Raw genomic sequence first — 72,089 nt, forward strand, 5'->3', positions numbered from 1 at the left:
TGTAACTTACTCATTAGTGGGGCGTTGGGTGTTTGCCGGGCCTCCTGGATCCAAAGGTTTCATTGGTCATGCTTGCGTCTCTTCAGGTCCGCATGTTGGTGACAGACCTGCTCACCAGTCCTTGGAATCCCTGTGGCACTGGTGAGATCATGAGCCAACCGGTCCCATGCCTCAGCCCTGTTTGCTCCCCAGAGGACCTGGCCCTGCATGAGTTGGACCTCATGATTGTGGACTAGGAGCCAGACCATGTACCTGGTCTCCTCAATGCCCCACCTCTGTGCTAAAAAGCAACTACCCTCTCCTACTCCTGTCATTTTGCCTGCAGTTCAGTTCTACAATCGTTTATGCTGTGTATTCCCTCCTATGGGGATTATATAGTCCGTTTTTCCCACACATATCTGTGATTGGCCATTTTAGAATTGTATCAACTTCAGTAAACCTGCATTGTCATGCTCCAGTTTGTATTCATTCCTATATATTAGCTATTATTGCATTTCTAGGTACTGCTGTCATGGCTTAGTGGTTTGGTACCTTGACTATGGTGTATAGTATCCTGGGTTCGAACCTGGCCACTGTTTTTTATTTTTCATGACTGTCTAGACATGCTGAGGGGTGTGTCTGTGTAAAGGCAGCTTTGATACGGCTTGCTCAACGTTGCCCGTCGGTTAGCTTGTTTGCACGGTGTGCAGCTCCGCGCAAACGGGGTATGCTGGTTTAAGCCTCATTTGGCTATCGGCACGCATATTACGCTCAGCTCAGTTAGGGGCACATAGATTTAATGTGTTAAACCACTGCTCAGCTACGGGCACTCATTTTGCACCAGTTAAACCACTGCTCATCTACGGGCAGATGCACTCACCCTGTTAAACTGTAGCTCAGCTATGGGCACATCTATGTTACCTCACATTTCTTCAATATAAATGGGCTACTTCATTACATTTTTCAAAAAATGTGGTTTTATGTGTACATATTTGTCAGGGACTTGTTTTGTGCTTATTTTGCTAAAACTAAAAGTCGGTGTTGTGGGGTCATGAACCATGAATGCCTGCTCTTCAGCCAACATCTCTACTGCTATGCTATTGCTTCCTGGCTTATTTTGCATATTTAGTTCTTATATGCTTTCCCACTGACTGCTAACTGCAGCTGTGCTATGGGCACACCCGCGCAAACGAGCTCACTCATGGTTAAACATTTTTACAATTTAAAAAAAATATATAACATGTTTATTTATATGTTTTCTGCTCATAGTCTGTGGGGGCATGTGTTGTGTTCTGTTTATTCACATTTCCGTGGACTCTGTCGTGGGTGTTTACTTTGGGCACTTTTCCTCTTCTGGGGGCGTGTCCGCTTATAGGGCTCGGCCTATGGACACGCCCCCTACTGTCTTACACGGACCGAGTTAGCCTTAGGTGTGATTCAGCATGCTCTCATGAATATGCAAAGCATGCTGACATCACTCTGTTTAACTGCAGCCTCTATGTATGAGTTATAACTCCTACATGGAGGCTTCGTGAATCCTGCCCATTGTCTTTTCATACATGCTTTATTTGGTTCTGAGCTGAATAGCATGGACAAAATTTCAGGCCAAGAGTAGTTGCTAGATAATTGTAATTTGACATTAGCTGCTAGGTTGTGGATGCTAGCATGAAATCCTTAGGGGAAGCTTAATAAATGTTGCTAAATTCCATCTCCAGATAAATGTCACCTGGGTGTTCTAATATAGCAATAACCCACGCCTGTGTGGGTAATGCTGAATTTACCCACAGTTGGTGTGGTTTGGTCACGAGGGCGAAGCCCAAGTGGCCAAACAAAGACAACCGTTGGTAAATCCAGCATTACCCACACCCAGGCGTGGGTTATTGCTATTATACAATGACATTATTTAAGAAAAAACTAATTACTTTTCTTAAATAATGGCATTGTATAATGCCTCCTTGCTGCCCTTCTGCAGCTGTCCGGTATTCTGCGGCAGTTCTGATGTACTGCGCATGCATATGCTTATGCAGTACATCAAAGCTGTGGGTGGAAGCAACGGAGAAAGCAAGATCTCCGTTGCTTTTTACAAACTGCCTCACTATGTTAAAGGAGTTTAACATAGCAAGACAGCTTTAAAAAAAGCAGCGGAGAATCTCCATTGCTTTTTTAAAGCTGTCTCGCTATGGTAAACCCATTTAAAATAACAAGACAGCTTTAAAAAAAGCAATGGAGAAAGGAAGATCTCCGTTACTTTTTTTAAAGCTGTCTCGCTATGTTAAACTGCTTCAACATAGCGAGACAGTGTGTAAAAAGCAATGGAGATCTTGTGTTCTCCATTGCTGTAAAAAAAGACTTATACTAATGGAAAAAGTCTGGGTGATCAGACCTTTTTCAATTAGTATAAGTCTGATTTACAACATGCATGCTGACCAATCAGCATGCACATTTTAGAATATTAATGGGGGGCATTGTATAATGTGGAGTTTAGAGTACCTTTTGTATGTCGCACACAGAAAACATTTCTTTTTGAGGTTTTAGTAGTAGATATAATGAGTTTAGCTTCTACCCTATACCTATTTAAGGATTAGGGAGCAATCATTTTTAGGATCTTTTTTTTTTACAGCTGCATTATTTTCTGGAAAGTAACAAGTTACTTGTTATTTAAATTATGTTTACATGTTCAGCTTTAGCTCTTATATGGGTATTTCATTAATAAGGAATGAAAGAGTGAGGAGCCCAAGAACTGATCCTTGTGGAATTAAAACAGCATGGTTGCAAAGTATTAAAATGACTTCCTTTATTATTGTCTTGAATGTCTTGCGGCTTATTGAGCTAACTGTTGCAGCAGATCATCAGCTATTCCACTAGAACTCAGGACCTTCATTACTTAGGAGTGATTATTTACATTTATGCCCAATTACAGCTCTGTCAAGATGCAGCTTATAAGTAGCCCACTACCCACATTGTTATACAGACATCACACAGCAGCAGACTACTGTATGCTTGCTTTTGTCTGAGCCAAACTTGTGACATTATTTGCCAAATTGCCATTATTAATCTGCATACTAATGTAGCAGATAGCACTGTATTTCACCTAGTAGTTTTCTTTATGTGGGTAGGCAGGATGGTTGACTGCAGTGTACTCAGGATGGTTACTTGCCATTTTGGTTGGGGGAAACAATATGTCTTCTTTGTTTTGTATTGGGACGATTTCAGTTGTTATGGAAAGACTGATTATGTGAAAGTTGTTGGCTTAAAAAAAGTATTCTGACATTCTAAGTGTTTGGATTAATTATTTACTGTGACAGTTTTGCATTTTGAGGTAGTTTTGATAGTAACTGTTTCATTACAACTGCGTTGATTGTTTTGAAATAAAAAAGATATGGCTTCCAATGATTACTGATAAAAAATCAACTACTCCTTTGGCCTTGGCATTATCATATGAATGTTTTTTTCATTTTTTGCTTAGCTCATTGGAATATCATAGTTCCAGCAGCCTACACATATCATTACATTCCAGAGCATAAGACAAACAAATATAAATATTGTCTGAGCAATAAATGCTATTAAAAGGGTACAGCAGTGTTATTAGCAAACAGTTGTCTTTTTAATAAAAAAGTCAGCTCACTCAAAAGATTTGCACTGTGGTACTACATATACAGAACCTGTGGCTATAGCAAACTTGCTAGCTGACAGACACAGTGAAAACTTCACACCCTTGAACCTGCCACATATACCCCAAACCATCCCTAACACCTGTCCCCCACCAAAGATCTCTGAGGAGCAGGTCTTAAATGGCCTCTGCAAGGCCAAAAACACTGCATCTATGGGACCAGCACACATCCTGGGTTGTTTTCTACATTGGTTAAAATTAGCATCACCATTATGCACATTTTTCAATCACAGCCTAAGCACTGGCCTCATCCCAGTAGACTGGAAAACAGCTACCATCATCCCTTTATACAAAGGGGGGGGGTGCATTCACAGACCCCAGGAACTACAGGTCCATTACCTGATCAGCCTTATCTGCAAAGCCATAGGTTCATAGGTTCATAGATAGGCACTAGCCTATTGGCCCTAGGACCTATATAAGCCTGGCCAAAAAGGTACCCTGGATTTCACCATCCAAGAAAATGATTTTCCTGTGCCCCTGTCAAGCAGAGCCACAGAGGTTATCCCCGGGGTGAATTTCCTATTTCCTATCCAATCATCAAGATTTTTCTTGAAGACAGCTAATGAGGAGCTTTGTTTGATATAGATAGGTAGTTTGTTCCAGAGTATGGGAAGTCTCTGGGACAGGAGTCTATCCCTCCAGCATGTTCTGTTTATTGTGGTGACAAGGTTTAGGTCCCTAGCGTGTAGCTCGGTGGGATTGGGATTTCTTTAAGTGGAGCATGTCCAACAGCTCTGGGTTTGACATAGCTTTGTATGTTAGGCAGAGATCGCCTCTGAGTAGGCGACATGCAACGGAGTAAAGCTGGAGTTTTTTGTGACGGTCTGCATAGGGCATCTCTTTGAGGCTGGTAATCCTCTGTGAGGTATTTCTGTGGCCTTTCCAGTTGTTGTAGATGTATTGTGAGGTACATACCAAAAGGGGCATTGTACTCTATAATGGGTCTAATGAGTGATGCGTAGAGGGGAACAATGACCTCTTTTTTTCCTGGATGAGAAACCTTTTGTGATAAGGAGTGCCACATAGAAGGATTTCCTGACTACTGTGGTGATGTGATTATCAAAGGAGCGACTACTGTTCACCTGTATCCCAAGGTCTCTTATCACACTTTCGGTGTTATGTAGACTAACACCTATGTGGTAGCTCATGGGTGCAGAGATTTTACCAAAGGGGATGACAGTGCACTTTTTGGCATTGAGCTTGAGGCCATGGCTTTGATACCAGGCATCTGTCTCAGTGAGCCCCTTTTGTAGGATGTCTACATCATTAGGAGTTTTAATTATGGCTCCTAGTTTGCACTCATCTGTGAACTTTGTTAGCCAAAGACCTTCTGTGTTAGCCTGTACTTCAGAAAAGTAGATACCAAACAGGAGAGGGCCCAGGACTGAACCCTGTGGTACTCCACTTGTTACTGGTCTGAAGTCAGATTTGGAATCTGCTACTTTCACAGTGTGGGTTCTGTCAGTGAGCCAGTTGACAACCCATCTTGTAGCATAGGGGTTTATACCTAGTTTAGTAAGTTTATTTATAATTCCACAGTGGGGGATGGTGTCAAAAGCCTTGGCGAGATCTAGATAGGCTGTGTAAACCACGTTAACCTCGTCTACAGCTTTGGTGACAGCTTCAAAGAAGTCCATCAGGTTTAGGAGACATGATCTGCCTTTGACAAATCTGAACTGGGTAGGGTATAGAGTTTGGAGATTACCAATGTCTTTGTTTATAAGTTCCATGATGATACATTCCATGGCCCTTGAAGACCAGGCTCGTTAGACTAATGGAGCAGTAGTTCCTCAGGTCCGTGGTGGCTCCCCCTTTGTCTAGTGGGATAATCATCACTGTGCATCATTCAGTGGGCACAAAGCCTGAGATGAGGCTATGATTGAACATAGTACTTAGGTGGGGTGCCAGTTCATTCTGTAGTTCATGTAGAACGCAGCCTGGAATGTTGTCAGGTCCCATGGATGCTGTGTTCTTGGCTTTGGAGAGTGTAGTTTTTACCTGTGCAGTTGTTATTACAGGAACTTTGCATTCTTCCGGTATAGAGATGGGCCCTTTAGGGGGTGAGAGAGGGGTAAAGTTATCATTGACCCTATCTGCAGGATGTTGGCAATATCAGTTGGTTCTGTATATTTTGTGCCATTGTTCTGTAACTCAGAGGAGATCTGAGTATTGCCATTGAGATTCTTGACATAGTTATAGAATGCTTTGTGGTTATCTTTAGAATGAGTGGTGATTTTGTTTTCTTAACTAGCTTTGGAAGATTTTATGAGGGATCTCAGCTTCTTACTGAGGCTGACCACAGAATTCCTCCAATCGTGGGATTTTACTCTTTTTTGCAACAGTTTCTTTCTTCTGTTGTAGAGTTTGTTTATCAGAGAAGACCACCAGATTGGCTTCCTTTTTGAGAGGATAATATCTTAGTTCTGTTAGGGATAGCACAATCCATGCACTCGTGTAAAGTGCATTTGTGTAGGATTCAATCATACCTCTATTGTCCATCTGCATGGGTGTCGTGAAGTTTGCCACTTCTGTCATAAGAGACATTTTTTATGGTGGTTTACCTAATGGGGGTGTGGGGCGGTATGTGGATGTCTGGGGTGATTTGCTTGTGGACTGATCTGACCAACAAGGAATTAACCTCTGGCACCTGACAGGCAGCTGACAGTAACTTTCTCCTTGTTTAGCCTTGTGAGTGGAACATCAGTGTGCCTGACTATAGAGTCACCTATGACTAGAGTGTTGGGTACATTGTTATGCCTTATGGGCTGTGGTTGAGTGGCACACTGAGTTTGTGAGCTATGTGTCATTTGTGTTGTGTTGGGGGTGGAGGTTGCTTGCATTTCTGCTCTGGAGGTCTCTATTGCTTGAGCATATTTTTATTGAGAGCCTCCGTGAATGTAGGTGTGTGTTTTGTGTTTCTATGTGTCTGTTTTGGTGATGTAGGTTTTGAGGGACTATGTGATGAGTGTGGTGTGGTGCAAGTGTTTACCTTCTCTTCTTGACTGTCTAGTCCAGTCTTGTGTGAAGAGAGCTTTGCTTCCAGTTTGGCTATATAAGTGCATCTTTCACAGATTGTAGTGTTGGGTGGTAGGAGGAGAGGGTTGTCTGTGTACATGAGGCAATTGCAGCATTACCCCAAAATGCCCAGATTCATCAGGTAGCCAGGACACTGGGTGCTGACCTTTAGACATGCCAGGATAGGTGCTTATTTATTAAGTACTAAAAACTGTTTTCCTCTAGACAAGTGAGGAAAGTTGAGTGCTGTAATAATTTGTAGCTTATTTAGTGGTTACAATGAGTTCTGAACAAGTGCTGAGCTCAAAGAAACATATTTGAGTGCTAAAACTAAAAAACTGGCTAGTTCTAAGGGAAAACTTGAAGAGCAGACTTTATGGCACCGGGAATAGTTTAACCCTAGCTAAGCGGCAATGCATAAAGTGTATTTTTTTTATATAACATTAGCAAATGAGCAAACTGATTTAAACAAATTAACCAATTCACTAATAAAACCAATTAACCAATTAACTAATAAAAAGCTAAAAACTGAGACCCGTTCCAGCAATCTTCAATCAGACAAGTTCTAACTGCAAAATCCTGCCACTAGGGTGCAGGGGAACCTTCTCCAAAAAAGATGGTCTGGATTAGTGCTCAAGTTATACAACCAAAGCTACATTCAGCAGGTCTGAATTTAGTCTATGCTACAGCAAACAAGGCTGTCATGAAACTTATTCACAAAAGTATAGGAAATCTCAAAATGCTCGACTCCACCCAGTTTAACTTTGTCAAGTGGAGATCATGCCTGTTAAACTTGGTGGACTTCTTCAAGACAATCCCCAAAGCCATAGACAAGGGCAAATCTGTGCATATGGCCTATCTAGACTTATCCAAGGTTTTTAAAACAATCCCTACTCAGACATCACTAATAAACTCACCCAGCTGGGTATCAACCCATATATTGTCAGGTGAGTTGCAAACTGGATCACTGATTGAATTCATACGGTTAAAATGGGGGACTCCAAATCCTCCACCAGACCTACAACCAGTGCTGTTCCACTGGGATGGCTCTGGGACCTCTAATGTTTGGAATCTACTTCTCTGAAGTGCAGCCTAAAAGTAAAGGACTGTGGCTTACAACGGTTGCTGATGAGGGTAAATTGGGAGCGATCATTGAAACCCCTAACAATGTCAACATCCTGAAAAGAAGGTCTTACGCAGACTAATGACTGGTGCCAAAGTCATGGTCCTAAACTTAATGCAAAAAAATGCATTATCATTCCCATTCAGCAAGGGTGGTGTTCCCACAAACTACTGCATCAATAGCAATACCCTAAGCACACAGTCAGTGGTAAGAGATCTGGGCACACAGGTCGATAGCAACCTTAACATCAACCACCATGTCTCCACAGTCGTAAGAAGGACATTTTATATTGTTCATCTCATGAATAAGGGTATTGCATCCAGAAAAAAAAAAAGAGGTTATAATCCCGCTGTACTTATCAGGCCAATAATAGAGTACAGTGCTCCCTTTGGTATGTCCCTTTCTGAACAACTGCAGGAAATGGAGAGACAACAAAGGTTCCTTACAAAGAAAATTCAAGGTCTTCAAAATCTGCCTTATGTGGACAGACTGAAATCATTGCCAATTTACTCTGTGTCATACAGACTGCTCAAAGGTGACCCGTGCCTTTCATATAGAGCAATCTCTGAGGCAGCTTTAATGGAAATGCTGCACATTCACAAGTCAAGTGGCACATGAGTCACTTGCTCAAAGGACCTTAATCTGGTATGTGACATCAACAGAACTTGCTGGAGAGATAGATTTGTGTCACAGAGGTTGCCCACATTTGGAACAAGCTTCCAATTCATATTAAACAAAGCCTCTCATTGGCCCTATTTAAGGATAATTTGGATGATTAAATGAGCAACTGGAAATTCACCCCAGGGGTTCCACCTGTATTTCTCTTGGACAGGGGCATTAGCTACTGATTTTCGTGTCTGTTTGAACCAGACATCATTGGGAATATGGGTTTAACTTGGCTTGGCTTGCAAGGGCACTGAGGCCATTAGCCTAGTAACCTCTTAAGTTCCTATGATCCTATGATCTCAAGTTGGACCTACACATACAAAAGACTCCAAAAAAACACCAAAAACTAGGCATGCTGTACAGGAATAAAATTTCCACTCAGCAGCTACCAAAATTACCCAGGCCAAAACCTACCTCTTGCCCATACTGTTATATGGGGTTCCAATTCTAGCTAACTTACAGACCTCCATAGGGGAAAAAAAAAATAGAAAGCTGCTATAAGAAAATTGCCAAATTTGCCATAAATCCAACTCGTGTAACTCATCACTGTAAAGCCCGAAATTCCCAAAGATGGCTTGAGCACCCCCTCCAACTCCAAAACATGCAAATTACTGCGGTATACAAAATCACCCATGGCCCACTAGGTTGTCCTGCACTTAGCCCATTTATCAACCTTTATATTCCAAATAAACATCTCAGATCTGATGCCAAACATCTCCTCACAACTTATAAACCTAACAAAACCCCAGGCCTAAGCCTTTACTCTTGCTCTGTGGCAAAACTATGAAACTCACTTCCTAACTATCAAAACTGCTACTAACCTGCACATCTTTAAAACCCCTATAAAAGAGTACTTCAACAAAGCTTGAATTTACTCCTGTATGAGCCCAGGCTGAGGTACTCTTATACCTTTTTCTACCTCTACTCTCTCTATCCCCACTACTAACTTACCCTACTTAGCCTCCCTTCCTCTACACATACTCCCTGAGGTCACTTTTCCACATCTATTCTTACTATCCCCCCTATCACACCTTACCCTTCTCTACTCGTACTGTCCTACTCCTTCACCAATATAATCTGTTACAATATCTCATGACCTACAGAATATTAATAATCATCATGATAATCATGTATTATGTAAATAATGCTGCATTTTCCTATTATCAGGGTTTCCATATAATTTATGCTTGAACATCATGGCTATTATGTCTGTTGAGTTTTATTCTGACAAACTAATGTGTAGTTTTTCAAATTTTGTACTTGAATCTTATGGCTTTATTATGTCTGTTAAGTTTTTATAATGACAAACTTATGTGTTGTTTTTATATATGTGCTTGAATGTTATGGTTTTATAATGTCTAGTTTTTCATTCTGTTAGCCATATGTATCTAGAGCTTTTCTCCCCGGGCCTCTGCTGAAAATGGGTACCTCATGACCCAGTCAGACTTTATCAGTAAACAAATGCCAAATAAATAAATAAGTTAAATCAGTGATTAATATTTCTATTGTTGGGCACTTCAGGTTAATACTACTAGTGTCATTGTGTTACTTTCATTTTGCCATTTCTAATACTTCATATAATAATTTGGTATAATATGGTACATTTCTTGGTTAATGAATTTAGCCACTAAAAATATCTGGCCACCATGAGAACCTATAGGTGTTAACAAGAAGTACACAAAAAAGGCACTACCGCTTAGATGAAATATACTAGCTTTGCTGGAATTATTACATGTGTTTTAGATGCATTGCCCTTTTTTTTTTTTTTTTTTTTGAGGTGTACAGAGACCGTATGTATGTGTGTGTGTGTGTGTGTGTGTGTGTGTCTACTTCTGACTATAGGGGATCTATATCATTTTCTGACTTTTAATGAACACTACTTTATCATATTTCATTCCTTTATGGAGATCTTATACTTGTTTCATCTATTTCTCATCGAGGTGCCTTCCTTCTGCTTAATCTATAAGGCATGTTCAGTGTTTTGGGAAGTTAGTACTCATTTCTAGTTAGTTCTGGCAAAGTCTGGGAAGAATATGTGTTTTCATTTTGTATTATGTCATCCTGTAGTGGCAAGATTATGGTGGAGTTTAGCCTTATTGTTAAATTATCAGAAATGTTTACATAATGGTCACAGACTTATAGCAAATAAATTTAGATACTACATTGTTTGAGTCCCATCTATTGATACCAAGTCAAACGTGTGTGGCTCCTGCAAATGCTATCACATCTGGTGCCTTCATTCATTCATTCATTCATTCATTCATTCATAGGTTCATAGGAGATTACCAGGCTTAGAAGTCTAATCAGTTTTACCCAAATTTTAGACAATTTTCTATCCCTAGGGGCAAGTTAACAAGGGTCAGCAAGCAGTGTTTTGACTATTTTCACAGACTGCCTTTGTCAATAAGGGTCATGGGCACCACTCCAGGAGTGAATTTATAATTTCCCATTCATCTGTCCAGATTGCGCTTGAAGATGGACAGGGGAAGGGCTTTGGCTCACATGAATAGGAAGTCTATTCCAGAAGACGGGCAATCTCTGGGACACTTATCTGTCTCTTCAGCATTATCTATTCATATCAGAGATCATGTGTAGATCTTTCAAGTGGGTAACTCTCATGCAGTTAGTTTTGCAAATATGCAATATTTCGATCAGGGCTGGGTCAGAAACTACCTTGTAGGTCAGAAACATAGAATCCCTCTCACTATGTTGGACAAAGAGATGGTTACAGTCAAATGCTTTGTCAGGGCCAAGATTTGCCAGATCATGCAGGCACTCAGGTCACATCCACAAGTACTAGTATAACTTAGTCATAGTCCATGTCAGTAGAAATGACCTGAGGTGTACCTCCCTGGACTATATGAAGAGAGACATGATGGACCTATGTGAAAACATGTCGCAGGCAGGTATGTGCCTCTCACTGAGTAGCATTCTACCCTCACCAAGAATGATACCACAATACAAACAGAAACTTATTGACTTCAAAAATTGGCCTAGCTACTAATGACATTACAAGGGGATCCAGTATTTGTCAGCCTGGGACAACATGATAGACAGATCATGCTGCTTTGCCAGTGATGGTCTGCACCTGTCAAACCTAGACCTTTGAATACTGGTCAAGGCATTAACCACCCCCAAAGTGCCTTTTTTAGGCAGTGCCAGACCTACAGACCTACCAACATAACAAATTCATCTAATGCCAAGCTGATGGTACTACTGCCAAGTGCTAGGAGTCTTAACAGGAAACTGCACTGCCTGAAATCTCTACTTGACCTGGAGAATGTTGACATATGTGCAGTTACAGAGATGTGGTTCAAGGCTGCGGAAAGCACCCCAGCAATTCATAGCAACAATGATTATCACACATTCAGAGCATCCTCTGAAAAGGAAAAAAATTAAAGGAGGAGCTGTTTTCATTTGCATAAAAAGCAATCACACCTTGAGATTGGTCAAGCAAGATGACTCACATGAGCTACTCCATGCCCGGGTGACCGCTGGCAAAATCCTCCAACATAACATCGTTACCTACAAGGTCCCCAAGCATGAACCATGAAAACAATTCTGAATGCCTGATGTTACTAAAATCACTTACCATTCAGGCCAACACACTATGCATCTTTAATTTGAAATACCTTCCATAAACTTGGAAACAAATATGACTTCTAACATGCAGGCTTAGAGATTTCTGGACTTTGTTAATGACAATACTTTGAAACACCTGGACTGCACTCTCGCTAGGGCTCAAATATCTTTGATATAGTATTCACAAACATGGGGGAGCCCCCCCCCCAGCATAATGTCCTCATTGGTAATATCAGATCATAAATTGGTTTCCTTTGAAATAAATGTAATGGTAGTACCCCCATCAAACCCTAAAACCCTAAAGATTTTTTCAAAGGCAAAATTGCATCCTATTAAGTGATAGCATAGGTAATTTTAAAGCTCTCCTAACCCTGAAAACATGGAGACCTATGCAGAAGTATACACGAATGCCCAATACAACCACTTCAGCAACTACAAAGAAACAGCAGTACCTGACTGAACTAAACCCAGGTTGATCCAGAAAAACAAGCCACCCTGATACACCCCCTGGCATAACAAGAATATACAACAAAAGGAAGAAATTACTGTCTAGAAGTAAGTGGGAGGGAACACAACAGAGAAAAAAAATCCCACATTAGGCTCAACAGGCAAAACATTGAACTAGTCAAGTCTTCAAAAGCAAAATTGTTTGTGTCTTTCGGCTTTTCCCGCTTAGGGGTCGCCACAGTGGAACTCCGGTCCATTAATGATTGGTAGTGGATTTTTACATACCGGGTTACCAGCCCTGATGCACAACCTTCAACGAAGGCATGCCCCATTCACATATGCCTCCACACAGAAGACGCTCTAGATGAGAATCGAATGGGACAACGTCTTGCTATGAGGTCACAATGCTACCGCAGCACCACCAAAAGCTAAATATGAAATTAAAATAGCCTCCCAAGCAAAGGATAACCAAAAAGCATTTTTTGGTTATGTCTGAAAGCATAAGGCAAACACTCAACAATGTGCTGAGTTGGCTGTAGATGGAACTACCTATATTCAGCCAGAAGAAATAGCAAGCCTACTGGCCTTCAGCTCAGATTTCACACCCTCTACACCTCCATTCATTCCCCATAAAATACCCCCTACCATTCCTTTGCCTCATCACAAAAGAACAGGTCATCACGCACTCTCTAAATCTAGAAACATGGCAGCAATGGGCCCTGATGGAATACCATGGAGCCGATTAGCTTGAAACATGACTTAGCAGACCCACTCAGATCTGTATTTAATTACAGACTCCAGACAGGCTTTGTCCCATCAGAGTGGAAGACAGCAACAGTCATCTGTCTGCACAAGCGGGGTACCATCAACTGACCCAGGAAAGTAGGACCCATAAGTCTGACTAGCCTCATATGCAAGGCTAATGAAAGGATAATCACAGATTTGATTACCAATGACATTGAAAGATCTCAAGACTCTAGACCCAACCCAATTCAGCTTCATTAAGGGTAGGTCCTGGCTACTCAGTTTAGTTGACTTTTTTAAGAAGGTCACCAAGGCCATGAATGAGGGTAAGAGAGAGTGCATACCACCTATCTTGACCTGACCAAGTCATTTGACACAACACCCCACATGGGTATTATAGATAAACTCACAAAATTGTGCCTAAACCTCTACATCACCAGATGGATAGCCAAATGGCTCCCGGATAGGACACATTTTGTTAGAGTGGGGGAATCCACATTCAGCAAGAGGCCAGTCACCAGTGAAGTACCACACAGCTCAGTGCTAGGCTCCCTCCTGTTTGGAACATACTTCTCAGATGTCAAGGCAAATGGAGATGTCCTTTGGCTGTCCAGGTTGCTGATGACTGGAAGTCAGGGGTAATCATTGGCTCCCCAATGTTGATATCCTGTAGAAAGGTTTGACGGAGACTAATGATTGGTGTCAAAGCCATGGCCACAAACTAAATGCTATGAAGTACATAATAATACCCTTTGGGAAATCAAAATACCCCTGCAAATTACAACATTTGTAGCAGCTCCCTGAGACTGGACCCAGTGGTGAGAGCTTGGGGTAATCAGATAGACAGTAATCTGAACTTTTATCACCATGTGTCTACGTTTGTGAATAAATCCTTCTATGTGCCTCAGCTTATATGTAAAGTTATGCCATCCAGACAGCATAGTACCAATGTACTCAGTCCACATCAGACAAATAATCAAGTATAATGCATCCTTCGTCACGTACCTCACAAGGCACCTGAAACAGCTGGATTGTCCTCAGTGGTTTCTCACCCAAAAAATGGAGGGTATAATCAACATGTCTTATGTGGACCCATTAAAAGCCCTATCACTGTTTTCAGTTTCCTACTGATTACGGAGTGATCAGATTACTCATTTAATCCATTTGAGGTTTAAACCAGTCTTGCTCAGTCAATGGATGGCTGCTGCCTCCTGATTTTGCAAGGCTATGTGTGGTGCTAGCTGTTGTATAATAATTACCTATTGTTAATGGAATAAGAATATCTTCCTAGAAATAGTTTTATGGCACTCACTTTTACAGGGCCTGAAGGTGGAGTACTTTTGCTCTCTATTCAACAGAGTTTCTTCAGATCCTTGTTTAGCTTAATAAAGTATCAAACATTACATCTCTTGTAGAAATTAAAAGCTGAAGCATTATAAATTTCAAATGATGGCAAAACAGCACAATGAAGGACAAATTAGCACACATTGTACAATAAAACTACAAATGACTACACTGAAGCAGGATAATTTATTACAAGGGTTCACAGTGAGCAAATGCAAAAGAAGAATTCAAACTCTGAGTGGCAAATTACTGTGCAGGTAGTTACACAATCCTGCTCCCAATCCCAGATAATTCATCAGGCTGATGGAAATGAAGACAAGTCTTTGTTCGGGCCAGAACTGTTGTGTCCAAGTGCCCTGGTGTGTGAGGTAACACTAATTTTCTGTTTCCTGTGTCTTTCTTTTGATGTCAACTGTTCCTTCTCTGATGATCTCTGGCCAAAAAGGACTAGAAACTTCCTGAGCCCTCAAGATAAATACCTAGTGGGAGCATGGTTTGCACAGGAACAAAGGGCATGCTTGTTGAGTGAGAAATTGGAAAGGGATTGAGCTAGTTGTAAACCAAGGTATGATCTGTTTTGGAAATTTGTCCTAATATCTGTGGCATCAGTATGCAGTACATTCTGTGGTTAAGTTTTCTCTTAAGTCCAACTCACACTTGATTATTCAGGTGATACTGAGTCCATGTTTGTTACATGCATACATGTGATTTTGCCACTTGAGCTCCTTTTTTCCCAAGCAGGGAGTTTGTGTTCTCATCGAATGGGGCTAGCTTCACACAGTGGAAGATACAAGGTTATGAAATTTGAGGAAGCTGCGGCCATTTCTCTCCATGCCAATCTTGGCTAGTGTATTTCTATTAGTTTTACATCTGATGTCTGAAAAGTGGTGGCAATTCATATTTTTTTATTATTATTATTATTATTATTATTATTATTATTATTATTATTATTATTATTATCATCATTATTATTATTATTTTTAAATAGTTTTGCCCACATACAACAGTTGCACAGTGTATGAAGCCATGTCACTATTATCTTCACTTATGCTGCTGTTGCAATACGGTTGACCACTAGTGCTAGTGTAGTTGAAGTGGTCAACTTGGCTGATATATCTGCAGGAACTGCATTTGAGGACTCCACAAGAATAAGGCCATCATTTCTTGAATTAAAGTTTGAGTCTTTGGATTCAAGATAATCCCTGATATCCTTTCCTCTTTTGAATAAAAACTGTGCCCTGGGCTCCAATATTTTAACAATCTGTTTTTCTACATTACAGTTGCTCACAGAGTAGGAGTGATTTGTGACAGATGAGTACCAGTAAGAGTGAAAGGGAAGCTCTACAAGAGGGTAGTGAGACCGGCTATGTTATATGGGTTGAAGACAGTGGCACTGACAAAAAGGCAGGAGTCAGAGCTAGACATGGCAGAGTTAAAGATGTTAAGATTTGCACTGGGCGTGGCGAGAGTAGACAGGATTAGGAATACGTATATTAGAAGGTCAGCCCAGGTTGGAAGGTTTGGAGACAAAGCCAGAGAGGCAAGATTTACATTGGTTTGGACATGTGCTGAGGAGGGATGCAGAGTATATTGGGAAAAGGATGCTAAGGATGAAGCTGCCAGTTAACAGGAAAAGAGGAAGGCCTAAGATAAGGTTTATGGATGTGGTAAGAGAGGACATACAGGTGGTTGTTGTGAAAGAGCAAGATGCAGAGGACAGGAAGAAATGGAAACAGATGATCTGTTGTGGTGACCCCTAACGGGAACAGCCGAAAGAAAAGAAGAAGAAGAAGTTGCTCACAGAGCGTATATATTTAGTGTTTATAAGAGTTATGCCTGACTATTCACTGACACCTCTGTAGAGAGCAGAATTGGCATTGTGAAAGGAATAAGTGCATTTTGTATAGTATTGCTACATGTTCTAGGCTGTAATGCTCATTACTATAAAATTGGTGTTGCAGTACTTAGCTGAATTGGTGATAGAAGTTCTGTGTATTTAAAAATGTACTGGTTATGTGTTCCAAATTACATCTTTCATGAGCTGCTACCTTGCACAGAAAAATATATTATATCATATTTCTTTTTTATGATGTAATGGTTCTCCACTTTTATTTATAAAAATAAAAACGGCACAGATATCCCAAAAAAGCATTTAAATCACACATACATTAAACAGTAAGCACTTTCATCACATGTAGTGACTTCTTCGGACTGATGTTTAAAATAAACATACTTTTAAGACTCAAAAGCCAATCACATACTAAATAGTAGTCATATGAGCACATCGATGTTTCAGTCCTTTTCTTTTTAAGTAGGCTACAAAATCATCTCTGTTGTTGAGTCCCAGTGGAAAGCAAGCATTTAGTCTCACTTGCCACATGTACTCTTTCCAGCTTAATTCACTTTCAGCATCAAATCTTTTGTCATAATTCAATATTTCTTCTAACACCAAAAATTAAAACTTTTGCACAACCCTTTTTGTTGGAATAATGCTTAGCCATAGCATTCTTCACATCACCCACTTCCACTGCATATTTGTGCTCATAAACTCGTTTGTACAATTCTCTACTAGTACATCTAACATAAAAAGAAGGACATGATTGGCACATCATTAAATATACAACAGACTTACTCTTACAACTGAAAGAACTCTTAAAACTATACATAAAATCATTGATACTAATTTTTGAACGTCTGTCAATAAATAGTCTCATAATTTGCATTTAAAACATTTGAACACGCCTACTCTACTCTTATTATTCACAATAGGCTTGTTCAATTTACTTTGGAAGTAGTTTTAAAGCTCTTCCCTTTTTTGTACTCAAATTGAGGTTGATCGCCCAGTCTATCTTTACTTCTAACAAATGATGTGCTGTTATACCTTATTTCTTTCACCTCATTCAGAACACTCATCACTACATCTGTAGGATAACCTCTTATCTTAAATTTATCACAGACATCTCTACTTTCAATATCAAAATCACCATCATTTTCAATTAGCCTATTAATTTGTACTAGTTGGCTTTTTACTATATTGTCTTTCATCTTCTTAGGATGCATACTGCTGTAATGTAAATAAGAATTGTTCTGAACATCTTTTTTGAAAATTTTTGTATATAATTTCTTATCACCTTTTAACACCTCTACATCTAAGAATTTTATGTTGGTAACATTATAATCAACTGTGAATTGTAAATAAATATTAATACCATTTAAATACATAATAAATTCCTTTAAACTACTAACATCACCTCTCCATAAAAAAAAAAAATCATCAATAAATCTAGTACAAAATAAAATTTTGTCAGAATAAATGCTGTCTAAGATATTGACCCTTTCCCAGCCTTGCATAAATAAATTGGCATAACTTGGGATCATAGCGGCACCCATTGCTACACCATTTGTTTGATGGTATATATAATTGTCAAATTCAAAATAATTAAAACTTAAAATTTAGTCTAATATGTAGTCTAATATGAGTTCAAAATGGTGGTCGTCTAAGAAACACCCTCTCCGGCCAGCTCCATCTACACTTATATGGTTAAACCTATTATCTTAAGTTTTATGTTCCAGGATCTTGTACAAGCGTTTTCCTGAGCCTACTGTTGAATATTCAGGGCTTCTTAATCTTAATTAAGGATCCTGATGTTTTAAATTCGCTCGTTTTTTGACCAGCAATTCAAACTAACGAAGCTGCACGTGGTAATATAGAGGCCTGAGCTTTCAGTACCAATCTAACTGATAGCACCCACGAGCTTAAAATCGATACTAGCAATGCCAAAGGAAATTGAAGCTATGGACTCTCAGACTACAAAGTCTAAATTATCAGCTATTTTTACATCCCCGGAAAAGGAAGCAAAGATACTTAGATCATCCAAATCATCACAAGAACAACCAGCTCAAATTAAACAGAAATCCGAAGGGGCACTACAAATGGATGAGTTAAAGAGTGCTCTGTTACCCTTGCAAACAGCAATACAAGAATTGACTATGAAAATGAGCTCCTTTGGTTCCTCTATTAATAAAATAGCCGATCGACTAGATCTGGTAGAAAGTAGATCCAAAGCTAATGAATTCGAAATAGACCACATAAAAGAACAACTACAAATAAAAGACAAGATGATCAGTGAGATGCAAACAAAGTTAGTAGACCTTGAAGCTAGGAGTAGAAGAAACAACTTGACTATCAGAGGGTTATCGGAAAAGTATGAACCAAACCATCTACATGATGCTGTTACACAAATTTTCAACAACCTTTGTCATGATGTTAGCTCCCCATCTAAATTCATCATAGAGAGAGCGCACAGAGCTTTATGGAAACAACAAACCAACACACCACCGAGACCAGTATATGTCAAATTTCTCAATTATCAAGACGTACAAACTATCTTACTAGCCTTCAAGAAAACAAACCATTTTACCTGGAACAATCAAAAAATTGTCATATCTCAAGATTTGCCCCTGGAAATAAGAGAAAAATGACGTATGCTTTCCCCTTACTGTGCCGACCTCATTTCCTGCAAAATTAAATTCCAAATGAAATTTCCCTCATTACTCTCATTCACATACAAGGAAACAAAGTTCCACATCTCCTCACCTAAAGAAGCAGACTCTATTTTTAGGAAATGCTTTGATACAGTTCCTTCCACTCGGGGAAGCACTTAACTAACGTTTTCCACCTACCGAGGATTTTTGCAGTTGTTCTAATCCAGAAGATGGTCGCTAAGTCTACATATGTTTGAAAACTTTTTGACTTTATGTAATTAATCTTTTTGAGTCTCCCTCAAATAAGGTAGGAACATATATTGAGCTACTGTTGCTTGGGGGATCTATATTTATGCAACTAGCCGAGATCTAAAGGATTGCACTCCCAAAACCGGAAGTTGAATGAATCATATCCTCTGTTGCCCGATAACGATGACACAGCTCGAGGGTTGTCGCAAGCGCTTAATAAAAAATATGCTGACATCTGAAAGTTACGGTAATTAATGATCCCTAAAAGCTTTAGATTCATTGCTTGGTAAAGATGTTGCCGATTCCATCCTGACTCTTTCCCAACAATTAATCTCAATAGAAACATTTCTTCTTCATCCCTGATTTCAGAACATTACCTTCATTTGGCAGATTAATCTGATGATGTACTTTAGATTATGAGAAAATCATTTTGTTATTATCTTGTCTAGTCGGAGCTGCTAAATCATTAACTTGTACCCCTTAAAGGCAAAATTGGGTTGCATCTTGTCTTAACTGAAGCGTGTCAATCTAGAAATGTCAGATTAACTATTTCATCGAAACTGATGTATCCTGTTGATCTGGTCGTCCGCTGGGTCGCGAATATACCCCTTTACAAATACTTTAGTAAATGCTCAGGAGGAATCATAACTATTAACTGAATTGCTCTATTGTAAATTCATAATTCTGTCTTGAACCTTAGTTAACTTTATGTGTGAACAATACTGTTTTTTCCTGAATTTTCTAACTAGAGATTACTTAAAAAGTATAGGGTCTATTTAGTTTTATTTGACCTTTCTAGTATCAGAGATATCTCTACTATTTTGGGATGCTGTTTGGAGTAAATAAATAGGGTTGTAGATGACCTTGTTGGTAACTAGATGGTTCTACCTCAACTAGATATATGGTGTATGATACTTGTAAATATGCGTGTTTCGTTATTTCTTTTTTTTTGCAAATGATTGTTGAATATATGATAGATTATTGTTCTTCTTATTGCTATTTTTATCCCTCAAGGATAGAGGTGATGTGGCTAGGCATGGGTTTAGTATTGAGGGGTTTTTTTTATTTCTTTTTTGTGCCTTAATACATATAGTGCTGCTACTGATAATACTTTTGTTATTCTTATGCTAGTATTTACCCTATATAACAATGCTTTTATATATCTTTAAATTTCTTCCAAATGCTTTCGGACAAAATTTGGAATATCTCCTCTTGGAATATAAGAGGATTCCACGAGAAAAATAAGAGAAAAATGATATTCCATCTTTTATATAAATCATGCACAAATCTCTGCTTCTTGCAAGAAACACATATGTTGGATGAAGAATGGGTCAAAGAGAAAAACAGAAAATGGATTGCTGACATTATTCACTCGGGTACCAGCCATAACTCTAGGGGAGTGGCAATTATTGTCAAAAATTCTTTTAAACCTATGATTGTGACTAAAGGAGCTGATCAGGAAGGGAGATGGTGCTACTTTACATGTATATCACATAACCTAAATAAACCTGTACTCCTTTTAAACCTCTATGGACCTTGCTCAGGGCAACTAGAGTTTATCATGAAGATATATAGCTTTCTACTCATGTTTCCAAATCACTTAATTATCTTAGGAGGGGATTGGAATATGGTTCAAAACCCTAACATTGACCGCTCTACTAAGTCTAAGATCTATAATACTCAAGACTCACTAGCCCTATCAGAGTTAAAAATGGATTTTGACCTAATAGATCCTATCTCGTTTGGATCTGATTTGGGGAAAAAAAATTTTTTCACCTACTTCTCAAAATGTCATCACTTCTGGTCCCGCATAGACTTTTTCTTAATATTCAACACCTTAGCTAAAAGACAGATTAAACTTACAACTGAACCTAGATTCCTTTCTGATCATTCAAGATTGACCCTAGAGTTAGATTTTGATTATAACCTGGTCTCATCTTATAAAGCATACAACTGGTCCCTTAATAGTAACCTACTAAAGATTAAATCATTAATCGTAGAAATCACCTATACCTTAAAAGAATTCTTCTCTTCTTCCTATGATAGGGATATCCCCTTTGATGTTAGATGGGATTATCTAACTTAAACACAGAAATTAAGACCTTGGATAATAGACTGCAAGAGAACTACTCCTCAGAAACTGAAAAAGAACTGCAACGTAAACAAAAAGAACTGTTCGATTTTCACCAATCCATCATATCTATACAAGAACTGCGGTACATATCTAGATACTCTGAATCCTTACAAACTCCGTCTAAGGCCCTTGCTAGGCTAATACTTAATACACCCAAATCACCCAGAATCGAATATATCTCTCATAACAACACAATGTATAAATCTGATGCTCAAATTTTACAATTGTTTCACCAGATATACTCAGACATATATGCTAATAATAGCATGCTACCTAAATGTAATGAGATGGAAAAATTCCTAAGCGAACTTACCTTTCCTAAATTAAATGACTCCCAGAAATGCCTTTTATCTGCCCCGATTACTTTACCAGAAATTATTGAAGTCATTGACAATCTCAAGTGTGGTAAGGCTCCAGGCCCAGATGGATATTCATCTGACTTCTACAAAACATTTAAAAACATCCTTGCTCCCATTTTACTCAACCTCTTTGAATCTATTGCTAATAAAGGCATAACAGACCGGTACATTAACTATTCGAAAACGATACTAATTCCCAAAAATACCTTGGATAAAGCTAACGTAAACAACTATAGGCCCATCTCCCTTATGAATACAGAGATAAAAATTCTCTCAGCTGTTTTAGCGAACAGACTTAAAAAAACAATGCATGGCCTGATTTCTTCAGAGCAGGCGGGCTTTATGCCTAACAGACATACATGGGACAACACCTTGACATTGGAAACTATAATTAATCTCACCAAGAAAGATAAAAACCCTAGATATGCTCTGATACTAGATGCTTGCAAAGCATTTGATCGGGTAAACTGGAATTTTCTGTTTTCAGTCCTGTCGAGATTTGAGATTCCTCCTGAATTTATTAACTGGATCAAAATACTATATAATAGTGCATACACTCGTCTATATATAAATAAACAAGACTCACAACCAATAAAAATCACAAACGGCACTAGACAAGGATGCCCTTTATCTCCCTTACTATTCAATTTATATTTAGAAACCTTTTTCCTGCTTATATTGCAAAAAACCTATCACTCAATCCCTAGAATTTTTAACACCAACATCAGCTTTACAGCCTTTGCTGATGATCTAAATCTTTATTTTGAACTTCCTATGTCTGACACCAAGAAGATCATTAAAGCTTTACACTCTTTCACCTCTATTTCAGATTACCAAATTAACCAAAACAAATCCTTTATTTTCCTGATTAATCCCCCAGCTCATAAACAACACTTATTCCCTGAATTTGCTTTTTGTTTAGACTATTCTTTACAATATCTAGGAGTTTGTTATGATCACTCTTCTCTTTCCCTTCTACAAACTAACTTATCTAAAATCTGGTCCTCCATCTCCCAAGACATGTCAAGATGGCAACACTTAAAACTTCCAATGCTAACAAAAATTTCTATTATTAAAATGAATATACTCCCGAAAATACTTTATCATCTTAATTCTTCTTTATCTAAGGTTTCAACCTTTTTTTCAACAGAATTCATAAAGCTCTTGCAAAATTCATTTGGCACCCTAAATCTGTTAGGATTTCATACCAAAGGCTTACTCTATCCGAATCATTAGGGGGATTAGCATTGCCTGATCTCTTATTATACTACAAAATTATCCACACAAATCGGATACTTACTATTGCTAGCCATCGTACGAACTCGCCTACCCATACCCCCTTATGGATTAAAATATGGTATAACTATGCTCTTAAACATGACTTTAACCCTGCAGCCTTGCCTTTCTTAAATAAAGCTAACCTTAAGAAACTAAAATTACATCACTCACTAAAAGGATTAGTTAAGACTCTACAGGAGCTCTTCCAATCTCTTAATCTGAGTAATGCCCTTTTAATATTTCAACCTATTCATCTTAACCCAAACTTAATGATGGGTGATAAAATTATCAATTTAACTAACTACTCATTCATTAGGGATTTAACTTTATAGGATATACACAAACTTAACCACCTTTCACTAACAGACCTTAGGGAAACTTGGGCATTGCCCAAAAAATATGCCACTATTTTAAGGCAACTAAGGGAATTCACCTCATTCTTTCTTGACAGCTACCCAAGCTTTGAAGCAGACCATAATCGAGTAGCAGATTTAATACAAAACGCAATGAGTAGAAAACACATGACTTCTAAAGCCTACAAGGCCTTTTCTGCATCTCTGAGTCAAGGGAAAATTTTGTTTGCAGAGTACTGGGATCAACAGAGTGCCAACTTAACTCTACAACAGAAGACTCTATCAATAAAACTTACCCTTAAGTATTCTCCATTTAAAAAAACTCATGTACACACAATTCATGATTACCAATAACTTATATTTAACTCCGGCGCGTTTGAATAAATTTAAACCGAATGTCTCTCCTTCTTGCTCCTGTTGTTCCTCTCCCCAAGCTGATATTATCCACATCTTATGGTTTTGAAGATACTCTCGCAGCATCTGGTGTTCTCTCAAAGTAAGGCTAGATAAAATGGGGTATCATAAATCCACCTTGTCCTGGGAGATGGCCTTACTACACATCACCAGTCTTAAAATACCCATGTTGAAACTTAGGGCTCTAATCACACTCTGTCTTCTAATAAAATTCTATATTACTAAACACTGGATTGATCGCTCTAAATTGACATGGAGGGACTTTAAAAATTTGGCAATCAAGTATATTACTTCCCAAAAACTTATAATAATTGATCCCCACAAACGAACAGCATATAAAGAATTATGGGACTTTATTTTTCTCCTTTTAACTGACTAATCTTGAACACCACTTATATAATTAATTTTACCCCTTACCCATTACATGTGTCCTAAACAGATTTATTTGTAAAGGGGATTGTTTCCCCGGGGTGTTCCTGAATAAAAACGTTATCCATTGTTTGCTTCCTAAACTCCCTCCATTTCTTTGATAGTTGGCAAGATAGATGGGATATCATGATAAGATAGTTGTTATGTCTATACTACCTGTTAAAAGTCAGCATTTGTAGTTTTCATTTTATACAGCACTATACCTAGTATCTTTTTTTTTCTTTCTCCTTTCTGATATATATTGGCATGTATGTATATAGGTTATGATTTTTCAACCATTGATGTATCAAGGCTTGTTCACAGCTGAATATTTGTTGTAGTTGCATATTTTCTTTTTATTATTTCTAATGTACTTAGCAAAATAAATAAAATGTGTTTAAAAAAAAAAAAATTAAGTCTAATATTTCCATTAGTAACTCAACTGTATTTTTGAGTACGTCTTTGAATTTAACAACTGAAGTCTAACAATGTCTAATCCTTCATTGTTTGGTATCATTGTGTACAAGGACCGAATATCAAGGGTCACCAACAAATCATTTTGAAAAAATTCTATACTTTCATCCTTGTTTTTGAAATCAAAGGTATCTTTGATGAAAGTTACACCAGATTCAACTACTTTCTGCATAAATCACCAAGGCCTCTGTTTTGCTATTCGCACTTGAAACAATCGGTCTAAGAGGTGGATTGTAGAGGTTCTTTTGTATTTTGGGTAATCCAAAAATACGACAACTTAGGATTATCTATCCATAAATATTTCCTGATTGTTTCAGTGATATGGTTGGTGTAAAACCATTCTTCCACTGTGGAGTCAATAAGAGAAAAAGATTTCTTGACTTCAAAAAATAAACTTTTTTATAAAACCTGGTGTCAGACAACATTTCACACATTTTTGAATCATACTCACATCTATTCAACATAACTAAGGCACCACCTTTGTCTGCCTTAGTAACCAAAATGTCAGGATTGTTTAAAAGCCTTCTAAAAATAGCATTTTCATACACTTAGACTGTAATACTTATAACTTGCTGGCTTATCTAACATTTCTATCAATTGTAATTCAATAGTCATAAGGAATACTTCTAATTCTTTTTTAAGTGGAGGGTTATATACACTGGGTTTCTTAAAGTCATTCACAGCGCATACCTCATTTTCAAAAGTCATTCTAAAGTTCAACTTTCTAACATAATCTATGAGCGAATTAATGACTTCACATTTATCAGTTCTTGCACTGGGCACACAATTCCAACCTTTAGACAATATAAGGCAAATCTCTTCTCTTAAAATAAATGAAGACAAATTGATAATTTTAAAATTGCCATTTTTTTGTACCTAAAATCTTCGTTGTTTGTGCCTTCCATGTCTCTAGTTCTTCCAATGATAGTTGTTGCAATTGTTGTTGTTGCTCCATGGTTTGCGGTTTGCAGCTGCTATTTCTTCCCAAGTCCTTGTGCCTTGCTCTCCTGTCTGATAGACTTGAATCAATTGTTGTGCTGAGCCATTCTGAAAATTCTGATGGTTTAAAATTGCTCATTTCTTTGTTTTTGGTTCACCATTTGATTACTATAATTCATCCCTGAGTTACTTTCACGTGTGGTAGGTTTAGCGTTGCTGTTGTTAACTCCATTTTTTGCTGCTAGACATTCAGAATGTCACAGCGTGTTCTCTTCTGTGTCATTATTTTCCTTTACTTCTTGATTTGTAGACACCATCTGATTGGTTGAAACCATTGTATGGCTATTGCCCGGAACTGGATATACTAAACCCTTGCCATATTCTTCCAAATTTCATAGGAGCTTTTTAGTCTATGTTTCTTAAGAATAGCATTCTCTTTAATCAATTTATCCTGAATCAGACAGAATTTGGCTTCAAAATTATCCTTGGTTACTGTATCTTCTAAATGGAAAAACACCTCTTGGATCTTACAATTGAGATTTTCCATTTTAGCCAGGGTACCTTTGTCTAGGCTTATATAGGCCCTAGGGCCAATAGCCTATTACCTACCTATAAACCTATGAACTTATGTTATGGTTGTAAGCCATAAGCATTTCAACATATTGCAAGCCTATTTTGTGATTTAAATCAATCTATTTTTTTTGAGAAAGTCACCATCCGGATCAGCTACGGTAGGCATTACAGTTACTCTTAAGCTTTTTGGGACTCTCTGATTATGCAAACAGTTTTCAAAATATAAGTTGTCCCATTGAAGCCTTTTAAGCTTAAGCTGATCTCTTTCTAATGTATTAAACAGCTCAGGAAAATTAGGATTGATATTTGTCCTATTTAAATGTCTCTCATTGGAGAAATGATCTTCGGGGGGGGGGGGGCAAACAACCTGCTAGTACCTCATCCTTTCTGATGGCTGTATTGGTAACTCCATTGCTGTTTGAAACCACGTTGTTATTGCCAACAGTTCCAACATTCCTGCTTTCTTCAAGGCTGCTGACTATTGCACCATTAGGGGTGTCTGTTAAAGTGAAGCCAGAAGGCAAAACAAAGAAACTAGATCATCTTTGGGTATCCATAAACCAAACTGTAAACATATAAAAATAACAAAAGCAAATAATCACCATTCTCAACGTATCACAAAAATAAAAAATAAACATGGCATAGATATCCCAAAAAAGAATTTTAATCACACATACATTAAACGGTAAGTGCTTTCATCACCTGTAGTGACTCCTTCAGACTGAATAATGTTTAAAATGAACATATTTTTAAAAGACTCATAAGCCAACTCATAAGACAATCACATACTAAATAGTAGTCATATGAGCACATTAATGTTTCAGTCCTTTTCTTTTTAAGTAGGCTACAAAATCATCTATGTTGTTGAGTCCCTGTGGAAAGCAAGTGTTTAGTCTCACTTGCCACATATACTCTATCCAACTTAATTCACTTTCAGCATCAAATCTTTTGTCATAAGTCAATATTTCTTCTAACACCAAAAATTGAAAATTTGCACAACAGTTTTTGTTGGAATAATGCTTAGCCATAGCATTCTTCACATCACCCACTTCCACTGCATATTTGTGTTCATAAACTCGTTTTTACAATTTCCTACTAGTATGACCAACATAAAAAGAAGGACATGATTAGCACATAATTAAATATACAACAAACTGAAAGAACTCATAAAACTATACATAAAACCATTGATACTAATTTCTTGAACATCTGTCAAGATGTACCTCTGTAGGTAAGACGAACTGACAACTGAAAGATCGGATTTTACAGCATCTGAGAGATATTAGACTAGGAGCCAAGCATAATGCTTTAGCATAGCACATTGTTTTACCCACTGATTATGCTTTCTCATTTATGGTTTTGCAGGTGATTCATGTTAACGCAAGGGGTAAGAACACTATAAACAGGACTAAGAGTGTTGAATCTAACTGGATAGCAGAGTTTATGGCTAATAAATCACCTGGCTTGAACTGTGTGCTCCCTATGAAACCTATTCTAAAAGGGAGGAGGTTTTAACGCTGATTGGTCAAAAAAAAAAAAAAAAAAAATATATATATATATATATATATATATATATATATATATATGTATATATATATATATATATATATGTATATATATATATATATATATATATATATATACACATGTGTATTTGCTTAAAGTTTTATGGACCTGAAGAAGGGGATACCCAAAAGCGCTTGTCCTTTTTGTGTATTTTATTATTTTTATTAACATTTATGCTCTTCAGCGTGGTCTACGTGATTTTTCAAGTTTGTTTTTTTAATCACTGGCTTTCGAGAGTTTTGGCTCAGCTTGGTGTTTTTGTTATTGATCATAGGGATTTTGATGACAGAGATATAATTTGGTTTCAGGAGGATGGAGTTCATTATAGTGATTTTGACTTGGATTTTTTAACATGTATCTTTCATTATTATTGAAGAATTTGGTTATGTCATTGTAGGATCATAGGATCATAGCAGGTTGCTAGACCAAAGGCCCTAGGGCCCTTACAAGCCTAGTCAAGTTTTACTCTTATTTCCATGATCAGCACCTATCACCCCTGACCAACAAGGACATGGGTGCAACCCCTGGGGTGAATGTATGGTTACCCATCCAATCATCCAGACTGCGTTAGAAGAGGGCCAATGAAGTGCTCTGCTTGACATGAAGTGGCAGTCTGTTCCAAAGGTGTGGTAACCTCTGGGAGACAAATTTGTCCCTCCAGCAGGTTCTATTAATGTCACATACCAAGTTAAGGCCATTAGAGTTAGTAACTCATTTACCATTTGACTTACAGATATGCAACATTTCCAATAAAGCAGGGTCAAAGATTGCCTTATATGCAAGGCAGAGATCACTCACCTCTGAGTAGTCTGTATGAAGCAGAATAAAGTGACAATGATTTCAGATGATCCTTATAGGAGAGATGCTGAAGACCTTGAATTGTCCTTGTGAGGAACCTTTGTGGTCTCTCTAATTGCTGCAGATGTTTGGAAATGTATATGCCAAAAGGGGCAGTGTACTCAATTATTGGTCTGATGAGGAAAGAGTACAGGGATATTTTAACTTCTTTTTTCTGGAGGCAATGCCCTTACTTATGAGCTAAGCAATATAGAATGCCCTTCTTACCACTGTGGAGACATGGTGATCAAAGGTAAGGCTGCTGTCAACCTTTGTGCCCAGGTCTCTCACCACTGAATACTTAGGGTGTTGTTACTGATGTGGTAGTTAGCATGAACATTACTCTTACCGAAAGAATGATAATAATTTTTTTTTCATTTCTATTTAAGGTCATGACTTTGTCAGCAGTCCTTTATTTGTGTAAGACCCTCATATAAGATGTTGACATACTTTGGAGATTCCTTGACTGCTCCCAATTTGCAGTCATCAGCAAACTGTGTCTGCCACAGACCTTTAGTTTTAGTTTGCATTTCGGCAAAATAGATTCCAAACAGTAGACATCATGGGACTGATCCCTGTGGAACACCACTGGTTACAGGTCTGCTGTTGGAGGTAGATTCCCCTATTTTGACTATATGGATTCTATCAGTGAGACAGTTAGCTACCTATCTAATGATATACGGGTCAGTACCTAGCTGGGTGAGTTTGTCAAATATACCTGAGTTTGGGATAGTGTCAAAAGCCTTGGCTAAGTCTAGGTAGGCTGTATGCACAGATTTCCCCTCATCCAGGGCCTTGGTGACTGTCTCAAAGAAGTCCACCAGGTTTAACAGGCATGATCTCTCTTTGACAAATCCAAATTGAGTAGGGTCAAGTGTTTGGAGGTTACCAATAACATTGTTGATAAGGTCCATGATGAGTCTCTCCATGGCCTTGCAGATAAGGCTAGTTAGGGTAATGTCTATTGTTCCCGGGGTAAGTGGAAACACAACCTTTGTGCAAGGGGATAACGGTGGCCTTTTTCCATTTAGCTGGGATAAAACCAGTGCTTAGACTATTATTAAAAGGAGCACCCGATGGTGTTGCTAATGCTTGTTTGAGCCCATGTAAGGCGCAGCATGGGATGTTATCAGTTCCCATGGATGCTGTGTTTGACCTTAGAGAGGGTATTCATGACCTGCTCTTTTTAGATACAAGGTAGAGGACAGGTGGTAAGGATGTCTTAGGGTAAGTGTGGTGGTGACAGGGGAGTGAAGTTTTCACAGAACCTGTCAGCTAACAGGTTAGCAATGTCCACAGGTGGTATCATTAACATTGTAGTGTATAGGAGCTAGCAAGTTAGGCTGGTGCACGGCAAGAGCACTTGTTAGATCCAAAATCAGAAAAAAGGCCAGCACCAAGGAAGGTTCAAAAGTAGTTTAATAAAACTGAAACTAGACCGGTTTCAGCAGCAAGGCTTTCCTCAGTAGTATAGTCAGCAAAAAGCACTTAGTCATCATCTTATATAATGTTCTTTAAGGCATCTATATGACATCACTTCCTGATAAGTCAAAAATGCAAACAAGGCAAAAGTAATTGAAAAATACAATCAGGCAAAAGTAATTGAAAAATACATAGTTCAGTAAACAAAAAAGTTTGCCTGAGTTGCATGCATATCTCCAGATTATAATGAAAAATCCAAAGAGACACAGTATACTGGTATATCAATGATAATAAACAAACTTAATAAAAAACATACAATAAAGGGTAAATGCCCAAAAATAAACCCGAAACAAAAGTCAGGTTATAAGAATTCTGGTGTTGAATACCAGCCACAGTATCCTAAAATGAGCTGAAATGCAAAACCTATGCCATGCAACCTGATAAGAAATAAGTACATATACGTAATGCAAGTATTGGTTAATTACAAATTATAATTGATCATTGAATCCAGGAGGGAAAAGCCCCCCAAGTTTAATGATCCACCTTTTTTCTTTGGTATTTAGGATATCATGCCAACCTGTTTTAAAAGAACGATTCCCTATGATATGATCAATGATGGTGAATGTAAATTTGGCAGTGGGATGTTTGATAACATGTCTATATAGTGCATTAGTTAATCTTCTGTTTCTAATGTCACCAAGGTGTTCAGAGATCCTGACACGAAACTGTCTAGACGTTTGGCCAATATAAAATGCATGACATGTACATGTGGCAAGATAAATAATCCAGTCTGAACTGCAGTTACCAAAAAACTGTATGTCGTATATTTGTCCAGTGTTCCTACTAGTGAAAGAAGTAGTTTTGAAAATATAGTTACAAAACTGCAATGTCCACATGGATAAATGCCTGAAAGTTTATCTCCAGTAAGTGTTCTTTGAGTTGGAGTGTGATCCATGACCCTGGTTTTTATAGTGTGAAAATAAATTCCTAAAGTTTTGCCTTTCCTATAGGAAAAATAACATCGTTCTCCGAGATAATCTTCCAACAATGGATGAGAATTCAATATATTCCAATGAGTATTAATAATATTTACTAAGTTGGCACTATTCCTGCCATAAGTGGTGACAAATCTACATACATCTGATTCCTCATTATGAGTTTTAGTATTGTATTGGAGAAGAGAATCCCTGGATTTAGCATTACTAAATTGGACTGCTGACTCAATAGTACGAGTGGAATAACCTCTGGACAAAAATCTCTTGGTTAGATCCATTTGATGACTCTGAAGATCATCCACTGAGGAACAAATCCTTTTCATCCGCACAAACTGTGATTTCGGTATGTTCGAATAATATGTTTCGGATGAAAACTATCAGCATGTAGAAGGGTATTATATTGTGAGAATTTTCTGTGTACGGACGTTCTAAGAGTGTTATCCTCCTGTCGAATTAAATTGACATCCAAATAACTGATTGCACTCCTATTATATTCCACAGTGAATTCGATACCCCAGATGTTCCCATTCAAATGTTGAATAAATTCCTGGAGGTATTCCTCACCTCCTTTCCATATAAGCCAACAGTCGTCCAGGTATCTTCTCCATATATCAATCTCAGGTAGATATATGTTGTGCAAAGGGTCATATAAAATCATATCTTCCATGTAGCCCATAAAAGATCAGCATAAATGGGTGCAAAGGATGCACCCATAGCCGCATTCTGTAGTTGCCAATAGCAGTTTTGTTGGAAATAAAAACATTTTAGTTAGAATGTGTTCAGCCATACACAACAATAAGGTGTTCATCCCTGGGGGGTATAAATTGGTTTTATTTAGCCAGTATTCCAAGGCATTAATACCCGCCCAATGAGGGATGCTGGTATAAAGCGAGGATACATCAAGGGTACACATAAGCCATTCAGGGTCCAATTGAGACTCGGAGACTATCTGCAAAAATTCAGTCGTGTCCTTGATTCTTGCTCTAACACATGTTAACAGTGGTTTCAATTTTTCAGTTAGAAAAACAGACAAGGGTTCAGTGAGTGACCCAATGCCAGATACAATCGGTCTGCCTCATTGGAATATATTGAATTCTCATCCATTGTTGGAAGATTATCTCGGAGAACGATGTTATTTTTCCTATAGGAAAGGCAAAACTTTAGGGAATTTATTTTCACACTATAAAAAAACCAGGGTCATGGATCACACTCCAACTCAAAGAACACTTACTGGAGATAAACTTTCAGGCATTTATCCATGTGGACATTGCAGTTTTTGTAACTATATTTTCAAAACTACTTCTTTCACTAGTAGGAACACTGGACAAATATACGACATACAGTTTTTTGGTAACTGCAGTTCAGACTGGATTATTTATCTTGCCACATGTACATGTCATGCATTTTATATTGGCCAAACGTCTAGACAGTTTCGTGTCAGGATCTCTGAACACCTTGGTGACATTAGAAACAGAAGATTAACTAATGCACTATATAGACATGTTATCAAACATCCCACTGCCAAATTTACATTCACCATCATTGATCATATCATAGGGAATCGTTCTTTTAAAACAGGTTGGCATGATATCCTAAATACCAAAGAAAAAAGGTGGATCATTAAACTTGGGGGGCTTTTCCCTCCTGGATTAAATGATAAATTATAATTTGTAATTAACCAATACTTGCATTACGTATATGTACTTATTTCTTATCAGGTTGCATTGCTTAGGTTTTTGCATTTCAGCTCATTTTAGGATACTGTGGCTGGTATTCAACACCAGAATTCTTATAACCTGACTTTTGTTTCGGTTTATTTTTGGGCATTTACCCTTTATTGTATGTTTTTTATTAAGTTTGTTTATTATCATTGATATACCAGTATACTGTGTCTCTTTGGATTTTTTCATTATAATCTGGAGATATGCATGCAACTCAGGCAAACTTTTTTGTTTACTGAACTATGTATTTTTCAATTACTTTTGCCTGATTGTATTTTTCAATTACTTTTGCCTTGTTTGCATTTTTGACTTATCAGGAAGTGATGTCATATAGATGCCTTAAAGAACATTATATAAGATGATGACTAAGTGCTTTTTGCTGACTATACTACTGAGGAAAGCCTTGCTGCTGAAACCGGTCTAGTTTCAGTTTTATTAAACTACTTTTGAACCTTCCTTGGTGCTGGTATCATTAACAACCAGTTCAACACAAATTTGGGCCTTTCTTTTTAGGTTACAGATTTAACTGAAGAATGCCTTATGGTTGTCCTTAGTTGAGGAAGCTAATTTGGATTCATAGTTAGCTTTGGAGGACTTCACAAGAAGTGTTATTTGCCTGTTTATGCTAGGATGGAGTGTTTCCAGTTTATTGCTCGCTCCCTCTTACTCTTAGACAGCAATTTCTTCCTTTTATTGTAAAGCTTGTTAATGGCAGTTGTCTACCAGACAGGTTTGCTCTGCCTTTAGGAGCTTGTTTTGGTCCTATCAGGTATGGTTGAGTCAATACAGTTGTGTTGGTATAAAGCATTTGTGTAGAACTTGGCATAGTTGCCAGTTTCATCTGAGGGGGAAGGTGCAGTGAAGCTATTTATGCCATCCTGTAAGAGGTTATAATCCACTTTAGAGAAGTTTTTTAGTTTAGTTGTTGCTGGGGGGGGGGGGTCAGGTGTGATAGTAACTTTGAATGAGACTGATTTATGGACAGATCTCATTAGGGAAGCCCTCACAATGGGGATGGTATTGTGGTCCTCCATATTGGTAAGCACCAGGTCCAGGGTCTTGGTACCCTTTGTGGGGGTGTCAACTAGCTGGTCCAGGGCACTGGAGTTAATGAAGTCAAGGAATATTTGGGCAGGTGAGTTTCTGCACGAGTAATTTATCCCAGTCAATGGATGGGTAGTTAAAGTCACTCAAAATCACGGTGTTCAGATGCATTTTGATAATCTCAAGTAGATCCAAATAGGCAGAGTGGGTGTCTTGATTCATGGAGGGGGTCCTGTCACTAGCAATGACTTGAATAGGTGTTCTACCAACAGTTAATTGCACCTGAAGTATCTCCAGGGAATCATGCTGTCTAACCAATCTGGAGGTTTATTTATCATTAATAAATGTTGATACACCACCTCGTTTAGTTTTCACACCTTCAGTTTGTGGTCTGAACATGTAGAAGGAGCTGTAGCCTGATATGGCTGGGGTGCTCTCCACAGCCTTGAACCAGGTCTCAAGGTGAGGACTGCTTCCAGTGAAAGCAGTTTCATGTTAAGACCCCTATTGTTTAGCAGCAAAACCTTGAGGTTGTTCTTAGATGGAGTTCTTATGTCAGGAATTTTGTCCTTGAGGCACTGCCTAAAAAGGGACTATGGGGGTGACAAAAGCCTTGGCCAGTAGCCAAAATCCCAGGGTGACAGATGAAGACCAATTCTGGCAAAGCATTGAGGTCTGTTGATCATGTCATCCCAGGGTGACAGATACTGTATCCCCTGGGAATGACACCAGAAACTAAGCCAGTTATTGAGGTCAATCATTTTCTGCTTGTATTGAAGTATCATCCTAGCTAAAGGTAAAATGCTGCTTAAGGCTAGGGACATGCCAGCCTGAGACACGTAGTCTTGAGAGTGCAGTCATGTCTCTCTTCATATAGCCCAGCAAGGTACATCTCAAGTCATTCACACCAACATGGACTATAACAGAGTCATAACATTACCTATTGTTGAGAGACTTGAGTGCATGTTGGATATGGTGGATCCTGGCAACTGACAGACAGCTGACCATGACCTTCTCCTTATCTAGCCTGGTGAGAGGGACATCTGTGTGCCTTGCAATGAAATCACCTATGACTAATATGTTTGGTTTTGTGTTTTGCCTTAAGGGCTTGACAAGTGAGACACTGGTACATGAGCTATTATGTGTACTGTGTTCTGCAGAGGAAGTATTTTGTGTGGCATGTTTGTGTTTGGGCGGTCTCTGGTGCCTCTTCCTTTCAACCTCATCAAAAATTCTATCCAAAAAGATATCAGGGATCCTCTATTCTGCAACATTAATTTCAATGTCAAACTTTCGTTTTGAAATAATTTTTGATGTTGTTGAAAGGAAGAGGCAAGAAGGGTATTTTTACCCCCTGCTAGGTACAGACAAGGGATTGCCTGGGACTAATGTTTTACCTACTTTGTGTGATAGTGACAACTTTCAGAGAGCCCTTGTTTTACCATATAATCTGCATTTTCAAGGGATTAAAAATACAGTAGATCATAACTGGAATATCTTTAGGATAAACTTGGAATATATGAACAGGGAGGAATAAAATGTCATTGTTTATAAGAAGGATTTATGATTTAAAACCATTTTTGAGAGACCATTGAAGGGATCATTGGTTGGATGTATGAGCAAATGTGGTCAGTGTAACCAGTGTAAATTTATTTTAGAAGGGACTGAAGTGATGGTACCAAGATGGGGTGTTATAAAACTAGGATTTAAGGTTAACTGTCAGAGCATGGGATAAGTGTATTTTGCCAAGTGTCAACACTGTAAATGTTTTTACAGTGGCAAGACTAAAAACAAATTTAGGATGAAAATTTATCAACATCAACATGATATATTGAAAGGTGATAACAGGAATGCCCTAGCAAAATAGAAAAATAGTAATCCATCCGACAGATTTTAATACATGGTTACTGACAAGGTCAATCTTGGCCAGAGGGGTGGGCCACTAGACTTATATTTAGAATATAAGGAACTAAAGTGGCAATTGAAATGCAATGCTGCTGACCCCTGGACTCAATGAGACTATTTCCATCAGTTGTGTATTAAAGCTAAAAGCTGAACTGCTTTTTTAATGTAGGTGGGAAAAACATGATCATTTTAGGTTAGACAGGTAGAGTAATGTATAGTTTAATGATGTTTAATTCAGTTGTTGGGTTTGATAATTTTTACAGATGTTTTATTTTATTGTGTTTTGAATTACAATGCCTTTTATACACATGCATACATATATGTATACATGGGTGTGTATGCATGTTAATGTTCTTTATACTTTTTTGTATATGGGTTTGGTATTGCAAGAGTTAATGTGGAAGTAATTAATGGTATCATGGTATGTATTTTTAACCTATTTAAGGCAAGTGTGTGTTAAGCTTATTTGTTCTGAAGAAGTTAGATATTTGATGAAAGCACTTAACCTATAATAAAGCAGTTACTGGAGCTGTTGCTCATTTGTTTATGTGTTTTTTAAAATATTTAACATATAATTGATTTATGTCAATAGCACAGTCACACTACATCAGTCCACAGTATGCCTTGTTATTCATATATGTCCTCCTGACATGTAATAGTCCCCTGTAGTTGTGTACCTGTAGATGTTACAGCTTAGCCCATACTATCCCATGTGGATAGTATGAGCAGTATATAGGTGCTGCAGAAGCTATAGGGCACATGTAGACATACAGTAGGGCACACCTGTACAGTATGTAAGAGTAGTGTTGCAAACAATATAGCTTATACTGGTAGTAATGGAATGTCTTTTTCTCTCCCCCTCCCCTTATCTGCATCATAATTTATTATTGTTATACATTGGTTATGGTTTACTTTTAACATATGTTGTTCACAAAATGTTATGTTGGGCCTTGTGTTTTATTATTGTTATATATTACAATGATTTCATACTAACATACCTTGTTGAATTACCTATGTTGTTGGCCTTATGCCATAACTGTTACTGGCATGCTGTTACAGTACAGACTGCTATTCCACTTATTGTTGTGTTCCATGTGCTATGCAGTGGTATGTTACTGGGTTATTTGCAACATCCTGGCATGCTGTTATAACTAACGTTTAAATGTTCTGTTCATTACTAACATATACACTTTGAAAAACCTCAATACCAAAGCTCGACTGCATAGGCCAGTTCCTGGTGATCCACCTACCCTACCTCAGCTGGGCATGGCACTGGGTCCCAGCAAGTCTGGGACCCAACCTGGGACTTACCCCTCTGCTGGTCCTGCACCACCTATGGGTGGAACTACCTCAGGGGATGGGGCCCATCTCCCCTGGGAGTGGGCATGGAAAGAGAGCTGTCACCCAGTGACAGCTACCAGGGATGGTGCTCAGAAGTTTGGCAATCGACTGCGTCAGATTGAGGGCAGACTGGCCAACCTGGAGAGGGAAGGTGGCCCCATTGCACAGCCCCCAGCACAGCTGTCTTTTGGGCAGTGAAGGAGCAGTGTTGACTGCCCATGGGTGGGGAGCTTAGTCTCACTGCTGTCATCTGGGGCACATGGCTCTCTGATTCTACAATGCCCTCCCTATCCAATGTGTTTACCCCCTCATGTGTCATACACCACCCCTGTATGCTGTCTTATCTGGCTTGTCTGTTTGCAAATGATACATCTCCTACCCAACTTACCTCCCTACACCTACCTATATCCCTTCCCAACATTCCACTCTCTCTCTCCTTAAAAAAAATGGGCATCTGTCCCACAAAAACCATTTTGCCTCATACATAGCTCTCCATTTTCCCCCAATACACTGCACACAATCAATGATTACCACAATCAATCAACACAGTTATGTCATCCACACCCCTCTCTCTGGGATGTGAGGCTCCAAATTCCAAAGTGTCCACAACCTGCACATATGCTGCTGTCCAAGAAATGGAGAGCTATGGGCCTTTTCTACACCAGTCCTGCACATTCCTACCTACCATTCACAGTGTTTTCCCCCCTTTTTGCCCCATTTCACCACTTTCCTATCACCCATTTTTTTTCTTTTTTGGAATTAGCATGCCACGCAAACTCACACAGACCCACTTAAAACTGCTTTAATCACCTTCCCACACTATTAGGCACATTTGCAAAAAAAAAAAAAAAACATGGCAAGTCTTGAACTCAAGACTCTGCCTACTACAGCACCCTGCATTACTAGGCCACTCAGCTCTGAAATAAAACAGCTGTTTCTGTAAACATATCCTGATTCACAATGACACACTGCTTGTACATATAATGGAAAAATTGACAGTGTACTTGGGACTGTGATGCAGACACCAAACTAGTACACAGCCAAATAAATACTGATGGATATACATGAGGCCTAGCATATTAGGTGTAGCTGACAACTACACAGACTGCTGCAAAATGTCCAGAGTTGTGCCACCTACTGTTGGCACAGTTGTCACACAACCTATTCTGTGTGTTGAAGTACTGGCAAGCCAGTACAGATTGTGGTTGGAAAATGAAGACAGACAGTTCGGTGTTACACGTCATACCTATCTGAACACACATGCTAATGCCAAGCCTGTGTAACAGAATGTATGCATGCAGATATATCTTGCAAATACACCTGCTGCAGTACTGACTCAGTAGCTTAGTCTGTCAAATTCCTAGCATGCTGTATATTTTGCCACCCGCAGTCCTGAGATTGAATCCAGTGTGTTACACTTCAATTACTTGCTTGTGGATACAACAAATAATGACTGAGTTCTGCAATTTTAACCAAAACAGGTTGCTGCTACTGCATTCACTGCTACCCATCTTAGCACAGTTCACAAACATATAGAGGCTACTTATATGTCGCCTATCACTGTCCGATTGGTACTGTTACATGACATATGTACCTGAAGCACATGCCTCACCTGGACTGTTATCGATACCCTCACCCTGCTATGCTGTAACAACAGAGTTGACACTGCTCCCTCACTGACACATACAGCTTGTTGTCCTCCAATGTGTTCACACTCCCCAGTAGGACCTCTGGGCAAAAAGCTGCAGCCGCAGCCTGCAACATATGCAGCAGTACGTTCAGCTACCTGCTACAGACCTACCATACCTCACAATCACCAAAGGATCCACACAGTACCCATACATAAAGGGGTGGTGGGGGCAAAGGTCAACCAATGAGGACATGTGTCACAGTCTTCACCTACAAACATGCACAGCTGATAGACCAGCAGTTATTGTATCAGTATGCATTTTCTGATGCCTTTATGGTATGACACTCACATCTGCCTTCCCCCTTACTGAGCTCAACCCACATTGTTTAACATGAACTTGCCACATAATCAGAAAGTCTGTTCACAATGGCCAAACATAGCATGCAAAACTGTGGACATGCCACATAATTATCAACAGTGGACACTATTTCTACTTATCCTGTTCAATGCTGTAGTCTCCACACCTCCATAATGTCCATCTCACAGACTAGGAAAGGGGCCATGGCCTACATGAAGGCCTTAAATATAGCACTGTTGTGCCATGCCATTGGCTAATGAAAGTGCAACCCAGCTATTCTGGATGCAATTAGCAAGTCTAAGCCATAGATTGGTGCAAAGGCAATCACTTGTTCATGAGCATTCCCTAAGAAAGGCAAGCAGCTGCCTATGGTAAAAAGGTCTGTGACTTTCTTTACAAAGACAGACTATGATATCAAAACCTATATTCTTCAGTATTTCTGCACAAAAAGGAGTACAGCACTCAACAAGGTATGTAATAGAAGTCCTCAGGTAATGGCATGCAGATGGGAGGATACAGTTATGGGAAGTGAGAATTACAACAGTAGGCCAGTTGTACATATCTTGGAATGACACATTGCTGATCAACTCTGTCTGCTGTGATGTAAATCACAGCTCTGTCCCTCTGAGGCCATCCTACAGTGGTTGACACCTGTATGAATTTTACTGGATTGTGTGTTACACAAAAGTGGCAGTAAGCAATAGTGCACACAGCTGGTTTATCACATGATGTACTGTCATTCCACTCCTCTCAGTCTGTGAATGTCATACAGGAATAGTTCAAACATTATACAGGTGTCCCTGACTGTCCCTGAGGTACTCTGGCTATACTACTGTGTACTCAACATCTGTATCTTATTGCTTGAGAAGTATGGCTAGTATACCTGGTGACCCCCTACAGCAGGACTCTTCAAGTCATAGACATTAGTAGTGGGGGGACACAGGCCCAGCCTCAGTGACAGAGTATACATATTGAGCTTACAAAGTAAGGGAATGCATACAGTTACAGATATGATGCTATCATAAATGTTTTCTGAGGTTTCTGGCGTGTGACAGCCAGATTCCTCACAGTTTGAGAACAAACATTATGCATTGTCCAAACATTTGTCAGACATCCACAATTTTCTGGCAGAGGGTCCAGCTATATCAAGCACATGTATACATTCTGCAAACATCTTTTTACTGCACACATCAGATACCTACAGGGAAGATAACTTACAGCACGTTTGCAGTGCTGTATGTCATTGCATCAGGTGGATGTTGCTGGACTGCCCCATTATACATGGAGTAGCATGCACCTATTGTTCAGATGGTGGCTGTATGACATGGTACTGGGACATCACCCATAGGGGACACACCACAGTAAATGTCATTGATGGGAGTGGAGACATAACTACACACTCCATCAGAGCACACAGGGCTCTGAACTGGCATTCATAGGATCATAGGATCATAGACAGTTACTACCCTATTGGCCCTGAGGCCCTTGTAAGCCTAGCCGAGGTTTAGCCCATGTTATAGAAGACAGCACCTGATACCCCAGTCCAACAGGGACATGAGTGGAATCCCAATGGTGTAATTCCTGTTTCACATCCAGTTATCCAGGTTGCATTTGAAAAGTGGTAGAGAGGTACTCTGCTTGACATGGAGAGGGAATCTAGTCCATAGATGGGAAGTCTCTGGGACACAAATCTCTCCTGCAAACAAGTCCTGTTGATGTCACAGAGCAGGTTGAGGGTGCGCAAGTGGGTTAGTCATACAGATCTTTATTTGTGGATATGCAGCAGTCCCATCAAGGTGGAGTCCTTGATCGCCTTGTATGCCAGGTAGAGGTCACCTCTGAGGAGTCTGTATGAGACTAGTAGAGAGATAGGGCTTTTGGCCTATTGGTGTATGGTAGATGTTTGTGACCCTGGATTCTCCTGGTGAGGACCCTCTGTGGTCCCTCCAGCTGCTGCATGTGCTTTGCGAAGTACATGCCGAAAGGATCATTGTACTCAATAATGGGCCTTATAAGGGAAGAATACAGGGAAGTTATGATCTCCTTGTCCCTGGAAGCGATACCCTTAGTTATGAGGTGGGCCATGTACAAGGCTTTCCATACAACAGATGCAACATGGTGGTCAAACTTCAGGTTACTGTGCCCAAATGCCTCATGACTGCTTGTGTGCCTAGGACACTATTATTAATGTGATAATTTGTGGGGATGTCACTCTCCTCATAGGGGATGCTGATGCATTTTGTGGTATTCAGCTTGAGGCCATGTTTCTGTCACCAGTCATTTGCCTGAGTAAGACCCTCTTGGAGGATGTTCACATCAATAGTGGATTTGTGACAGCACTCAACATGCAGTCATCTGCACACTTGGTCAGCCCTAGCCCACTGTTGCTGCTCTGCACCTCAGAAAAGTATATCCCAAATGACAGAGGCCCCAGTATAGAACCCTGGGATACACCGCTTGTTATGGGTCTACTGCTTGAGGTAGCTTACCCTATTTGGACTAGGTGGGTTCTATCAGTGCGCCAGTTTGCCCTCATCTGGTAACATATGGATTACTGCCTAGTTCAGAGGGTTCATCTATTATGGCCGAGTGTGGAATAGTGTCAAAGGCTTTGGCCAGGTCAAAGTAGGTGGTGTGCACTGTCTTCCCCTTGTTCGTGGCTTTGGTGACTGTCTTAAAGAAGTTGACCAAATTTAACATACATGAGCTCCCCTTGACAATGCCAAACTGTGTGGGATTGCATGTGTGGAGGTTGCCAATGTCCTTGTTAATGAGGTCCATAATAATCCGTTCCATGGTCTTGCAGATCAGGCTAGTTAGGCTGATGGGCCTATACTTTTATGGCTCGGTGGAGGCTCCACCTTTGTGCAAAGGGATGACAGTGACTGTCCTCCACTCAGCTGGGATAAAGCTAGTAGTAAGCATTTGGTTGGATAGTATGCCTAATGGTGTTGCAAGTTCCTGCCTGAGATCATGTAGGATTCATCCTGGGATGTTATTGGGTACCATAGAGGCTGTATGTTTTGCCTTTGAGAGAGCAGTGTGAACTGTTCCCTAGATATTAGGGGAAGGGGGCAGATACTGTTGATGTCCTGCTCCTCTGATGGGGCGACAGAGGGGTGACATTTTCAATTAATCTGTCAGACCACAAGTGTGCTATACCTATGGCATCTGTATATGTAGTGTCCTTGACCACCATTTTTGTACAGATCTGGGTACTTCTTTTGAGGTTGCAGACATATGTGCAGAAGGACTTATGATTGTCTGCAGTAGATGTGGCAGGTGCTACACTGTGTCAGGATACCCATATCAACCAGACTGACAGGAGAAACTGTAAGACATTGTCCATCCATATTTGTCAGAATCTAAGGGAGAAAAGCCAGGGAGAACTAATGGATGGGCTTAAAGCCCAAGTGCTTAAACCAAAAGTATGAGGATTTCAATAACACTTACATTTTAGACATGGTATAAACAAGCAGTAATAAATGTAGCAGAAAAGAAGCAGTTGAACAGTTTACAGAAAGAGCAGCAAGTAGCAGGAAAGAGCAAGATAAGTAGGAAAATGCATGATTTATTGCTACTATGTTGCTGATAGCCACATACATACTGTGTTGATAGATGGTGGGATATCATGTGATATTTAGTGGAGGATAGTGTTGGACAGTCTGGATGTGCAGGATGTGTACATAGTGGAGAGCAATGCATGTAGTCCTGTGATGCATTCCCCTCTTCTTGTCTTTCAAAAACCATGTTCATATCATTGCTGGAGCCTTCCTGTGTCCTGACAGAGTGCTCTTCAAACTATCTGGAGATATACAGAGCTAAGTATATTTTTTCTGGCACTTCAGAGTTGTGTACTGTTAATTGTTATTTGACTAATTTTATATCATTGCTGGCTGACTTCAGAGTTGTGCACTGTTATTTTTGCTTCACTGTATAGTTTTTTCATTTCTCTGCTGAAGGTGATGTTTTTTCTCCTACCCACCCTCCCTATCCCTGTTTTGTTGTTGGAAGCTTTTGCAGTTGCCCGCCCCCACTGTAGATTTGATCTGGGACACTCCCCCCAGTCTCATCTCTTTACCTCATTCTACCTAATAGACTCCTTCTGCACTTGTTTTTAGTCATTTGTAATTTAATTGCATTTTCATTGTTTTTACTTCTGTTTTAGCTACTTTTCTGTATAAAAAAAAAAATCTAAGCCTGTTTCCTACCTTTCCTGTAACTAGTGTAGTCCAGATTCAGATTTGCTGTATCCAGGACTGTATGTAAGCTTCTGAGCCCCCCAAGCTTTCTGTGTTGGAGTGAAGCCTTCTAGCTTATCAGTGGGAGTGGTAAGCACTAGGTAACCTATCTACCACATAAGGAGTGGTTCTGGCCCAGAAATTGTAGTTATTGCCCATTTGGGCAGTTTTTCCATCTCTCTCAACTTTCTGATTTATAAGCCCACATTTGCACTTGTTTCCCCCCTTTCCTGTAACAAGTTTAGTCCAGATACAGATTCTTAGTTTTAACACTTGAATTTGCTTATTCGTGATCAGCACTTGTTCAGAACTTGCTGTAAGCACTAAATAACCTAATAATTACTACAGCAATCAGCCTTCCTCATTACCTAGAGGAAAACAGTTTTGGTACTTACTTTCATTACTTGCTTGGAGAAAAAACGCTCTTATACTCACTTTTATCACTTATCTAGAGGAAAATAGTTTTTATTCAGGCATGTCTAAGGGTCAGCTCCCAGTGTTCTCTCCTATCTGATGAATCTGGGCATCTTGGGGCAATGTAGAAATTGCCTCATGTACACAGACAACCCTCTCCTCCTACCACCCAACACTACAACCTGTGAGAGATGCACATATCTAGCCAAACTGGAGGTAAAGCTCTCTCCAACCAGGACTGAACTTAACAGTCAAGAGGAGAAGGTAAACACTTGCACCACACCATATTCATCACATAGTCTCACTAAATCTATACCACTAAAATCCACACATAGAAACACAAAAACATTCATGGAGGCTCTCTATAATAATCTGCTCAAGCAACAGAGACCTCTATAGCAGAAATGCAAGCAACCTCCACCCCCCCCAACAACACCCAAATGACACATAGCCCGCAGACTCAGTGTGCCACTCAACCACAGCCAATAAGACAAAACAACATACCCAACACACTAGTCTAAGGTGACTCTATAGTCAGGCACACTGATGTCCCACTCACCAGGCTAAACAAGGAGAAGGTTACTGTCAGCTGCCTGTTGGGTGCCAGGATCCGCCACATAACCCACGCACTCAGGTCACTCCACAACAAGTACAAATATGACTCTGTCATTGTCCATGTTGGTGTGAATGACCTGAAATGTACCTCCCTGGACTACATGAAAAGAGACATGGAAGACCTCTCCGATCTTCTAGCCCAGGCAGGTATGACCCTAGCCCTGAGTAGCATTCTGCCATCACCCAGAATGGTACTGTAGTACAAGGACAATATGATTGACTTCAACAATTGGCTAAGCTTTTGGTGTCATTCTGAAGTGATCCAGTATCTGTGCCTGGGATGACATGGTCGACAGACCACGATGCTTTGCCAAAGATGGCCTGCACCTGTCACCCCTGGGATTTGGGATACTGGCTAAGGTTCTTGCTGCCTCTATAGTACCTTTTTTAGGCAAGGTTCAAATGACAAATTCACCACCATAACAGGAACAGGCAAGCAAAAACTGAGGGTGATGCTACTCAATGCTAGAAGTCTAAATCTCAAAATGCACTCACTCGAGGCACTCCTTAAAATGGAGAACATTGATATCTGTGCAGTGAATGAGACCTGGTTCAATGGTCCAGAGAGCACCCCTGCACTACCAGGCTATAACTCATACCACACTTTTCAGCCATGTAACCTAGACCGGAACACCAAAGGCGGAGGTGTGTCCATATTCATTAAGGATATCCACACCTCCATGCTAGTTGTTTATCATAATGCAGTCGAGGTTATCCAAGTGCAACTAACTCTGGGCAAAACTGCAATTCAAATTGTAGCTTGCTACAGATCCCCCACCATGCCCCAGGATTCCCACTCCTCTTTTCTTGATGTACTGGAAAATATTAGGGTTCAACCAAACACGCTAATAAAGGGCGATTTCAACTACCCCACCATTAACTGGGAAAACTACTCATGTACCAACTCCTTCACTCAAGGCTTTCTGGAATTCATAAACCCCAATGACCTGGATCAACTTATCCACACCCCCAGCAGGGGCAATATCCTAGATCTAGTCATTACCAACATGAGTGACCAGTGTTCCACACCTGAAGTCAATGCCTCATTGGTCCCATCTGACCATAAACTAATTACCCTAGATATCCACATCCTGCCCCCTCTCCCCCATTAAGGAAACCATGGTAAAACATTTCTCCAAAGCCAACTTCATGCTTCTTAAGACAGAAGTGGTGAACTTCATGACACCCATGTAGATGGACAATATAGTTATGACTACTGAATCCTACAAAATTGCACTTTATAAGCACTTACATGAGTGCATCGATCGTGCTATCCCAAACAGAACCAAGACACTATCCTCCAAAAAAAGAAGCCAATCTCGTGGTTCCCTGCCATAAACAAACTGTACAACAGAAGGAAGAAACTGTTGCAAAAGAGAGTAAAATCCCATGAGTGGAGGAGCTCCCTGGTCAGCCTCAGTAAGAAGCTACGATCCCTGATAAACTTTTCCAAAGCTAGTTACGAAAACAAAATCGCCACTGATTCTAAAGACAGCTACAATGCATTCAATAGCTATGTCAAGAATCTCAATGGCAACACTCAGATCTGCTCTGAGTTACAGCACAATGGCACTAAATATACAGACCCAAATGATATTGCCAACATCCTGGCAGATAGGTTCAGCGCTAACTTTACACCCCTCGCATCCCCTAAAGAGCCCACCTCTGTACCGGAAGAATGCAAAGTTCTTGTAATCACGGCTGCACAGGTAAAAACCACACTCTCAAAAGCCAAGAACACAGCATCCATGGGACCAGACAACATCCCAGGCTGCATTCTACATGAACTACAGAACAGACTGACACCCCACCTAAGTACCATGTTCAATCATAGCCTCACCTCAGGCTTTGTGCCTACTGAATGGCGCACAGTGACAGTTATCCCAATCCACAAGGAGGGGAGCCACCACGGACCCCGGGAACTACCGCCCCATTAGCTTGATGAGCCTGGTCTGCAAGGCCATGGAACGTATCATCATGGAACTTATAAACAAAGACATTGGTAATCTCCAAACTCTGGACCCCACCCAGTTCAGGTTTGTAAAATGCAGATCATGTCTCCTAAACCTGATAGACTTTTTTGAAGCAGTCACCAAAGCCGTAGATGAGGGTAAGGTGGTTCACACAGCTTATCTAGATCTTGCCATGGCTTTCAACACCATCCCCCACTCTCGAATTATAGGTAAACTCACTAAACTAGGTATAAATCCCTATGTCACAAGATGGGCTGCCAACTGGCTGACAGACAGAACCCACACTGTGAAAGTAGCAGACTCCAAATCCTACTTCAGACTAGTGACAAGTGGAGTATGACAGGGTTCAGTCCTGGGTCCTCTCCTGTTTCGTATCTACTTCTCTGAACTTCAGGCTAACACAGAAGGTCTTTGGCTAACAATGTTTGCAGATGACTGCAAACTAGGAGCCATAATCGAAACTCCTAACGATGTGGACATCCTACAAAGGGCCTCACTGAGACAGATCCCCAGTGTCAAAGCCATAGCCTCAAGTTCAATGCCAAAAAGTGCATTGTCATCCCCTTTGGTAAAAACTCTGTACCCATGAACTCCAACATAGGCGGTTGTATACTTAACACTGAAAGTGTGCTAAGAGACCTTGGGACACAGGTGGACAGTAGTCTCTCCTTTGATAATCACATTGCCACAGTAGTCAGGAAATCCTTCTATGTGGCACACCTCATAACAAAAGGTTTCTCATCCAGAAAAAAAGAGGTCATTGTTCCCCTCTACTCATCACTCATTAGACCCATTATAGACTACAATGCCCCTTTTGGTATGTACCTCACAAGACATCTACAACAACTGGAAAGGCCGGAGAAATACCTCACAAAGAGGATTACTGGCCTCAAACAGATGCCCTACTCAGACTGTCTCAAAAAACTCCAGCTTTACTCCATCGCATATCGCCTACTCAGAGGTGATCTCTGCCTAACATACAAAGCTATGTCAAAACCAGAGCTGCTGGACAAGTTCTACTTAAAGAATCCCTCTGAACTACACTCTCTAGGGACCTAAACCTTGTCACCACAATAAACAGAACATGCCGGAGGGATAGATTCCTGTCCCAGAGACTTCCCATACTCTGGAATAAACTACCTCTCTATATCAAACAAAGCTCCTCATTTGCACTCATTAGATTGGATGGAAAATAGGAAATTCACCCCAGGTATCACTTCTGTGGCTCTGCACAAAAGTGGCAAAGGAAAATAATTTTCTTGGGTGGCAAAAGCTAAGGTACTTTTTTGGCTGGGCTTGTATAGGCCCCAGAGCTGATAGCCTAGTACCTACCTATGAACCTATGAACTTATGTACAGACAGAGGCAAGCACCTTTTTCTGCTGCCGAAAATGAAATTATCATGGATGGGTTCAGATTCCATCACCACATCCTGCTTTCTAGAAGTCACCAGAATCTGGAGCAATGTGCTACACTGTGGGCTGTCCTTGTTGCATCAGTGAACCCAGTAGAGCTACAGGAAAGAAGCTACGAGCAAGTACGTCACTGAGCAACCAATATGATAAATGCTGCATGGCAAAGGGTCGCTGCTGTGGCCAGGGACCATGCTGCCCCCAGTGGAGGGCTTGCAGCTGAACAACCACTCTCAGCCACAGAGGAGTTAATGGCAAACCTGGCATCATCCACCACCTCTCAAGCATCCATCACCCCATACATAATAGAGGTGGGTGGCACAGCTTCCACAACAGAGGAGCATCCAGGTAAGCCTCCTGTGTTCATCACTGTAATACTGTAGCAGTCATTATGACAGCCTCTACATACCAGTGCACAGATGTCAGATCAATCTACATCTGGTGGGGGGGGGGGATTTGTTTGTAACACACACTTGTGCACATATACTCAGAATGTCAGCAATGTTTGCAGTATCAGAGTTCCTACTGTACATGTTGATACACACAATTATTATCCTGTAACAATGCCACATTTGTGTTTGCTGACAATACTTCTCCCTCACATTTCCATAGGCACATCTGGTGTGGCTGAAGTCCAACATCCTGTAGCCAATGGTGAAACTGTTTTGTTATGGCTCACATATACCCTATGAATGTTAAGGGCAGCCAGTTTGCCATAAAAGCAACTGTTATGCTTAGCTAGAATACAATACTTGTATGTTCAGTTTTGGAGAGGGTTCACTGCAGTGCATTGAATCAGTAATCACAGTAGTGTATTTGCAGGAGCTGTTACATATTTGTACATATTGTTGTGAAAGTCCATGCAGTCTGCTATACTGAGGGCAATAGTATAGTGAAGATGGGTGCACTGTGATGTAGGTGAAGGCCCATCACATACACTGACATATCACTTATCCCACAGGTGTGCAGTATTGGCAACATTAACTGGACATAGCTGCAGTGCATGTTATGAAGGGCCTGGCTTGTCTGTGTATGTTGTGGTCTGCTTGTGTGCTGTGCATGGGATCAGAAATAAGATGTGGTATGTATAATGCAGTTGTGGCACATCACCTATATGTGTGTGTGGATCAGCAGACCTAATAGAGCAGGTATTAATGTAGGTATGTTCTCTTCCTCCTCACAGGTGACCATGGAGTTTGGAGTATGTCCCCCTCACAGCCTGATGTCAGTGTCTCATCTGATTCTGATGATGATGGTGGCCAAAGTGAGGCACAGGTGAGGTTGTTGGGGGCTGACATCCCACTCCCCCCCAAATGTCCCCACACACATTCAGTATGCCCACCCTTAGCCAGTCTCCTGTGGTCACAGATATTGGACAGAGTTTGGTGGCATCAAACAGCAGAGTGTGGCAACTATGGCATCAGTGACTGCTGACACTAGCCACAACCATACAGCTGGCAAGGTCCCACACAGGCAGATTGACAGAGGTGGTCAAAGGAGGACTGCTGCCCATTCACCACCTGTCACAGGTATGACATCACAAGTCACTCAGATGTTTTGGGCTGTCATGGAGGCACAGGCACTTTCTGAATGCAACACCAGATGGATGCTCAGGATCATGGATGTATCACTGTCTGGCATCTGTGACTCCGTCCACAACATTGGTGATGCCATGCATCACTTCACTTATGTAATAGACAGATGGTGGGGTGAGATATTGTCAGTCCTTGACTGCTCATTTATCAAAACAAAAGAAAAAACATAAAAACCTAATAAATTCAAATGGCTTTAATCGTTGCACCTTGGCATTTTGCCTTCGATGGATATCAGCATATCAATTTCTAAAGCTTAAATATACTAAACAATTAAAGAATTAAACAATTGTGTTTCAAAATTTGTCTATATATCCCACTTCTAAAGTGACCAATGCACATTATACATACACACATCCCTTAGTCATGGAAAACTACTACATTTCACATAGAACTTCAGCAACAGCAAAATTACAACAAAATTACCATGAATTCTACAAAAATAACATCATTAAAAAATGTAGCCAAGTTTACATAGAAAATACAACACCACCCTCTCATAATGTGTATGTACTCATACAAAAATTACACACACACACACACACACACACACACACACACACACACACACACACACACACACACACACACACATTTATTGACATATTTCAATAACATTTCTTCAAAAATTTAACACCTCCTGATTTAGTCTATGTGGGAACAAGGTTCCACATTTAAAAATGAAAGTAGTCTCCAGCTGAATAAACGTATCTTTCAGGTTGTCATGGAGTCACAGACACTTTCTGAATGCAACACCAGATGGATGCTCAGGATCATAGATGCACCACTGTCTGGCATCTGTGACTCCATTCACAACACTGGTGATGTCATGCATTGCTTCACTGATGTAGTGGAAAGACCATGGGGTGAGACTTTGTCAGTCCTTGACTGCTCATTGACTGTGCTAGAAATTGTGGTGGGAGTAGGGTGTTGAATACGTGACCGTAGGTCAGCAACACCTGCTGAGAGTCCACGTGGCCATGCACACTTATGCTCCAGTAGTACAAGTAGCTCAAGCTCTATGGAGAGGGGGTGCTGTCCACACCACAACATGAAAGGCCATGGGCAGGTGGTCCTGGGTGGTCCCATGAGGTACATGGTCCCAGCATACACCAGTCACTGTCAGAGACTAGTACCATATCTGACCCTGGGCATGGTGGTGCCTGTGCCACTCCTGGCAGAGCCAATTCTGATGTTTGTGGCTGGAGACAGTGAACTGTCCAGTCTACCATGTACAGTCCACTTCTGTCCAACACACATGCACACACTCACACATCAGAGTCACATGCAGGTCACCAATAGACACACACAGCACCTCTCCATGGCCCAACTGACCACCATATCTTCCTGACCCCAACACACACTATGTCAACTGTTTGGCACAGCCCATACCTCTGGAACCCCCACACCACACCATACTGTGCATGTGATGATACATGTGCCACATCCCAGCCATCCATAGCATCAATGCAGGGACATGCAAATATAGGTCTGATGCACAGCATAACTATTGTACATTACATTACATTGTTTGCTGTGGTTCTGTTATGCCATGAAAGGTGCTGTCTGCTAACAAAGTTCTGAGAGATACCTGTAATTCTGCAACACCTCCACCAATCTAACATCATGCAACAAAGAAACCAACACGTTAATGTGTACTTATACGCCACTGGAGATGCCCTCTTTGCTAACACTGCAGGCAGAGCCTGGAACTTACTTCCAGGTGATATTACTTTGCTCTCCTCCCTAGGACCTTTTAAAACTAAACTCAAACAACATACGGCATTTAACTGGCTTTGCCACTGCAACAAGCCCGGGTAACTCTCAACATGAATGTGAATAACCCAACTAACTATTTTTTGTTAATTTTCTCCTGACTATAACCAGGTGTATCTCATGTCTGCGTATGTGTTCTTTGGTAATACTACTTATGTACTCTTGTTTTACTTGTATTATTGTATCTGATAACTCAGAGCTTATCCACCCCCCGTGCCTCCACTGAAAATGGACATGGCTCCAGTTGGACTATCCCGGTCAACAAATGTAAAATAAAATAAAAATAAAATAAATAAAATATCTCAGAACTTTATATGTTGCTGTTACAGGGGTCTGAGTGACTACGCTGTGGAGACTTGGTGGTGATACAGCTGCTTGGGATGGCATGGTAGCAAAGCAGACCTATGACATCAGCAAGGTAATGCTTTATATGCGCATGATTACCTAGATGTGTCTGTGTAGAACAGTGTGTCAGGGGCAATGGGGCAGACAGTGTACTCCGGCATGCATACCCCGTGACAAGGCATGCCACCCTTGATTTTGTTATCTGAGTGTTATGGACCTACAAATGTAGGTGGTGGTAGATAGCATTTATCCCTAAGTAGATGTGGGATATTTAGGGGCAGCAGGCACTCACAGGGCCTTAAAATGTTAAACCATTGCACACACATAGGCAAGACTGACACACTGCTGCAAGGGGGTATATTTACATATGTAAATACACACTCACACGCACATGCACACACACACACACACACACACACACACACACACACACACACACACACACACACACACACACACACATATATACACACACTCACTGCCATAAAGGTGGTCTTCTTCAGATTAGAACCCCTACCTATCTAGCTATAGATACTATAATTATATATATATATATATATATATATATATATATATATATATATATATATATTAATCACGTTTGTCACAGAGGGGTATGTGTTATGGGAGTGTCTACCAGTGCTGTTAAAGTGGATGACATCAGCCGGGACTGTAAAGGATGCCAATGGTGGGGGGGGGGTGACAGGCCCTGAAAATGTGTACCATTGCACACATATAGGTGAGACAGACCCACTGCTGCAAGAGGATATATCTACACACACACCCCAACAGAGTTGCCCTTACTGAAAGTAGAACCCCTCCCTATCTACTTGTACACACTATAGCACTATGTACTTATTGCATACACCATGCAGCTTATCTGTTAAGGTGAATTATATCAGCAGGCCTTGTAAAGGAGGCAAACTGGGAGGTCAACAGGTAGGCATAAAGCCTTAATATGTTACACCATTGCACCCAGATGGGCAAGAGAGGCACATTGCTGCAGGGGATATATTCACACACACAAACAGTATTCTGTTGTGAGATTAGAGCCCCTACCTATCTAGTAGTATAAACTAGAGCACTATGGACATATTGCAATCGCCGCAGAGCTTATCTGCTTTATATGTGAGAAAAGTTAAAATGTGGAATGATATTTCATAATGTGATTCTTCAGTTTCTGGCTTACACATAGCAAGTACTTTTAACCCACCCCTGCACCCTACCCTACAGTTTTATGAAAAAGTTTGTGAGTTAGATAAAAGAGCTATGATGGAAAATAAAAGGTCTATAAAAGGAAAAAAGGTAGAAAATCTATCTATGGCTGAAAGAGAGTATTTACAAGAATTGAGAACATTAAATATTAGGATAATGATGCTTGATAAGGGTGGAAGGGTGGTTATAATGGATAAAATGGACTGCAGTGAAAGAATGAAAGCCATTTTAGAATAAGCAGCTTATGAATCAGTATCTATCAATGAATTAAATGGGGCACTTTGGAAAATATATTTGGAATTAAAAGATTTATTCATTGAATGGTTAATCATGTTAGAGGAATATAATTATTTAAATATTTTATAACCCACTACCCCAATACTTTTTGGCATGCCAAAGATCCATAAATGTTTGGAGTATCCCCATGTGTTCGATAGTTAACTGAAAGAATTCTGTTACTGTGTGGTTGGCAAAATGTATGGACTTAAATTTGAAGAAGAAGATTAGAAGATGAAAAACAAATTTGTAAGGACTCACAGAGTTTTTTAGAAAAGATAGGGGAAACAGAATTTGGTGAAAATTATATATTAATAACAGTGGATGTCAAAGATCTCTATACCATAATACCACATGAGTTGGGGGTGAAATGGTTTTGTCAATTTCTTACATAGAAAAGGATAAAGCAGAAGAGGATTAATGTACATGAACAGCTGCTGAATATTATTTTGAAGAACAATTTTATTTTTTTTTTTTGAAGGACACTATTATGTACAGAAAAATGGGGTAGCTATGGGGTCCCCGGTAAGGTCCTTATTTGCCAATATAGTAATGGTGGAATGGGAAAGAAAATACATATTTGAAGGGCCCGTTAAGGATTCTATTAGATTTTATGTGATATATTTGGATGATTTGTTTATTATATGGTAAGACTGGAAAGAGAAAACGATCATCCTTTATTGAATATTTAAACAACGCTAGTTATCTTAAATTTACCTCACAGATTGAAGAAGGAAGATAGCATATTTGGATGTGTTATTGGAGAAGTATATGTATAACAAAACCTATTTTGCACATATTTTTAGGAAACCCATATATTCAAACTCTTTTTTACATGTTTCTAGTAACTATCCTATGGCTCAGAAATGAGCAGTGGTGAAAGGGCAATTTGTAAGAACAGCTAGAATGGTTATAAAAGAAGAGCAATTTTTACAGGAATGTGAACTGTTAAAGAGTATGATTGGGAGAAGGGGCTACCTACTGGAATTAGTGAGTGAACTAATGAATGAAATTGTAAATAAAAGAGTTAGGGGTCATTTTAAACCAATTTTGTCCCTAGGAGAAATATGTGAAGGGGAAGTGATAAATGAACAACGACAAGACCAAGTTAAAAGTAAGTTCAATCACACATTTATTACCACTTTTTCTATGGAGAGTCGTTATATAAGGAGGGTGTTACAAAAAAATTGTGTGATTACTAGGGATGAAGAAATGTGTAGAAATATTTTTGAAGAGGGCCCAACTATAGTCTATCATAAAGGAAAGACTTTGAAACAGTTGCTGCAGAAATCTAAACAACCTTCCCATATCATTAATGGGATGTATAAATGTGCATGGTGTGGATACTAGTAATACATTCAGGTGGCAAAACAGGTGCAGATAGGAAATAAAAAAATAAATATGAGGGGTACATTTAATTGTTTTACTAATGGGGTGGTACATGTGGCTATTTGCGAATACTGCCCGGGATTTTACATCGGGAAATCCGAACGCCCCTTGAAAGACAGAATATATGAACCCCTATATGACAGCAGAAAAGGAAAAACAATGAATGCTTTGTGTAAGCATTTACAGAATTGGCCAGAACACAAATTTAAATTTTCAGTACTGGAAAGAGTTAACCAGTTCACTAGACGGGTCCATGGGGGTCTTAGGTTGGAAAGAGCAGAATTACAATGGCAATTAGTTTTTAATGCTAGTAGGTGGCCTGGATTAAATGAATACTGTTCCATAATAAGCGTGCTTAGACTAAAAGCTCTGGAGAGGTGAGGATTTTTGAAATGAAAGGGAAGTGCAATTTTTAACCCATTGCTTTCATAGTTTTACTTTTATCAAATTTTATATACATATATATGTATACATAATCATACTTTATACATTTACTTCAAGAACATAATGGAAAGTATTGACATGTTTTATTCTGTTAATAATATATTTAGAAATATATAATATCATTTTTTTTATTTTTTATTGAAGAATAAAAAGAAAGAGGGAATGAGGTTGGACATGAACCCTTTCCCTTTAATTAAAATCCAAGTAGGAGGCGGAACTCTGAAGATCATATGACTGGAATGGTTTAATTTAAAAAAGAAAGACTGGATGTTTTAACATGTTTTTTTCTGAAGAAGTCCTAATTAAATGGGATGAAAGTGCTTACGTTTTAAAGAGTATTTAAGTTCTAAGGGTATTTCTTTTATGGTTTTATGAAACATTAAAATTGTTGGAGGCTCAGTGGACTCTGCGGTATTTGTGTGCTTTTCATGGTTTGTTTTTCATTGTGGACATTGTTGGTTTTGTGCTTTATAAAAATGCCATGAGTAACTAGGTGCACTCCCCATGTCAACCATTATTTTCTAAACCTAATGGAGTTAATAATGGATTTATCAATGTGACACAGAATGCGGTTGGTAACCTGACTCTGCTCGTTGAAAGTAGAATCACTTGCTAGACAACTGAACATTCCAGGAGGATAGAGTTTCATACAAGTGGGGCTCAATGAATGAGTCCCAGAGACTAGTGTAACAGCTAACCATTTAGTGGCCCCACTGACTTCTACAGGTAATTCCTCACTGTCAAATTTTAATGCTGGGAATTTTTCTGATGTTTTAAATGCTTCTAAATTGAAAGACTGGTTAGGGAAAAGTGATGTGTTTAATTCTCAGACACCAAGTAGGGCAGGAGGATGAAAGAGCAAACTTGACAAATTAGATTATAAGCTCTTTAAAATAAAAAAAGCTACAGCTGGATAATGTATATTTTGCAGAGTGCACTCAGAAGAATATGGTCCCGAATGGTTTAAGAACCGGGAAGTATCCAACGGGGATTAAAAAAGAGTCCCCATTACACAAGAAGCTGCTCTTAATAGTCAATAAACAGGATTGTGAGTATATGGAGATTTTAATTTAATACAATGCTAGTCTTATTGGGCAGCTAATTGCCAAAGTCAGTGAATTGTATAATATGATTACCAATGATATCATAAACCAAATTCCAAAAGAATGCAAACCTTTGAAAAAAACCTTTGAAAAAAACCCCGGTGTCAACCAATTAGCGAAACAGTTCCAAAAGACAACTCTCTGATTCTTTAAAATGCTAGTTTAATCCACATAACGCCAACCGGAACAGTAACTGTGACATCCACTAAACAGGAACAAAAGAACTTACATATAGCTCAAGGACAAACAAAAACGCTAAGTGCAGTTTAGCGCTTTCAACCAATTCACTATGGTCTTCTTCAGAACTGCATGTAAAAGCATTCAATTCATTTAAATTAACTTTTTGGCGCCAAAAAATATGACGTGTCTTAAAGGTACTACGCTAGAATCTATTGTAACATACTTTGTTTGCAACGAAAATTCATTATGACACCATGATTGTTAATTCATAAACATCTCATATAAACACGCAAATTGTGAGTTAACTATAACAGTTCAAAGATTGGTAAACGGACTTGATCATATCAATATATGTGATATAAATAATGTCAATATCAACAACACTATGTGGTTAAAGTGATGAACACTCACTCAATACTATGATACCTTATAAAAACCTTATAAAACATATACAATAATATCTAATGCTGAAAATAGTATTGCATAAAATTGCTATTAAATAAAAAAAGTGTATATGTAATTGCTATTGCATGAAAAATGTATAAAAAAATGTATAAAAAAATGTATATATCAAAAATATGTATATCAAAAAAATAATACCTAAAATGATACTATAAAAATGTGTTTAAAGTGTATGTGTATATCTCAGTTTAGGAGTGTAACTGGGCTACCACATATACTGTTATCACTAATATTCACATATGGATAACAAAATATGAATTCATAAGCTAATACATTCTAAGTAAGGAGACTTTTAATAGAAATGCTGTCGTTCAATCCTGGTGGTGTGGTCGCATCTAAAAATAGTTGCCACCAACTTTCCCTAAATGCAATAAGAGCTTTAATTTCACCACCCCTAGGATTGTTCGGAATTACTTCCAATATTAAAAATTTAAACATGTGTGTTTCACCTAACTGTTGTACATGTCTAGATAAAGCATTAGTAAAATCCTTCACCCTAATGCTATATAAATGATTGTAAATACGCTTTTTTATGCACCGTTCAGTACGTCCCACATAAAAAGCCTCACAGGAATCGCATTTGGCTAAATAAATAACCTGTCGTGTGTTGCAATTTCCCTTTTTACATTTTATTATACTTTTGTGTCCATTCTCTAATCTTAAATTTCCTTGACAGTACATGTATTTACAGTAGTTGCAAAACCACATTTATTACTACTCTTTAAAGCTATTATGTTACTCACTTCTTTTATGTGGTGTTCCAATAATTTTTCATGTTGAAACCCATCCGATATACAAATTTAGGTTTCTTACCCAATATGTTAACTAAGTATTGGTCACTACTGATCAAGTGCCAAAACTGAAAAATAATTTGTTTAATTTTATCCGACCCCGTATTGTATGGTATAATACATGCTCTTAAATAACTGGGTCCCAGTCCTTTGTTGTTCAAATCAGGCAGATTTTGAATGTCACCCGACCCCAAAAGCGGTGTATATTTGGTGCCCCGATTCTTCATAATATCTGTAATGATTTCATCCATCATGTTTTGTGGGTAGCCACGTTCCCTAAAGTAACTCTGAATTTGTAAAAATTCCATCTGCAAGTGTGCTAGATCCGATACCATTCTAGCAGCCCTAATGCATTGTCCCTTAAAGACATTAAATTTCAATCTGGAAGGATGACAACTAGTAAACTCCAGATAATTATTCGAAAAGGTGGACTTCCTAAAAATTTTTGAGTTCACTTTTCCATTGTGATGAGTTACTAATGTGTCCAGATATGGCAAGCCCTTAGAATCAATAGCATAAGTGAACTTTAAATAGTCACTACTGCTGTTAATAAATTCTATAAACATCTGCAGTTCTTCGAAAGTTCCTTGCCACAACAAATATATATCATCAAGAAATCTGGAGTAGTATATAACTTTGGAAAAAAGAGGGTTCTTAAACAATGTTTCATCTTCCCAATGAAGCATGACTAGGTTAGCATAGATGGGGGCGCAAGCCGCCCCCATCGCAACACCCCTAGTCTGCTGGAAGATCTCACCTTCAAAGTAAATATAATTATTCTCTAGAACTAGTGTCATCATTTCAGTTAACAGGCTGATGGTATCCCATTCTAAATCTGTATGCCTCCTCAAGCTGTTGGAGAAGGCATCTAACCCCTTTTCCTTAGGGATACATGAAAATAAATCAATCACATCAATGGTGATGATAAATTTAGGGTCAAAATTCTCAGGGCCAGAAACTGGGTACTTTGAAAGGAAACACCACGAATCCTTGACCATATGTGGAATTAGTGTGTAAATGTTCTTTAAAGTTGTGTCAATAAACTTGCCCATCTTGAAAGTTTTTGATTCACTACCCGAAACTATGGGTCTCAGGGGGGGATCATCGCAATTTTTGTGAGTTTTCGGAATGCCCACCATAGTGGCTAACTTAGGATATTCCACTTTAATATATTTATAAATCTCAATGGTAATTCTCCCATCCAAATGAAATTCCTCGATATAGGAATCAATCCTACGGTAGGCAATATGTAGTTGGTTCCTAGAAATTGTAGCATAGTTCTCTGTATTATGCAAAATATCATAAATTTTTTGTGTATATTTCAAACTATCATAAATAGCTATGCCCCCCCTTTGTCAGGTTTCATCAATCTAATAGCTTTATTACTTCTTATAGATTTAAGTAAATCTCTTTCCTCTAAAGTCAAATTGCTGAATTCATCAGACTTATTGAAATGTTTATATGCACTGTATATCTCCCTAGTGACAACCTTATCAAAGGTGTCAATAATTGGATGATTCAGAGGTGTAAATTTACTCCTAATAGACAAATTAGACCCCTTAATATCTTCACTGTCATCGTTTTTACCTTTAGAAATATTTTTGTCTTTAAAATAAACCTCCAAATTAATTTTCCTGATGTATTTTTTGAAATCTATCAAAACATCAGTTAATGAAAACTTAGGATTGGGTATATATTTCAACCCTTTCTCCAAAAGATTAAAATATACTTTGTCTATTGTCAAGTCCGTATAATTGTAAATATGAAAATGCCGATAAGATAAAACTTTACCATTAACTAAGATCGGGTTGTCTACTTCTAAACTAATATCATCCGGTGGTCTGTTCTCTAATGAGTGAATGTGAGTGTGTGCTGAATTAGCTACACTCCCCCTACCTGTAGAGAACCTCCTGCGGGCTTCCACCCTTACTACTTTCTCCTGGTGTAGGCCCTTGACCCCCTGCTCTGAAATGGGGGATAATTGGGTCTCAAATTTGCCCGAAAATCCAATTGGGGTTCAATACCTTGGTTCTCTTCAAGCTCATAATGGGTGTCATAACGCGACATCCCTTCACCATCATTTATGTCAGGGACCCTACGTTGATTCCCTTCAAAATTCCTTTTTCTCGGCCACACATACGCTGTTTGTTTGTGGTATTGTTCCCTATCCCTCTTAATTTTATCTAATTTCCTCTTGCATAGTGTGTTTGCCCATTTTTTAGCTTCCATATATTGTTTATTATATAATTTTTCCCAATCTTTGAAAACTAAATCGTTAACTATTTGAGTGTTCAATAATTCTACCTCATGAATGGACTTACTTAGTCTCTCATCATAGTATTTCATAAGTAAACCAATATAATTAAATCCACATTTATCAAAGAAATCATTAAATTCTTTAGTACCCTCATCCGTTAAATCAACGCCTAAGGGTAACTTAAAGAATCTTAACCCTTTAGGAACTATCTTGTCATCAATACATTTCTGTAAATACATTATGTCCACTTTGAGTCCATTAATGGTCTTGAGCTTCTTCCCCAAAGAGTAAATCATAGTCTTCAAATTGACAGTCTCATAGGTGTTGAAACGACTAGATGTGGGTGCCACCCTGTCGAATACTTCATTATTGTCGACAAGGAAATCAAAAGAAAGAAATTGATTGAATAAGTCAGAACCAAGCACCCTGGTGGCAGACCCCACCGCAGAATGTGGGTTATGGTGATGTTTGCCAGACTCATTCAAATTAACCCTGTTGGCAGTCACTGTCGAATAAGTCTTGTTAGGTGGCACCCTCTTGGGTTTAGTACCAATTCTCTTGGCCTCTAAATCATAGTCATATATGGAAAAGTCAAAAGTGAAGTCAGAAATATTGATGTTGCTACTGGATAAAGGTACAATGATGTCCAAACCTGGAACAGGACTAGTATGTGTAGGTTTCTGACCATTGGGAATGTCAAAACTGTCATTAGAATGCTCACCCAAATGGTCAGACAAATTGTCGTTGCAAACCTTGGAATTACCCTTGTCTACTTCTCGGTTGAGAATTGATTGTTTAACATGTCCGTTATTGGTCACATTAGATTTACCATTACTTTTAACCACTGAACGTTGCGAACCATGTGCGGGTTTCGCTACTTGGTTCTTAAAACCATTGATTGTATTAGAGGGTAAAGGAAAGTCCCGCTGGTAAATTGCCATATCACCCTGCAACAACCTAGTGACCAATGCGGTTAACTGTTTAACCTCACCTCTCAATTCTGACAATTCAGAGTTGAATGCTTCAATTGCGTTTTTGTTGTCCGGTACAAACTCATTGTGTTCCACAGGCGCTGGATTCTCCTGAAGGAATGTGCTGTTGGCGTTCTCGCCGGAAGCCGCCGGAGTAGATAACGACATCATAAACCAAATTCCAAAAGAATGCAAACCTTTGAAAAAAACCCCGGTGTCAACCAATTAGCGAAACAGTTCCAAAAGACAACTCTCCGATTCTTTAAAATGCTAGTTTAATCCACATAACGCCAACCGGAACAGTAACTGTGACATCCACTAAACAGGAACAAAAGAATTTACATATAGCTCAAGGACAAACAAAAACGCTAAGTGCAGTTTAGCGCTTTCAACCAATTCACTATGGTCTTCTTCAGAACTGCATGTAAAAGCATTCAATTCATTTAAATTAACTTTTTGGCACCAAAAAATATGACGTGTCTTAAAGGTACTACGCTAGAATCTATTATAACATACTTTGTTTGCAACGAAAATTTCATTATGACACCATGATTGTTAATTCATAAACATCTCATATAAACACGCAAATTGTAAATTAACTATAACAGTTCAAAGATTGGTGAACGGACTTGATCATATCAATATATGTGATATAAATAATGTCAATATCAACAACACTATGTAGTTAAAGTGTTGAACAATCACTCAATACTATGCTACCTTATACAAACCTTATAAAAACATATACAATAATATCTAATGCTGAAAATAGTATTGCATAAAATTGCTATTAAATAGAAAAAGTGTATATGTAATTGCTATTGCATGAAAAATGTATAAAAAAATGTATAAAAAAATGTATATCTAAAAAAATGTATATCTAAAAAAATAATTCCTAAAATATACTATCATAATGTGTATAGAGTGTATATGTATATCTCAGCTTTGGAGTGTAACTGGGCTACCACATATACTGTTATCACTAATATTCACATATGGATAACAAAATATGAATTCATAAGCTAATACATTCTAAGTAAGGAGACTTTTAATAGAAATGCTGTCGTTCAATCCTGGTGGTGTGGTCGCATCTAAAAATAGTTGCCACCAACTTTCCCTAAATGCAATAAGAGCTTTAATGTCACCACCCCTAGGATTGTTCGGAATTACTTCCAATATTAAAAATTTAAACATGTGTGTTTCACCTAACTGTTGTACATGTCTAGATAAAGCATTAGTAAAATCCTTCACCCTAATGCTATATAAATGATTGTAAATACGCTTTTTTATGCACCGTTCAGTACGTCCCACATAAAAAGCCTCACAGGAATCGCATTTGGCTAAATAAATAACCTGTCGTGTGTTGCAATTTCCCTTTTTACATTTTATTATACTTTTGTGTCCATTCTCTAATCTTAAATTTCCTTGACAGTACATGTATTTACAGTAGTTGCAAAAACCACATTTATTACTACTCTTTAAAGCTATTATGTTACTCACTTCTTTTATGTGGTGTTCCAATAATTTTTTCATGTTGAAACCCATCCGATATACAAATTTAGGTTTCTTACCCAATATGTTAACTAAGTATTGGTCACTACTGATCAAGTGCCAAAACTGAAAAATAATTTGTTTAATTTTATCCGACCCCGTATTGTATGGTATAATACATGCTCTTAAATAACTGGGTCCCAGTCCTTTGTTGTTCAAATCAGGCAGATTTTGAATGTCACCCGACCCCAAAAGCGGTGTATATTTGGTGCCCCGATTCTTCATAATATCTGTAATGATTTCATCCATCATGTTTTGTGGGTAGCCACGTTCCCTAAAGTAACTCTGAATTTGTAAAAATTCCATCTGCAAGTCTGCTAGATCCAATACCATTCTAGCAGCCCTAATGCATTGTCCCTTAAAGACATTAAATTTCAATCTGGAAGGATGACAACTAGTAAACTCCAGATAATTATTCGAAAAGGTGGACTTCCTAAAAATTTTTGTGTTCACTTTTCCATTGTGATGAGTTACTAATGTGTCCAGATATGGCAAGCCCTTAGAATCAATAGCATAAGTGAACTTTAAATAGTCACTACTGCTGTTAATAAATTCTATAAACATCTGCAGTTCTTCGAAAGTTCCTTGCCACAACAAATATATATCATCAAGAAATCTGGAGTAGTATATAACTTTGGAAAAAAGAGGGTTCTTAAACAATGTTTCATCTTCCCAATGAAGCATGACTAGGTTAGCATAGATGGGGGCGCAAGCCGCCCCCATCGCAACACCCCTAGTCTGCTGGAAGATCTTACCTTCAAAGTAAATATAATTATTCTCTAGAACTAGTGTCATCATTTCAGTTAACAGGCTGATGGTATCCCATTCTAAATCTGTATGCCTCCTCAAGCTGTTGGAGAAGGCATCTAACCCCTTTTCCTTAGGGATACATGAAAATAAATCAATCACATCAATGGTGATGATAAATTTAGGGTCAAAATTCTCAGGGCCAGAAACTGGGTACTTTGAAAGGAAACACCACGAATCCTTGACCATATGTGGAATTAGTGTGTAAATGTTCTTTAAAGTTGTGTCAATAAACTTGCCCATCTTGAAGGTTTTTGATTCACTTCCCGAAACTATGGGTCTCAGGGGGGGATCATCGCAATTTTTGTGAGTTTTCGGAATGCCCATGATTACCAATGATGTTTATTATGTAAGATATAAGTTTGATTATATGAGGATATTTTCCAGTACTGATGTACAATTGATACAGATGAAGAACTACAAAATAGCTGAATTAGAAAGGGATAGAACTGCATATAGTATGGTATGGCATACTCGGACCCACCCCCTTCACAGGTTGGGGGAGAAAACAATTTGGACTTCTGAATCAACTTAATTTTGGACAAAAAGCACAAAATAAGATCAAGTTCCATGGTTAGTGATCATGGAAAGTTTAATGGCTCGAGCCAGAGCACCCAAGATCAGCATCCTTTTCAGAATCAACTCCTTTTTCAGAATTACGATTGGAACTTTCCATCATTAAGGTAATCTGTGAGAATAAAAGAGAGGAACAACAGGAACCAATTGAGAACAATGAATCAGTACAACACCCATTACCAGCCTGCAAGGGGGAACCAATGGAATGGGAGGAGACCGACTCACTGACAGATAATTAATTTTTTGGGCAAGAACAAGAGAAGTCTGTGGACATGGAATTGTTAATGAAAAGTGAGATGATAAATGAAAAATTGGATGGCGACCTGAATGGATTTATTGCTATGAGAACTGTAATGAACTCAGAAGGTGACTTTAATTTATACAATTTTACTCAAATTGGATTTGATTCTGAATCAGGTAATCTTTTAGTTAAAGGTATGACGTTTGTTCCCTCTAATACAACTTGTTGGGCGCATGTTTTAATTGATTTAAAACAATATATGAGAAAGTTAAATTTTGCAATGATGTTTCATAATGTTGATTCTTCAGTTTCTGGCTTGCACATAGAAAATTCTTTTAACCCACCCCTGCACCCTACCATACAGCATTATGAAAAAGTTTGTAAGTTAGATATAAGAACTATGATGGAAAATAAAAGGTCTATAAAAGGAAAAATGGTAGAAAATCTAACTAGGGCTGAAATGGAGTATTTGGAAGAACTGAGAACATTAACTATTAGGATAATGAAGCCAGATAAGGGTGGAGGGGTGTTTATAATGGATAAAATGGACTACAGTGAAAGAATGAAAGCCATTTTTGAACAAGAAGTTTATGAATCAGTATCTATCAATGAATTAAATGAGGCACTTCAGAAAATATATTTGTAATTAAAATATTTATTCATTGAAGGGTCAAGCACATTACAGGAAGGGTCAGTCATGTTAGAGGAATATAATTATTTAAATATTTTATATCCCACTACCCCAGTATGTTTTGGCATACCAAAGATCCATAAATGTTTGGAGAACCCCCCGATGCATCTGATAGTTGACAGAAGGATTTCTATTATGGTGGTGTGTGCAAAATTTATGGACTTTAAATAGAAGTTGAAAACCAAATTTGTAAGGACTCATGGAGTTTTTTAGAAAGGAAAAGGGAAACAGAATTTGGTGAAAATGATATATTAAAAACAGTGGATTTCAAATATCTCTATACTGTAAAACCCCGAGTAGGGGTGAAATGGTTTTGTCAATTTCTTACATGGAAAAGGATAGAGACGAATAGGATTAATGTATATGAGCAGCTGCTGAATATTATTTTGAAGAACAATTTTATTTTTTTTGAAGGACACTATTACCTACAGAAAAATGGGGTAGCTATGATGTCCTCGGTAAGGTCCCTATTTGCAAATATAGTAATGGTGGAATGGGAAAGAAAATATATATTTGAGGGACCCATTAAGGATTCTATTAGATTTTATGTGAGATATTTGGATCATTTATTTATTATATGCAAGCATGGGAAAGAAAAAATATCATCCTTTATTGAATATTTAAACAACACCACTAGTTTTCTTAAATTTACCTAACAGATTGAAGAAAGGAAGATAGCATATTTGGATGTGTTATTGGCGAAGGATATGTATAATAAAATCTATTTTCACATATTTTTGTTAACCCACATACTCAAACTCTGTTTTACATTTTTCTAGTAACCATCCTATGGCTCAGAAACAAGCAGTAGTGAAAGGGCAATTCGTATTAGCGGCTAGGATGGTTACAAAAGAAGGGCAATTTTTAGAGGAATGTGAACTGTTAAAGAGTATGTTTGGGAGAAGGGGCTACCCACTGGAATTAGTGAGTGAACTAATGAATGAAGTGGTAAATAAAAGAGTTAGGGGTTATTTTAAACCTATTTTACCCCTAGGAGAAATATGTGAAGGGGAAGTGATAAATGAACAAGGACAGGACCGAGGTAACAGTTCAATTACACATTTATTACCACTTTTTCTATGGGGAGTCATTATATAAGGAGGATGTTAAAAAACTGGGTGATTATTAGGGAGGAAGAAATGTGTAGAAATATTTTGGAAGAGGGCCCAACTATAGTCTATCATAAAGGGAAGACTTTGAAACAGTTGTTGCAGAAACTTAAACAACCTTCCCATATTAATAATGGGATGTATAAATGTGGGTGGTGTGGATACTTTAAATACATTCAGGTGTCAAAACAGGTGCAGACAAGAGAGAAAAAATAATATGAAGGGTAGATTTGATTGTTTTACTAAGGGGGTGGTATATGTGGCTATTTGCCAAAACTGCCCGGGATTTTACATCTGGAAAACCGAATGCCCCTTGGAAGACAATATATATATGAACACCTATATGACATCAAGAAAGGAAAAACAATGAATGCTGTGCGTAAGCATTTAGAGAGTTGGCTAGTACATACATGTACATTTTCAGTACTGGAAAGAATTAACCAGGGCACTAGATGGGTTCCATGGGGTCTTAGGTTAGAAAGAGCAGAATTACAATGGCAATTACTTTTGAATGCCAGTAGCTGACCTGGATTAAATGAATATTGTTCCATAATAAGCGTGCTTAGACTAAAAACTCTGGAGAGGTGAGGATTTTTGAAATGAAAGGGAAGTGCAATTTGTTAACCCATTGTCTTCATGGTTTTACTCTTATCAAATTTTATATACATATATATGTATACATAATCATACTTTTTACTTTTACTGCAAGAACATAATGGAATGTATTGACATGTTTTAATCTCTTAGTAATATATTTAAAAATATATAATATTAATTTTTTATTTTTTATTAAAGTATAAAAAAAGGAAGAGGGAGCGAGGTTGGACATGAACCCCCTCTACCTTTAATTAAACTCTAAGTAGGAGGCGGAACTCTGAAGATCATATGACTGGAATGGTTTGATTTAAAAAAAGAAAGACTGGATGTTTTAACATGTTTTTTCTGAAGAAGTCCTGATTAAACAGGATGAAAGAGCTTATATTTTAGAGTGTTTAAGTTCTAAGAGTGTTTGTTTTATGCTTTTATAAAATATTAAAATTGGTGGAGGCTCAGTGGACTTAACTCAGTGAGCCACCAGAAGGTGACGTTTAATTCCATACACTATCAATGAGCCACCAGAAGGTGACATTTAATTCCACACACTATCAACAGCAGACAGACAGACATAACACTGTGTGAGCTGTACTGTGACCCCTGCAATTTGATTAAAATAGGACATTTGGGCAGGTTCTTTGAGACCTCCCAGGGATTGTGTGGTCTACAGATATATATTTGCAAACTGTTACTTTAGTTGTATGGGAACACTGAACTGTTGGTGGTAGTGGACTCTGGCATTGACAGTTCTGCATCTGTCCTATGAACCCATTATTTGGCATTCCCCTTTCATTCTGCTGTAGGTCTTCCAGCCCTGTGACCTCATGGATATTATGGGGTATTCAGTACTGGACAGAGTACTTGTTGTCCCAAGTAGCCCATGTGATGGCTGGTAGAGAAATGTGAAGGCTGCTAGCCTAGCCAGACAGAATTGTGCAGATAATTCTGTCATTTGTAAATATGAATGTAAACTACAGGCTTGTTGTCCTAAATGTAAAGAAATACTGTTACATGTGGAACTGGAAATAAATGTGATAACAGTGCACTCTACTGACCAAATTAAAGCATGTAGTGACCCTTTAAAGTAGAAAGTGGTGCCAAAAAGTCTAGAGGAAGAAATTCTTTCTATTGTTTTAACCAAGTGTTAAATGGCTAGATTTAAATGGGTCTATATTATAACATCAAAGTTTTTAAACATCGAATTGAACCCGTAATGTCAAACACTGAAAACAGTGAAGGTGCAGCACACTGAATTCTTTCCCAGGGAAAACATTTGGTGGGCCGTTGCTGTGGCTTCGCTGTTTTCAGCTTTCGATATGTTGGAACATTACGGGTCGGGTTCAGGTAAGTGTGCGATTGTGTGTAGGTTAGGGTTAGGGGCAGGTTAGGTGAGTTAGGGTTAGGGATTGAGTAAGGTAATTGTGCGGTTGTGTGGACATTAGGGTTAGGGGGCAGGTTAGGTGAGTTAGGATTATGGTGCGGGTCAGGTAAGTGCACGATTGTGTGTAGGTTAGGGTTAGGGGCGTGTTAGGTGAGTTAGGGTTAGGGTGTGGGTCAGGTAAGTGTGTGGTTGTGTGTAGGTTAGTGTTGGGGGTGGGTTAGGTGAGTTAGGGTTAGGGCGCTGGTGAGGTGAGTGCGCAATAGTGACGGACTTTAGGGTTTGGGTTGGGTTAAAGTAAGTGGATAGCTAGTAGTGTATATAAAGTTTAGTTTAGGTTTAGGTGTAGGAATTTAAGTGTATGTGTGTGGATTGCTGTTTTTTGTGTGTGTTTGTGTTGTGGGTATGTTTCTCGGAATAGCGATTTTTTTCCCTGGGAAAAAATTCGGTATTCTGACTGTTCGATGTTTTCTGATTTCGGTGTTTGGGGTTCGATATTATAACATTCGATGTTTAAAAACTTCAATGTTATAATATAGACACGATTTAAACATGCAAATGTATTTTTACTGCTCTGTTCCTGACCAGCTGCAAGATATCAAAAGGGGGATGTTAAGAATGTAAATGCAGTTAATGTGTAGCCTGGAAACTCCAGGAAAGTGAAAAAGAATTATGTCATTTTTATCAGAACTGCAACAGCAAATTAAACAGAGAGAATCAGAAGGCATTAAGCATTTTTGTCTTGATCATCCAACTCCAGCACTCTTCCTGTTTTCTTATGTAAGTTATCTTAGACTTGTGTTTTCTTTTAGGGATAGCTAGAAGCTAGAAAGATTAGATTAAGTGTTTTTCTGTGATATCAGAACTGTACTACTGAATTATTTTGAGTATTTCTGTGTGATCTCTGAACTCTTGACTAGCACACTGACTGGGTATTGTCTTGTGGTTTTAATTATTTATTATTAAATATTTTAAAACCTTTTAACTGTGTCTGTTTTGTGTGAAGGATAATTTAATCTCTAGAGTACCTTGCATATTTATAGAGTTTATTGTCCAAGTCACTCCAAATAAGCTTTAACTGATTAGTCACACTTACCAATTGGATAATAATGTTGCACAGTAATAATTGGACACCTTTTAAGGGCCTTTGGGTAGCTGATAAATATTAGCTGGGTGGTGGCAAGTGGTACTACCGTATAGTCTGGAAAAGGAGGCACAGCTGGAGAACCTGTGCCAGCCTTCCACAGGAGTGTCTGTGTGGTTGTATAAGCTTATCTCAAGGTGTGTGTGTCAGCTACTTCGGCAGTGACATGAAGCACTGGTTGGACAGAGAGGGTTCATAGGTTGGTACTAGGCTATCGGCCCTAGGGCCTATACAAGCCTAGCCATATCAATTCCCTGGCTATTTCTTCCCAGAATATTTACTTCCCTGGTCCCCTGTCTAGTGGAGCAACTGACATGATCCCCGGGGTGAATTTCCTATCTCCCACCCAATTGTCAAGGTTCCTTTTGAAGAGGGCCAAACAGGCGCTCAGCTTGACATGTATGGGCAGTCTATTCCAGAGTATGGGGAGTCTCTGGGTCAGGAGCCTATCCCTCCAGCATGTTTTGTTCTTTGTAATGACCAGATTTAGATCCCTGGAGCTAGTAGCTCTGAGGGATTGGGATTTCCTTAAGTGTAGCATGTCCAACAGCACTGGGTTTGACTTGGCCTTGTATGTTAAGCAGAGATCACCTCTGAGTAGGTAATATGTGACAATGTATAGCTGGAGTTTTTTTAGAAGGTCAGCATATGGCATCTGCTTTAGGCCTGTGATTCTTTTAGTGAGGTATTTCTGTGGCCTTTCTAGTTGTTGCAGATGTCTTGTACATACCAAATGGGGCATTGTACTCTATAATGGGTCTAATAAGGGATGAGTACAGTGGGACAATGATCTCCTTTTTTCTGGATAAATGCCCTTAGTGATTAGGTGTGCCACATAGAAGGATTTCCTGACTGTTGTGGCTGTGTGGTTATTGAAAGTGAGACCACTGTCCACCTGTGTCCCCAAGTCCCTTATCACACTTTCTGTGTTTAGTGTACTGCCACTTATGTGGTATTTCATGGGAACATGATTTTTCCCAAAGGGGATAACTATACATTTATTGGCATTGAACTTGAGCCCATGGCTCTGGCACCAAGCATCTGTTTCTGTAAGGCCCTAGCTTGCCCAGCTTGGCTGAGATCTGGACCTTATAGCTGTGCCAGTGGGGAGTCTTATTGGGGATCTGGAGAGAAAGGGAGTGACCACCCCAGACTGACTGGGATCTCTGTGTGCTCTTAAGGGAAATTGCACTTTACTGTCTGTATTTGTTATCCTTTCCTCATATATGAGACGCCCTCTCTGGTGTTAGTGGTGAGGATTGAGGCTCCTTGATTGCTGGGCCAGGGCATGGGCGTCAGAGCCCAAAAACCCACTCTATTCCCTTACATACATGCAGCAAGTCCATACATATGCTACCATAGTCCAGTACCCCCTACGTTTGGAGACAAAGCCAGAGAGGCAAGATTACATTGGTTTGGACACGTGCTGAGGAGGGATGCAGAGTATATTGGGAAAAAGATGCTAAGGATGACACTGCCAGGTAACTGGAAAAGAGGAAGGCCTAAGACAAGGTTTATGGATGTGGTGAGAGAGGAAATGCAGGTGGTTGGTGTGACAGTGCAAGATGCAGAGGACAGGAAGAAATGGAAACAGTTGATCTGCTGTGGCAACCCCTAATGGGAGCAGCCGAAAGAAGAAAAAGAAGATGAAGTCTAGTACCCCATACATTTGTCGTAATGGAGAGTGACTTACCTTTTGGATGCAGCAGTTGGGAGAACTGTGTTTAAGAGATGACTTTGTCTGATGCACACAGTACACAGCCAATATATGGTAAGGTAAAGGTTGATTGTTGTGGCTGGTATCCATACATAGTAATGTATGTGAGTTGGAGTAAAGTGTCAGTCCCTAGGACCATAGGTTGCCTGTGCATGTGCCATGCATTGCCTCTTAGCTAAGGCCAGGGCATACTGGGCACACCTATATCTGTCTACAGGGACAGGCTCAGGGGGTTCCTCCTCTGAGTCCCCCTGTGCCTGTAGCTGTGGGGACCTAGGCTCTGGTGGGGGGCTGTGTGTCCCTGCCCTGTGATGGTCCTGCCACAGCTGTTTCTGCAGAATTATATTGTGTAGCATGGCACATATTGTGAACATTTGTGCACATGTTGCTGAAGAGTACTGCAGGGTTCCACCTGATATATTGAGGCAGAGGAACCATGACTTGAGCAGCCCAAACATATGCTCTATGATGATTCTAGTTTGAACGTGTGCCTCATTATAGCATTCTTCTGTAGGTTGAGCGCTTTCATCTACCCAGCTTAGATTTCATCAGAACACTAGATAAATCAAAACTTGTCTCTTAAATACTTTAAAATACCCGCCTAATACATCACCTGACCAATTAAACCACCTTGCAATTTTAAAGACATAAAAACAATAATTGGTAAAACCCATATAAACAACTTTGAAAGTATTGTTGATAATAATTGTTAATTAAAAAATGCCTAAAACAGCATCAAAAATCAATCTTGTACTGAAAATTCTCTGTCAGTTTGAATTTAAAACATGACCCCAATTCTGATAATACATGCTAGATATGTATTTCATATACAATAATGTAATAAATGCATAAAATGCGTGATTGAGAAACAATATCAAATATATAGTACAAGTCTAACAACTGATACATATTACATAAAATGTAAAATATGAAATTGTGAACTGCGACAATAATATTATGCATTTCTAGGATGTACAACTACTTATTTCAAAAAATAAAAAATGATTATTTTATATAGTATGATATATATATATATATATATATATATATATATATATATATATATATATATATATATATATATATATATATATATATATATATATCTCACGATTCTACAGCATAATTAATTTCTTATAAGGGGCTTAGTAGGAATATATTCATTAATGCCTGGTGGACTAGCCGTATTAAGCTTGATCTGCCATTTGATCTCTTTTTCCCCCAAAATTGCCTTAATGTTACCCCCCCTGGGGTTGCTCTTAACCACTTCAAGGATGGCAAATTTAAAGGAGTCACAACCTGCACTACCAACAAGGTGTCTGTACAGTGCATTGTTCATATCCTTCTTTTTTATGCAGTATAAATGATCATAAATTTTATTACGTAATTTCCTGTACTATATATTTGATATTGTTTCTCAATCACGCATTTTATGCATTTATTACATTATTGTATATGAAATACATATCTAGCATGTATTATCAGAATTGGGGTCATGTTTTAAATTCAAACTGACAGAGAATTTTCAGTACAAGATTGATTTTTGATGCTGTTTTAGGCATTTTTTAATTAACAATTATTATAGACAATACTTTCAAGGTTGTTTATATGGGTTTTACCAATTATTGTTTTTATGTCTTTAAAATTGAAAGGTGGTTTAATTGGTCAGGTGATGTATTAGGCGGGTATTTTAAAGTATTTAAGAGACAAGTTTTGATTTATCTAGTGTTCTGATGAAATCTACGCTGGGTAGATGAAAGCCCTCAACCAT

This window comes from Protopterus annectens, chromosome 2.part1 (assembly GCF_019279795.1).
Source record: "Protopterus annectens isolate FY-2018-M chromosome 2.part1, PAN1.0, whole genome shotgun sequence".
NCBI lineage: Eukaryota > Metazoa > Chordata > Ceratodontiformes > Protopteridae > Protopterus > Protopterus annectens.